Source organism: Musca autumnalis, unplaced genomic scaffold, assembly GCF_047663935.1.
Source record: "Musca autumnalis isolate F117 unplaced genomic scaffold, ASM4766393v1 scaffold_2, whole genome shotgun sequence".
Taxonomy (NCBI): domain Eukaryota; kingdom Metazoa; phylum Arthropoda; class Insecta; order Diptera; family Muscidae; genus Musca; species Musca autumnalis.
In genome coordinates this window covers 178,774,136-178,835,083 of record NW_027411755.1, presented here as the reverse complement: position 1 = coordinate 178,835,083, position 60,948 = coordinate 178,774,136, and the positions used below count along the sequence as shown (strand labels likewise).

The window sequence follows — 60,948 nt, the reverse complement described above, 5'->3', positions numbered from 1 at the left end:
TGACCAAAAAACGACAGTCCAAACTGATTGTGTGTACCCCACTTAAAGCGTTATTTCCCCGATTAAAAGTCGTCTTCGGTTTTTAGACTTTTCACACACAGCATAAAGTCGACTAATCGAAAGTCGACTTGTGTATCCCTATTTGGCTGATGGACGACACAGCAGAGACCTGCGCCGAGCAAAGTTTGTCGGCGGCGGCGGCTTATGTTGAAAAATGTCAGCGGCGGCTATCAGCCGGCTGTGAGCCGATGTTTTTAACATTTTTTCATATTGCATTACATTGTTTTTATACCCTCCACCATAGGATGGGGGTATATTAAGTTTGTCACTACGTTTGTAACTACTCGAAATAATCATTGTAGACCCCAAAAACTATATATATTCTTGATCAGCGTGCAATTCTACATCGATATAGCCATGTCCGTCCGTCTGTCCGTCTGTGGAAATCACTCTAGCGTCCGAACGGATTGACGTAGGTGGATGAAATTTTGGGAAAATCTATTGTATGTACGTAGGACTTTTGGTATTGAAAGCGGGCTATGTAGGTCCACGCTTTCGTATAGCCCCCATACAAAATGACGCGTGACGCGTCGTCGTTTTAAGGAATTTTTAAGATATTTGTCCCATTTAACCACCGAATTGGTTGTAATTCGATATTTTGTGCCCCCAGAGACCAAAAAACATTCCTACCAAAGTTGTTTTATATATTTCCACGTTTTGGTATAGCCCCCATATAACGCCCCATATAAAGTACGCGTCATTTTAATATATTTTGAATGTATTAGTCCCATTTGACAACAGAATCGGTTGTAACTTTGCATTTTGTGTTTCCAGAGGCTAAGAAACATTTCTACCATAAAACGTTTATATAGGTCCACATTTTGATATAGCCCCATAGGACGATATCTCCCGATTTTCGGTATTTTGAAGGTTTTGGCCTCATTATCACACCGAGATGGCTAAAATTTGGCCAGAAATTTGGAGGTATAGGTCCACGCCATCATATATCACCCATAGAACGGTACCTTCCGAATTTCGGTATTTTGAAGGTTGTGGCCACATTAATCCACCGAAATGACTGAAAATTGCGGTGGAGGGTATAAAAAGTTCGGCCCGACCGAACTTAACACTTTTTTACTTGTTAATAATAAAAAAATATATACTTATGTACACACATAGGCATTTTAAACAACAATTAAAAATATTGCATACATTTTTATTAAAAAAATTTTATTTGTAATTTAAGGATTAGGAATTAAGTCTTATGCCAGACTATGAAAAATTTCATTAACATGAAAATTAGTTCATAGGTAAGAGGTGTGAAGGGTACACAAGGTCTTATGTTTCTGTAATCTGAAATTATTCTTTGTTTTTAAATTCGTAACTCTCAAACCAATGCAAAATAATGAACATATCAAAATTTTCATATGATTTCATAAATGTGTGTGGACGTCAATGAAAATTTAAAAGATAATAACAAAGAATTTTCCAATGAAAATTAGTCCCGGTCCACACTAGAGTAAATTTCATTAAAAAATTTAATGAAATTAGGTGTTCTTAGGCCAAATTCCCCATTACAGCAATTTCATGATTGTACTCTACTATGGAACTCAATCTAGAGACTCATAATTTCATGTTAAAATTTCAGTGAAATTATTCTAGTGTGGCCCGGGACTTACATATAACGTGCACCTAAAAGTGTTACCCCATTCGCCAAAAACAGAAAAGGTTTTTCAGCAAAAATAAAAAAGATGTTTTAAATCAACAGCAAGTAAATATACAAAAATATATTTTTGAAGTTCATTTTTAATACCAAGTTTTTAATATTTAAGCATTAAAACATTACTATTTTCATATTTTTATTATTAATATGAATTTAACGGCTCAGTCGACAAAATTGTCGGCGGCGGCGGCTTTAAAATTTAATCGGCGGCTCGGCTTAGCCGGCTGTGAGCCGATCGGCGCAGGTCTCTGCGACACAGCTCGCAAACTCCTAAATTCATCTTAAAACTACAAACTTAATATACTGTGGAGTTTTGCATTATTTGCCTTAATTCTTAAGCTTCATAACTTATGCAGTCATGAGTGATGTTTTAAAAAGCTCTCAGGAGCGATCACGTAAACGAAAACAATTATTGGCCCAAACAGTAAGTTACCTCCATACTTTGTCTTGTGTGTTACCATTTAACACAACAATTTCTTGGTATCTACTTACAGCTGGGTTTATCCAGTGTTGATGAACTGAAGATAGCCTTGGGTAATAACGATTCTAACAATGGGTCATCAAGCAGTTTAAATTCCACCAACTTCGGTGCCACAGCAAGTTCGGTACATAATAGCCAACGATCTCAGGACGACCATCACGTTAGTACATCCAAAAAGACTCCTGGCGAAATCATCTACCGTGACTCATCAACATTTCTCAAGGGAACACAATCATCAAATCCACATAACGATTACTGCCAACATTTTGTTGATACCGGTCAAAGACCACAAAATTTTATACGCGATGTAGGTTTAGCAGATCGTTTTGAGGAATATCCCAAACTAAGAGAATTGATACGTCTAAAGGACAAGCTGATACAGGATACAGCATCGCCACCGATGTATTTAAAGGCTGATTTAAAGACTTTGGATGTTAAAACTTTGGGTACCAAGTTCGATGTAATACTCATAGAACCACCACTAGAAGAATATGCCAGGGCGGCGCCTTCTGTGGCAACAGTGGGTGGAGCGCCAAGAGTTTTTTGGAATTGGGATGAAATATTAAGTATGGAGGAGTGTTTGAAAATCGAATACTATCAGGCATGTCACAGAAACGAATTCCGATCGAAAGTGGAATTGATTCCGTATTTAGCTTCTTCAGAAAACGAAAAACGAAGAATTTTTCGGAATGAAACCACTTTTGATTTTGCAAACGGAATTGTATTTTTATTTTTTTTAAATCTGCCACTTTAAAACACTCTAAAACACTTAGAAATATTTAAAATGTTGTTTTATTAACAAATTTACATTTAATTTCGCATTTAAAATAAATAATTAAGTTTTTTGACTTCACAAAATCGATCGGAATCTAAAGAAGCTAAGACAAAAACGATCGAAATGAAATTTCGGAATTGCAACCATTCCGATCGGAATCTGTGACATGCCTGTATGTTTATTCTTAACTCTTTTTTTTTTTGTTGATTAATTTTAGATCTTGATGTTGGTGAAATAGCTGCACATCGTTCCTTTGTGTTCCTGTGGTGTGGCTCATCGGAAGGCTTGGATATGGGGCGTAATTGCCTAAAGAAATGGGGCTTTAGACGTTGTGAAGACATATGCTGGATACGCACGAATATCAATAAACCAGGCCACTCTAAACAATTGGAACCAAAAGCTGTATTTCAACGTACTAAAGAACATTGCTTGATGGGCATTAAGGGCACCGTAAGACGTTCAACAGATGGTGATTTTATACATGCCAATGTTGACATTGATTTAATAATTTCCGAAGAAGATGAATTTGGTTCATTTGAGAAGCCCATCGAAATCTTTCATATAATTGAACATTTTTGTTTGGGTAGACGTCGTTTGCATTTGTTTGGTCGAGATTCGAGTATACGTCCTGGTTGGTTAACTGTTGGTCCAGAGTTAACTAATTCAAATTTTAATGCTGAACTTTATCAAACATATTTTGCTGAAGCACCCGCCACAGGTTGTACGACACGAATCGAATCACTAAGACCCAAAAGTCCTCCAGCTAATAGTAAGATTATACGTGGTCGTGGTGGACGAGGTTTCCCACGTGGCCGTGGTAGAGGAAGATAGGACAAATATCCTGAAGAATAAAGTCCTACTCATATTATCATCATAAGGTTATCTCTTTTATGACTACTTTGAACGTATGTTTAACAAAATCTAACATCAACTACTTAAATTTACTTGGATGGTGCCTTTATGGCAGGAAATATAAGATGAAAGTGGAATTTTAATCACAGGAAATATAAGATGAAAGTGGAATTTTAATCACGTTAATTAAAAGATCTATGCATTTTTTATGTAATATCTTCGTAAGAAGCACAAGTGGAAAGATAGCACGACACCGCCTGTAGACAAGTTTTATAATCGGAGATCCACAGGAAGAGTGGGCAACATTATGCTGTGGGTTTAAACCCATTGTGGGGTCATACAAATTTAATTTAAAATTACCTTGATATACATTTCATAGCAATCCAGAAGGTACCCTCAACACAGGTCTTCAATCCACGAAGTTCATTACCATTTAACTTAAACCAATTTAGTTGATAAATTCGACAAGCTCACAATTCGTTTCTTAGAACACATTTATTTACCACAATCTAGGAATTATTTGTTAAAGCTTTAGCCGCAGGCTCCTTGCCATGATGCACCCGTTTCAGTGCAACATAACATTTCTTGGTATCGATATCATGATAGCCAACTGGTCCCATGTCACAATCGGCACAAATAAGAAATTTGCGCTTGTCCACAGTATTTGAAAAGCCAATGTTCTCGAACATAAACATATCATTGATGACCCAATAATCACTTAACGATTCTGTTTCTATGGTATTGATATCTTTGGTATTTTTCTGATGCATTAGCGGTAAGTCAAACTGGAATGGACATTCAAAAACAATTGGAACAACTCTAGTTTAGTAAAAACTCTCCGATTTTTTTGAAATTTTTCCAGAGGTAGATATTGTTGCGCTGATCACGGAAATGTATAATTTTCTTGGGGGACGGACCCGGTTATTGGACCCGAAAGTCCGGGTACAAAACCCGGGTTAGACCCGGCTCTACTGAACCGATTGATACAAAACATTGGAAAGCTTACGGAAATACCTATCCAACAAGAGGTTATATGGTGGGGTTATTTTCAGGTGGTCAGGTGATATAACCCAAAAACTGATTTTTGGACCCGGATTTTTCCATAAAACCCTCAAAAAGTCGAAAATGGGTCCATTATGGGAGCACGCTTAATGTATGTCAGATTATAGCTCGCACTTCAACCTTTCCAAAATGGTGCTATATGTTGTAATACATTCTCTGGATCCATAGATATGGCCCTTAGAATCTTCAGAACTCGGTTCTGTAGGGCTTATTTCTTTACATTATAGGTGTCTATGAGAAATTTTAAATTTCTAAATTGAACAAAATTTTCTTTTAACTTATAATTTTTCTTTAAATAGCCGGCCTTCGGCCGGGAATTTTAGACTTTCTCCTATGGACAGGCGCAAATCTCGGGAACGGGAACAAAATTTTCTTTTAAATTATAAATTTTTCTTTAAGTAGCCGGCCTTCGGCCGGGGATTTAAGACTTTCTCCTATGGACAGGTGCAAATCTCGAGAACGGGAACAAAATGTTTTTTAAAAAAATTACAATTTTTTTCTATAAATAGTCACTTGGAGAAACCGGGTTTTCGAGATTCTAAGAGCCATATCTCTGGATCCAGAGAAGGTATCACAACATATAGCACCATTTTGGAAAGGTTAAAGTGGGAGCTATAATCTGACATACATTAAGCGGGCACACATAATGGGCCCATTTTCGACTTTTTGAGGGTTTTATGGAAAAATCCGGGCCCAAAAATCAGTTTTTGGGTTATATCACCTGAACATCTGAAAATAACCTCGTCATGTGAACACCTTTTGGATAGGTATTTCCATATGCTTTCCAATGATACCCATTTTGTAGCAATCGGTTCAGTAGGGCCGGGTCTAACCCGGGTTTTGTACCCGGACTTTCGGGTCCAATAACCGGGTAACCGGGTACGTCCCCCAAGAAAATTATACATTTCCGTGATCAGTTTCAAAAAAATCGGAGAGTTTTTACTAAACTAGAGTTAAGCCAAAAAATTTCATGATCTGGGATAGATGAAAGAGAACAGCAAATTTCTTACCAGCTTACTTTCATAGGTGCCTTCTTGCTCTTTAAGCATTAGTGAATTACAAAATTGACAACGGACTTCTTGTTTATTTTTGTCATTTAAGATTTCATTTGTAATACTAGAATCTTCCTGAGACATGATGGAGTTTGACAATGTTTTTATTCGTCAATTAGAATGTATTTTTTTTTAATTTCATATTAGGGATCTATTAGGCGAATTTTGGACTGTGAAAAACAATAGTTGTAGAAACATCCCATAGATGGCCCGCTTCTTACTAGGCGTTTACACCAGACAGTTTGTCTTCAAATACAACTCTGATTTACTAACACATACATACAATTGTCGGCTGTCTTCCAGCTGTCCATCATTGTTGCAGAGACAGTGAGGTTAACAAATTTTTGACATTTTTGTAAAAAATAAGTGAGATTATAATTGAAATGTGTTGAAAACAAAATAACCATGGTATAATAAGAAAGGTATGACAGAGCTCACAGCTGATTATAATTTTTTTCTTTTGGTGACCAACTTGTGTCAACGTCATTTTGTTACGTTTTGTTTTGAATATTCCAATTTTGACAAATTCCAAAAAATACATACACACATTACTGAATATTAATTAAAAAAAAAGAATTGTAGTCGTAATAAACACAGAAACAATAACAGTGAGAAGATGCGACGTATCAAAAACTGATTAGGAGCTCAAATGGTCATTTTTTAAATTCCTGGGGACTATAACCGTAGCTCTGAGTGGTCTGCTGGATGTGATATTAAATTTAAATTCAATGGCTCCAAATGTGAAGTCCAGTGTTGACAAGGACACACAATAAAGCGAAATAAAGTAACAATCAGATTGAACATTGCAGATACTATGGAACATGAACAAAGTAAACAAAGTTATGTCACGATATTAACTTCTATTTAACAATGTAACTTCTTATTGAATATAAAATAAAGAAAAAAGGTGAATCTTTCGCTAAATTCCCAATATATTTTTGATCGGATTTATTATTACAATGTGATCTTAACCTCCAATAAGAAGAATTTCACTTTCTCCATTTTCTGGCGCACGTTTGAGAATTTAAGTAGTCCTTGCAGCCGTAAAATGGTAAGCACGCCTGCAGGCTACATTTCTGGGGGTCGCTAGACAGCCATTAAGACTCGTCGTAAAAAACATGCGAGAGAAGTCTCCTTGTCACTTCCGGAGTTTCTGTGGTAAATATACATACATACATGTGCGCATGTGTAGGTTGTGGAAATATGAAAGCTGCTTTTCTTGACATTTTTCTTGCTAATGTTCTGTATTCTTACAAGGACTCGAATTTACAGATTGATAATTAACAGAATCCAATCTTTCACTTCATAAAACGAAGACTTCTCCTGACTTTATTGATACTTTTTCTTTTCTTCGTATTAGCCAACAGTTACGATCTTTAGCAGGGACATTTCTAGTAGATCCACATAAAAGTTATTGTCTTGTCCTGTAAATAAACCTTTATGAAATTTTAAAGGCAATTTCGAAGACTGAATATATCGTATTATTCATTTTTTAACACATTTCATTAATTTTAAAAATTTAATAAAATATGAAACAAAACAAACATTAACAAAAACAAAACTTGACGTTTGTCACCATAGACAATTTTGAAAGGAAGCGGGCATACGTGTAGGGTTGATTTTCCATAGTTTTTTCGAGCCTGTTCTACCTTCCTTATTGTACCATGAAAATAACATGAACAAAAACAAAATATGTGAACTTAAAACTAAAATAAATCGATGATTATTATTCATAATTTTACAACTCTGTTTGCAGTTGTCGGGACGCCTACGTCACACAGGCAAGTTTTGGATTTTTGACAATCAATACATGAAGGCAACTGTCCTGTCATTTGTAAACGCAGGGTTATACGTGGCGTTTACACAAGACAGACTGTCTGCAAATACAACTCTGATTTACCAATACATTGAAACATTTGGGCAGTTGCCCCGGCACTGTCTACTAATTTTAGCAGACAGCTCATGTTTCCAATAAATTGACATATTCGGCAAATGTTTAATATTTTTGACATTTAGCCAAACGGCACCATTTTAAATTTGAATTTATTGGTATGTATACATCAAAAATGTCATTTAATTTTCTTGCATTTACATAAAATACATATTTCTAATTTACAGATTGAAAGAAAAATCATTGAATTGTGAAATATCCCAGCAAAAAGTTTGCATCCGCGGATGCAGTTAAATCACTAGAACAATTGCCGCTGGAGTACATCTTTTCCTATGAATTCACCTATGAATTTTACAAGAGAGCGCGCAGCTAGGATGCACTCCATTTTGCTTCCACGACACACAGCTAGGATGCACTCCATTTTCGATCCAAATGACAGCCTTTGATGTAGTGTTTTGGATTGAATTTAAATGCAGTCTAAAGATGCTATAAAATGCAAGCCATTGCAAATATCCCAAAATAAATAAAATACATTGCTTATTCGTGTAAACAAGAATCATGGTAAAATAATAAAAGGTAGTCCCATCTGTCAAATGTAGGTAAATGCGACTCTGTATGTCTGTACGGGAGCTTGTCAAATACAGAATAACAGTAATAGTTGTGTCTTTTTACTTTTTCAGTAATAATTATTCAGTAACTTCTTTTCAGAGAGTAAGAGAGATTTTACTCTTTGATACGAAAATAGAGAAAAAAGTAAAAAGACAGCATTTAGTAAACTTTAGCAAGATAACAGTTGATAATCAAAACAAAAACATTGGCGCCAATGCATGAACGAAAAAATAACTCCAAAGCAATGACATAGTTCTTCAATTTTAAGCAAAATAAATAGAAAATAATTAATATATTAATAAAATAATCAATAAATAAACCTGAGTCATAATATTAATAGCATTTTTCCACAAAAAATAAGATAAACATTGAGCAGCTGACCATTTGCAGATGATTATAAAACAGCTGATCGAACTTGCTAAAGGTTGCTGGGAAAAATTCTTTCAGCAACTTTTAGCAATTTCTCAGCAAACAACTGTCAAACTTGTTCTCTCACTTCGCTCTCTTTTACTGAACTTTTGTGTAAAAAGACAGCATTTAGTAACATTTCGTAATAATTATTACAAATTATCACGTAAAAAGACACACCTAATACCATGACATTTCATAAAAAAAAATCAAGTTTGTTATTAATGTTCGAGTTTGTGAACAAATAAATATCAAATAATACAACGACGACAAATCAACTACTTTCGCCACAACAAACCGTTTATATAAATGGAGCAGCAATCAGATTACAGCAGCTGCAACTGCCGAACAACATGGACTGTATTTGCATGATAGCACATTGGATTCACTGGAATCGCATTAACAACGTCAGGTTGCCTCACAGATGAATTTGATTTTTGATTTGAAATAAAAATGATGCCACAACAGCAAGAAGCTATAAAGATTGTATGCCAAGCAATTTTTTATGTCTTTCGATTCCGCGACTGTACGGAGTGGGTATATTCAATCCAAAACGTTCCGCGCATCCACCGGCCAACTACTGTTGTTTCAGTTCAATAGTTTGGGCTCCACATTAACATCAACAACAATTTCAACAAAGTAGTTCACACCCAACAAGAACAGTTGCATCCACCAGAAAACCAACAACATCAGAGGGGGGATTCTTTTAGAACTACAAATACCTTGGCACTCATCGTTGTGCAGTGGGAAGGATGTCCGCCCAGAAGGTCTGCGGTTCAATCCCTGACAACGGTGGCAAATCAGTGTAATGCTTGATTAAATTTCCTGGTTATTTCAGCCATGACAAACTTCTCTACAAAGTGGTGTTGTAAAACACGCCGTTCGGACTTGACGATAAAAACTAGATCCAATATCATTGAGCCAATATACATAGGCGTGCACTTATTGATATGTCCCTTCGGGGATCTTGTGTGTAAGTTCCTTAACTGAACGTCATTTTAACGTTAGGTAATCCTAATCCCTAATCAAGCTTTGAATCTGGATAACTGAAAGATCTATTTTTAGTGATTTTGTTACTTTTTATTAATAAAACCGTAAATGTTTATTAAACAAGTTGGACATACAAGTTTCTTTTATTTAATTAGCCATTCATAATCCGTTCTCATAGTTATTTTGTCTGCACATGTAACTGCTTCTGTAACTAAAGAAAGAAAACGCAATTCATTACATACATATGTACATTATTTATTATCTGCATTCTTCATATTACTTACCGACGGCGTATTTTCTAATATCAGTTTAACTAACCGCACTGGCACCTTATGTTTCGGGACATGCACAATTTAGGTGTAGGATACAGAAGCAGGAATACGTGTACCATCATCACCAATAACATTTGCACAACCTTCACCATCCTGTGCGATTGTAGCAACCAACGTTGAATTTGTTTGGTTATTATTAGCATATATTTTGGTTTGGATAGATCTTTCAGAAGCTGCTGCAATTTCTTCTACATGTTGCTGTTACAGACCTGCTGGTTTTGTTCTGTATATTTCACCCAATTTCTTGTGGAAATCGACATATGTACATAGATTCATGCGATTTTAAAGCTTCCTGTAGTTTCTCAAATGACTAACCCAAGATACACAAAACAGTTTGTCGTTTCTCAGAATGTTTGCATTCCATAGCCATGGGAGATGTTTCAAGACTTCAACACCAAGAGCGGGCAGTACATCCATATAACGGCATCCATTTTTGGTATCGACTGCACTTTTTGATGATAGGATATAAAGAATATTTTGAACAAAACATTTTGTCGTTTCAATATTTTTATATTCAAATGACATTTGTACATATACACACAAATACATATGCAGGTATACATTCATTCAGTGTCAAATTCACATTGACAATGAATGTACTTCAAATTCAAAATTTAAAAAAAAATTTTGAACATATGTTGGCATGAAACTACCTTTCTTTTGTACCATGACAAGAATATTAACATTATTACACTAGTACAAATTATAAAAACTCTGCATTAAATTTGATCATAACTGAGTTTACTTCCTCTGCTCTGCTTTTTGTGACACCGCAACTGATATTGCTTCATCATCCAAATAGTTGCTCTGTTCCAGAACCTGCAAGAAGCTACTATTTTCTACTACGATAGCATTTTTTCCTTTATGTTATCGGAAAAAATAGTACAAATTAGTAGATTCTTGCAGTTCTGGAACAGACCAAGTTCAGATTTCCAAAAAAACTTTAACTCCATTTCAAAAATAATTTGCGTCTCGTGAATTACAGCAATGTTCGTTTTTTTAGTTTGTATTTCTTTTTTAGACACTCTTTCTTGTGTTCAGAAAAAAAACTGCGACTGTAGGGATCAAAAAATTGGCTTGCTTGGCTAGGGATCTATAAGCGAGTGCTTCTAAAATTTTTCGAGCGGAGTGCATGTTTCATAACTCCGTGTGGTCTGCATCGAAAGATGTATCGAAATCATAGCTCTGCATTGCACTACTTCTTTGCTTTTTTGCTGGATAGTTGAACGCATAGGTAAGTATAAATATGAAATATGATACTTAACGTGTTTAAAGATGTATTTAAATTATTTAGAATGAATAATCAAAGAAGCAAGAAAATACTCTCAAAATAACAGCGGCGGAAACATAGATTTGTATACTGGTAATATTCGACCACTATGTTCCAACAATGATGTTCTCTTCAAGGATTTCCTCGTCAGCAAATTAATATTCAATGACAGCTACATAACAAAATAATTAATGCATAGAAAGTAATGTGTTCCAAGGGACTCTCAGACTGCACCGAAAATAACAAAGCGGATGTTTCACGATACAAAAACTAGTGGTCAACCAGGAAGACGGGCGGCACTGGCTGCCTTGCAGCAAAAAGTACCGACAACGAACAATCACCCCAAGAATATCTGCGTTATCAGCACCACCAAATGCAGCATCTCCACACCAATAGTCTTCGTATGTAAATCAGGCACATATTCATGGAGCATGAAGTCCAGTGACTCTGGCTGGGTCCCATCAAATGCCGGCAGCATGAATCAGATTCGAACAGTTCAAAGGATCGGAAACGTCATTTACTTGTCCAAAAAGAATAAAATGTAGTAAAAGTCATAAACATATAAAAATTCAATCGGGGTTGTCTCAAATTGGCGAATATGATATATTTAAACGGTCGCAAGCATATTGGATTGATTCTCTAGACAAATAAATAGGAACTGCATCACTAATAAGCAGTGTCGCGGTTAAAAGGCAGGAGTTACTGCTATCTACACGAAAAGACGAAAGGGAAACAATCTCAAAGTAGCCATAACGGAATTACACGATTGGCCCGACACTCAATGAAGGAAGTTCCGGGTTTAGTGTTCTTTTTTGACGCTGGTCGAGCTCAATGACCGATGATTTTTCGTCAAGTGAAAATGGAAAGTCGACGATTCGAACCCACACAACCACCATTATGTGACATTTTTTGCTGTTGGTAGCAGCTCATCAGAAATATCGGATGTGGAGTGGCTTCTCTGTTTTTTCGTTTGTCTTGTTGATGATATCTTCAAAGCATCGACTTATTAGTTCGACCGATTTGGAGAGAAGAATCGTTCGATTCAGTTATACCTCCCAGATATATATATTTCCTCCTTGAAGAAGGTTGCTATCAAGGAGATATTAGCTAAAATGGTACGCGCGATATCTCATAAACGGAGCAACCGATTTGGTCCAAACTTTGGATATCGAAATATTTTGTACCAATTTAGTAGATGTATGTTCAAATGTGGGCCCATTCGATTCACTTCTTAGGGTACCACCCACACAAATGTTCAACATTATGGTTTATCTGAGGTTAGGTGTCTGTTCGAAGAGCCTGTGGAATTTTTTTCGAAGGTATTCCTAGTGACCCTGTTTACAGCGATATTATGTTTTTCGTGGGCAAGTCCATGCTCCTGATATGGTGACCAACTGAAATAACTGCTGGACGCGATATCTATCGAGAGGAATGACTCCCAAAATAAGACACACTTCCAAAATGGGCTATGTCGGACCATTCCTTTATGTACCTCCCCCGCAAACTTTGGAGCTTTTACCTTAATTCGTAATTTGTCGAGAAGTTCATACGCCCAAAATTCAGAAAACCCCCTAAATACATAAGTTTTTTAGGAAAAAGCGATATAATTCGCACAGGCTGATGGTATATCTCTGTTGGTAAGGCCGACAGATACTTGTTTATTTGTTTTTCAGGACTTTTAATTTTATCTGCGGGTGGAGACCGTTGTCGTGGCGCTCTTTTGACTTACATTTTTTTAAGACTTTCTATCATCGATGATTAAATTCCTAATTTCCTGTAGTATTCTTAATTCGTTTGAAAGCAATTAATTATCTGTGATTTTATTTTTGTCAAAGGCCTATTGATTTTGGAAAGGTATGGCAGGCCATCTCTGATAGTGATAGGTTGGATAGCATATTATGGCATACAGTTGTCTGGTATCTTTTTTATTAAACACTCATTAATCTAGCGAAAGTTGCACAAATAAATTATGTTACAAATACACTGCATCCGAAAGTCCCAATTTACATTAGGCGAGTTTACTTGCGGCAATTGTCAGTTTGATGGAGAGAGAGGTGAGGTATATGGTAACCCTTTGCCTCTCAACACCCTCTCTCACCCACAAACTGACAATTGCCGCAAGTAAACTCGCCTAATGTAAATTGGGACAAAGATAACATTTCCTCAATTTGTTTGTATATTATAGAGAGTGAAATTTTGAAAATCGTTATTGTTGTATTTTACCTTTTCCACTAATTGCAATAAAAGGACTTAGTGTTACTTTAATACTAAAACTGGTTATATTTATTTATTAAGAACAAAAGGACTGTTGTAGTTAAATCTCAAGCTTAGAATGAATGTTTATTTATTCTTTCTTATTTGACAGCTGATAAGAATACAAAGCTCATCTCAATATGAGACGGCGTTTAATTGTCTTTGGTATTGCCAACAGTTATGGTCGTCATTCCAAAGGATATCCTTCAGGATATGGGCTTCCTGTTCGTGCTCGGATCTCCGTAGAACAACATTTCTGTTTGACGATTTTTCTTTTACGTTGGCATCATTTTGAAGGAAATATAATTCGATACGTATTAGAATTGCAGTATTTGAACTGAGAGGCAGTAATATTTTATTAGTTTTATACATATATTTTTCAAATTAGTTCAATTAAATTAAAAATCTTTTACTTTCTTCTTTCAAATGAATGTTCATTTAAATGTAAATAAACAAGAAACAGCCGATTTAAATGACACTGTCTGCTAAAATTGCCTGGACACCTACGTCACAAAAACATTTCTACATATTTTGACAATTAATACATGAACTCAACTGTCCTGTCATGTGTAAACGCAGGGTTAATGTATATCTGGACTTACAACAAAACAATTCAAGGTATTGCCATGTCACTTATTACTTTTCCAAAATTATCATTGCTGAAATAATCTGTGTCATTTTCGATTTATAGATGCCTAACAGTTGACAAGGAAAAAGAAAAGCAGGAAAATTTTTGCAGCGATAAAATAGCAACGAAAAATAGAAAATACAGTGAAAAACAACACCCATTTTTGTAATTGCAAACAGTTACAACGAAATAAATAATGTTTCGTACAAATTTTGATAAAAATTTAGGTAAGTTTTGGAAAATCAAGTGCATTTTGAGCGGTGCAAAAAATTTTTGCAAAACAAGACATGATAGAAAAACAAAAGCAACCAAAGTGACTCATCAATTAAAGTAAAGTGATATGAAGAAAAATTATCACTAAGATGATCATGATCGGGAAGAGGGAGATGTAAACAGTGTAACTTTTGTATAATTTCCTAAAACAACAATGACAACAAAAAATTATACAAAATGCGTTTTATTAAAGCTTTTGTGCCGATATATTGTGATCCTTTTTAAGTGCCGAAGTGCATTCTGGACGTCCAATTTTTGGCCATTTTTTCGAGCACTGCTGGCCGTATGTCACGAATAACACGAACAATGCATGCCTCCAAGGCATCAATTGTTGCTGGTTTATCAGCAAAAACCAGTGACTTCACGTAGCCCCACAGGAAATAATCGAGAGGTGTCAAATCGCACGACCTTGGAGGCCAATTGACAGGTCCACTTCTCGAAATCAACTTATCGCCAAATTTTGATTTCAATAAGTCGATGGTTGCGTTCGCCGTATGGCACGTAGCGCCATCCTGTTGAAACCACATCTCCTCCGGATCAATGTCATCCATATTTTCAAACAAAAAATCATTGATCATGGTGCGTTAACGATCTCCATTGACCCGGCCTCATTTTTGAAGAAATAAGGTCCTATGATGCCACCAGCGTGAAAACCGCACCATACGGTGCATTTTTCTGGATGTAATGGAGTCTGTAGGGTCTCTTGTGGATTGGTCTCACTCCATATGCGGCAATTTTGCTTATTAACAAACCCGTTAAGCCAAAAATGCGACTCATCGCTGAACGCCATACAAATGACGAAGTCGTCTATAAGATGCGCGAATCGACGACTGATTTTCAAAGTAAATTTGGATAATTTCGTAGCGTTGTTCAAGCGTGAGTCTATTCATGATGATTTGTCAGAGTATACTGAAACAAATAAAAAAAAGTTTCATCAAAATTTAATTTTTTGTGTTACTTTTTACAATTTAAAGTTCTATCTAGCTTAAAAAAATACCCTGTACTAACTAATGAATTAATTTGTTTTTCCACCCCCCTGTTTTAAGATGGTGCCACAAGTCATTTATTGTTGGAGCCTGAATGGCCATCGATTATGATGTGTTGTGATGCCGTCAATCAAAAAGACACAACGTAAGTTTAATTTGAATTCTAGTAATAACTCGTAATAAAAATATTTTTCTTTTTGTTAATTTCTAGACCGAAAAATGCCTTTGCAGCCATCAAAAAGAAAATGAATTCCACAAATCCCCATACTGCCTACTATGCTTGTTTGGTCTTGGAATCAGTGGTTAAAAATTGTGGCACACCAATGCACGATGAAGTCTTTACCAAAGAAAATTGTACAATGTTAAGTCAATTTTTGGAACAGACCAATCATGATAATGTTCGTGCGAAAATGTTGGAGTTAATACAATGTTGGGCATATGCCTTTCGTAATTCTGAAAGATATCAGGCCATTAAGGTGAGTTAAAAAATTAGGTGGATAGAAATATGTATATAGAATAAAAAACTCTTTTCGCAAACCTTTTTGTTGTGATTACAAAAATATAAAGTTCTTTGGGGGAACTCCATACTTCCCGAAATAAGTGCCTCAGAAGTTCCGTATATACAGACCGGCTAATTGGAAAAAAATAACAATTTAAAAGAAAATTCTGTTCCCGTATACGAGATTTGCACATGTCCAGAAAGTATCAAATTTCTGGCCAAAGGCCAAAAATGACGAAATTATAGCCAAGGGAATGTTCGGAACTTCAAAGGCCCATATCTCGGGAGGTATGTGTTTCCCCCAAGGCAAATTGAAATATCTACCTATTCAATATGCCTTGACTTTCCCCAAAAGAACTAAATATTTTTTTAATCAGTCATAAACATTTCAGATTTTTCCGTATTCAATTTTCAATTTGTTCTTTTTTCATCGGGAAAAATAAAAGGTAGAAAAGAGTTTCAGTTTCGTTGGACGACTTTACTCTGACTAATCTGAAGAGTTAGGCAAGATATTCTAACCCACAACTTGTTGATCGGAGGATGATAATCGTGGCATTTCCTGTAGAAAAGGTAATTACACAGTTACCAATGAATGGAATTGCAAATATTAGCCGAAACGCTGAATCATGGAAAGCCTTTAAATATATATGGAAAATCCAAAAACACACGCAAATAAACCCAAAGCTTCATAGTCGAACTATAATAGTGGGATCCGGGTTCGGAGTCTGCGTCTCAAGGTTGATGATGGTAGGCACACCCTGTTAATTTGTGTGTGGCTTTTTAGCCAAATGCACCTTCCGCATCCGACATCGACTTGCGATAATCGGCTTAGTCTCCGTAGCCTTGGTTGGGTATGTACGAAGTTCAGTATATCATCAAAACCCTCAAACTGTTTATAAGGAGTCTCAGGCTGAGTCTGATTTTTGGTACAGACTCTGACATCGACTTCTGCCCCAATGAAATAATTTGGCTTATACTTCGCAGCGTTGTTATTATCGTCCTCGGACACAATCCAATGCGGCAGAAGGAAAACAGACAAATTCAACAGAGTAGGTTGCTTCAACTACATCCTAAAGGGTGAAATCCATTCTGAGGTCGACGTTCGGCGTGCCTTTCCGGCCCGCGCTCTTTCTATTCACTTTTTTGTGTCAATGACATTTTTGGACAAAAAAGCTCATGTTTTTGCCTCGATTTTCTTTTGTGGTTTTTGAAAGTCTTCAAAAACGTACCCCACCCCCTACAAAAGAATACACAAAAGTATGGCTGGTAAACGTTATCATAGCGTTTGAACTTTTCAATGGCAGTGTGCATCAAATAATGAATAATTAAATTAAAAATACATTACACACAGTGTATACCTACATTTTGCAGAACACACAAAGGCGGTTGAAGCGAGACAATAACATAAGGGAATCTTTATAGGAAAAGTGATATTTTTAACATTTTAAAGGACTTGTGAAAGCTTTTCTTAGTGGACTCAATAATCTTACAGAATCAATTTAAGGCTAAACAAACTCCTTTTACGGAATGAGTTCCGATGATGAATTAATTGTGGAAGATGTTCAGAATGAGGTGGCTTCCGTTACAAAATTATTATATTAAATGTCTGTTGTAGTTTCATGTTAAATGTTGTAGTTTCATGCTGTGTTGCGATGCCAATTGGCCAATAGGCTTCTATCGCAATGTATAAATAAATAAATAAATAAAAAAAATGTCTAATATACAATTTTGTATTTAATTTCTTTACAGGACACAATGACCATATTAAAGGCCAAAGGTCATCAATTTCCAGAACTGAAGGAAGCCGATGCCATGTTTGCCATGGACACGGCACCCAATTGGACAGATGGTAAAAAATGTCATCGTTGTCGTGATGATTTTACCTTTACCAATCGTAAACATCATTGTCGCAATTGTGGTCAAGTGTTTTGTGGTCAGTGTACAAGTAAATCATGTCCTTTGCCCAAATTTGGCATCGAAAAGGATGTAAGTTCAAATATTTGAATTAATTATAAAATCATGTAATTGTTATCTCATACCATGTTTTCTTTTTTACAGGTACGTGTTTGCGACGGCTGTTATGCCCAATTACAAAGACCCACATCGGCTAAGGCAACTGGACGCGCTGGAGAAACCGATTTACCAGTTGAATATTTAAATAGTTCATTAGCCCAACAAGTTCAGGTGAGTAATCATTATTTTCCTCCAGAACATTTTTCTCTTATCTTTTTTGCTTTTGTTTATTTATTTTTTTGTTATGCTTCATACAGACACCACCACGTAAAACAGAACAAGAATTAAAAGAAGAAGAAGAATTGCAATTAGCATTGGCACTGAGTCAATCGGAGGCCGAAAGTAAAAAACAACAACAGCAGCAGCAACAGCAGGTAATTGTTAATATTTGATTTATTAACACTTTTTTTTGCATTGTTGGTCTTATCTTATCAAAACGAGACAGAGAATGGGAGTAGTAGGATTTAAGAAAAACAACAACAACAACAGTAAACAAATCCAAAAATATAAACAAAGATAAATTATTACATTTATTCTTGTGACTTTATTGGACAAACGTTAACCGTCGGAAGAATTCATAAAAATCGATTAATTGTTGTTCGATAGACGTCACACTTTATAGTCTGGGAGCGGAATATCTACAAAATAGTGGCTCAAGGTAAAAGGCTATTCTGTAAAACAGGGAGACAAATCCTAGGAGTAAAAGTTTCAGTTTGTAAGAAAAAAGATTGCGATCGTCTTATGTATTAAAAACGTTTTGATCAGTAGATAAATATTAATTTAAAAAAAATTAAGTTACAGTGATTTATTTATAAAAGCACGTAAAACTAGAAAATAATTTTTCATGATAGAATCTCTCAAATAAAACGCTTGCCGTTTAATATTGTCACAATTTTTAATTCAAATGCAAGCGTTTTATTTGAGAGATTCCATCATGAAAAATTATTTTCTAGTTTTACGTGCATTTATAAATAAAACTCTGCAACTTATTTTTTAATTATTTTTTATTTTTACATTTTCGGTAATTACATTTTTTGATCATATATGTCATTCATGAAAGGCCGAACTCCTATTTGAGTGATATTACCACATTTTCCACGCGAAGAATGTGCAAATATCCGCCACTAAATTTACGGCCACTCTGGATTTAAGGATAGAGCGAGAGATCCAACGATATAAAGGAGAACCCCTAGATCAGCAAGATTATCAAGCAAGTTTTGGATAGCATTCAAACACATGCGGACGCAAAATGCCATAAAAAACTATGATGTGAATGCGGTCCTTGGAGTACATCCCTCATTTATTGCAGCTGACAAACTAGATAGATTTGGCTCAACTATGTTTATGATGGTGCAGCCGTTTAAATTCCTATAGAACAAGGATTTATGGCACCGTGCAAACATTTGCCCAGCATGCAATACAGGCCCTACTCAACTAACTCCAGAAACTATCCGATTACAATCATTTGCCATGTTTCGAAACCTTTGTGTCTTGGGTCATCCTATACCTTTAAAAAGATTCACGTTTTTCTCCTCTTTAGGACCTTCTGAAACTCTTAAACAATACGTTTTACATTTATTTTAGTTTTTTTTTTGGGTCCATTTGAGAACCTTTAAAAAGAAATCAACGTCTATGCCGTCTGAAAACCTTTAATGAAAATCATGTGTTTTTCTTGACTTTCTGGCTATCTGAAAGCCCTTTGTGTCTAACGGAAATCTTAAAAATACCCAAAAATCTTTCGGTCCACCTAATAGATTTAAAAACCCACGTTTAATTTCCAGTCTTTGGTTCTATTCAATAAAGCCTTTAGAAAATCAACGCTTTTGTGGTTTATTGGTCTACCAAAATGCCTTTAAAACCCCAACGCCATTGTTGCCTATGAAAATCGGTGTCCATAGACAAATTTGGGCCCATTTCCATCCTTTTATAATGTGAATTTTCCTACTCCTACTCCCCCTCTCTCTTTCGCACGCACACACACTTTATTGAGGAGGAAAGAAACCAAAGTGTTGCTGATGTTAAAAAAAATAATTACTAATACCATTACTCTTCTTTTATTTTCAGACAATTGCAGCTTATCGTTTGCAACAACGCTCACCTAGTCCCGAAGCACCACCAGCACCCAAAGAACCTCAACCAGAAGAAACCAATCCAGATTTGGCCAAATATTTAAATCGCAGCTACTGGGAACAGCGTAAAGTTAACGAATCCCCAATGGCAAGTCCATCGGCACCAAGTCCTATGCCAGCTACACCCCAACCCCAAATGATGGTGGGCCAACAACAACAGCAACCATTGACTGCCAACGATTTTCGTCCAAAATCAACAGATGAACAAAAAATTGATGATTTTGCCGCCAATATGCGTGCCCAAGTGGAGATATTTGTTAATCGCATGAAATCGAATTCAAGTCGGGGGAGGAGCATTGCCAACGATAGTTCGGTACAGACCTTGTTCATGACTTTAACCAATTTACATTCGCAACAGTTGTCGTTTATCAAAGAGCTGGACGATAAACGAATGTGGTATGAACAATTGCAGGATAAATTGGCACAAATTAAAGATTCAAGGGCAGCTTTGGATGATTTGAGAAATGAACATGCAGAAAATTTGCGACGCATGGCTGAGGAACAGGAACGTCAACGGCAAATACAAATGGCCCAAAAATTGGAAATAATGCGCAAAAAGAAACAGGAATATTTACAATATCAACGGCAATTGGCCTTGCATCGCATACAGGAGCAAGAGAGGGAAATGCAATTGCGCCAAGAACAACAAATGGCTCAATATCGTATGAATCAGACAGCATTCCCTTTTATGCCAGCCATGGCTGGCATGCCACCACAGGGATCTCCATCTCAGCAACCGCAAATGGCTGGAATTCCTCCAACAGGTGTCTATAATCCATATTCACCCAGTGCTACGACGACAGCTGGTGGAGCTCTTGGCGGTATGCCTCCATATCATAATCATACTACACAGGCTACAGCTTTATCCGGCATGCAATATCCTGGTATGCCCCCTCAGGGTTTGCCTCAGGCAGGAAATATGATGATGCCACCGCATATGCAAAATCACATGGCTGCTGGAGGCATGATGCCGCAACAACAGCAAACTCAACCACAACCTGGACCACCAATGGGAGTAGAACCGCAATCACAGCAGCAACAACCACAACAACAGCCTCCCATAACAACACATAACCATCATCCTCAGGTCAATAATCAAATACCAGTGACAAATAACCAACCCATGCCACAAGGACCTCAGATACCCATGGGAGCAGCTGCACCACCACCGCAACAGCAGCCACAATTAGCCCATGTTATGTTGCAACAACAACAGCATCTTATGCATGCCCAATCACCCATACCAAATATAGGCAATTTACCATCAACCCAGACAAACGCAATGACGACCATTTCTTCACCACAAATCCAACAGCAGCAGGCTCCAGGTTTACCAGCGCCCCAGACACAAGTCCCACCACCACAACAACAACCACAGCCACAAATGCCGCCGCCAATGCAACATAACCCACAACAGATGGCCTCACAGATTCAAGCTATACAATCAGCCCCAGCACCACCACAACATGAACCCGAACCACCAGCAGCACCTCCAGTTCATGAAGAACCGGCCACTGCCGAATTGATTAGTTTCGATTAAGTAGCATAAGAGGGAATGATGAGAGGAAATAAGGAAAACAGTGAAATCACATTAAAAAATAGAGACAACTTTGTTTCGGTCATAGACTTTGCATTCCCTTTTATGTCTATTGTATTATTACAACTACAACTACACTATTATAATTATTATTATTATTCTAATTACTACATTATTACACATTATTATTTTAAATTATAACAATGAATATCAAAGGAACTATGTAGGTTCAAAAACTATTTGTTTTATTAAATAAAAAAAAATACATTTCTAAAATAAAAATATTTTATTTTATTACTTTTGAGGTTTGTTCGGCTATAGGTCTCTTTTTAATAAAACAAAGTTATGTTTGTTTTATTTGTTTTTTATTTCCAATATTTCGGCCGTCTTTGACGGTCATCATCAGGAATATTTTATTTTATTTTTGCCTAATTAAGACGATTTTGATTTAATTAATTTTCTTTCTAGTTGTACCTAAGAGGTACATTGAAAAATTAGGAGTCTACCGAAGTCCCACACATGATCCAACCATTATGCTACGTTTCACGGGTGATTAAGTCCGATCATCAGCCATATTAAGATTTTGTTTTTGTGGCAGAAGAAAGCTATGCTTGGTAACTAGTATATATCGTCACCATAAATGCCGGAAGACGTAACCCACAAAAATAAAACTTTACAGGAGAAGCAAAAAACGTTATAAAATGAAAACGGCGTTATAAAATATCGAACATTTTTAGTGTCGTGTTTTAAGACAGAAAAGAAATATATTTTTGGAAAAAAATTAAATTTTTTTCCAGAATGTTAGAAGCTGTGTGGGTTACGTCTTTTGGTATTGTATTTTTCTGAAATGCTAAAAGACGTAACCCACAATTTATTGAGTATATATTTGAAGAAACTAGTATAAATGAAAAATTATAAACAAATTAGAACTGGTTTATTGGCCTACGCGGTTAAGCGAACTTTAAACTAGCAATCTGACGGTGTTGGGTTCAATTCCCAGTCTTGACGTTTATATTTCATTGGACCACAATTATGTGAACTGTCTATTCCAACCATCACTATAATTACTTATAATTTCAATTGTATTAGACGATATTAAATCTGGAATATTATATTTATTGTTGTATTTAAGTCAATTTATGGACAAAATATAGTTCATATAAATTAAGTGATCTGTAATAGTTTAAACGTAACTTTTAATTGTCATAAGGAATGTTGTCATAAAAGTAATGACAATCACTTGGAATTAAGCGCTTTAGGTCTCGCAGGTGTTGAAATTTCTTTTTTGAAACTTTTAGCCTTTGTGTATACATCTGAGGAGGATCCACTGCCTCAACATTTCCGGAACTTCTCTATGGTAGTCGTCTTTGATATCAGTTTTAAAAAAGATTATACTGCTGGGATCAAAAGCCAATGCTCGCAGTTACTGTAGGATCTCCTGTCTTTTTGTATAAGTAAACCAATACAGAAAATTTGCGTTTTTCTCTGGACCATATTAAACCATAGGTTGGTTGACAAGACCATCTTTTGCAAACTTACAGCCTAATCGTATCCGTCTTTAAAGAATACATCTTTGTACTAGAACGACGTGAATTTTTTCAAATTTTGAATATTTCCGTTCGTTCTTTCTCTTGGAAAAATGAACAATATCCAGACGAGCATTGCCTTCCGAATAACCACTTCCTTTTGTCCGGTTAACATATTGTTTTCCATATGTGCGTTTTAGATGTTTATTTAAATCAGGGCATAGGTCTTCTGTCATCATCTTCAATTATTTCAATTACGTATTTTTTCTGTAAGACCATTAAAAACCGTCTAAAGTCAAAAGTATTGCTTTAAAAATTAACTAAAAGAATGGTCTTTGTGATTTTTGAAAAAAAGCTACCATTCTTGAGATATCGTCACCTAAGAGTCAAATTACACATATGGAGAAATAGGCCTAGTAAGAGACAAAACTGTTAAAGTAACTACACCATGTGATAGGTATTTCCATAAGCGTCCATACGTTACCCATTTTGTAGTAATCGGTTCAGTAGAACCGGGTCTAACCCGGTTTTGAACCCGGACTTTCGGGTCAAATAACCGGTTAACCGAATCCGCCCCGTGGAAATTATACATTAACTCAATAAGCCCTCCCTCTGCCATTATAATTGCTGCAAAAATCAAAGAATACATTGTTTGTACTGCAGTTTAGTTTTGAAATAATGTGGGTTACGCCTTTTGTGTTCTATGAAAATTACAGTATGCTGTTACGTCTATTGGCATTTCTTGAATAGAACCGTTATTTTTAAACGTAGAAGCTTGGAATTTTGCCAGAGCATGTATTTTAGCTTAATATATCAGATTCCATCAAAAAACGAATTTCGATTTTCATGTCGGTTACGTCTTCCGGCATTTATGGTGACGATATATTCAATTCATGTTGATAAATGCAAATGGGAAATTATGTTAGTTAATTGAAAATCCAAACTTTTCCTATAGACCAACATGGTAATCCCATTCAATTCAATGTTCACAAATTTGTATTTGCTCTTCTATACCAGAAGATTTTTGATCATCAATTATTGTCTACTGAAGTTTTTTAATGGTGGCTCAGAACGCTAATACGCCGACAACCTTGACACTCGGTTGTCGGGTACCCGGGTTCGAATCCCAGCCTGGCTCATGCTGAAATTATTTTATTTTTGCCTTATTAAGTCGAAGGTCATTTTTAGTGATTTTATTTAATTCTCTTTCGAGATGAGGCTCCTAATTTTTCAATGTACTTCCCAGGTCATAACAGATCAACTAGAAAGAGAATAAATTAAATAAAAATATTTTAATTTTTTTGTAAGGAGGTCCAAAGAGAGCTTAAAGAATACAAGTGCAATGCAGTGGAACAATATTCAGATCAGTAAGAATGCTGCTGTGATAATTGCAATCGAATGTGTTTCCATGTCTTCAGTGAACCATTGAAATTACGAGACGAAGATTTTTCCCATTTCCATCAAGCCAATGAGGACTTGAATAGGATTCACACAGATTCAGTTGTTCTCGGAGCACATCCCCCATCTATTGCACTTAACAACTGCATTAAATTCTGGAAATGGGTCTCTCTCACATCCCCAACCAGTAGTACTAAGGCCTGATAGATAAATTATTGCTCTAAATTTCGGATAAATACACCGCCCCACTCCCCCAGGGGAAATCTTACAGGCAGGAGCGTCGCTTCATGAGGCGATTTAAAAGGAAGTACTCTCATGTCTGGAAGCGTTCGCCAACTAACGAACGAATTCAACAACCTATCACGGCGGAATTCACCAATCCAAAAACTGCGTTGACTACACGGGTCCAGTAAAGTTCGGAAAACCGGTGGTCTCAAGCTATCAGTATCCCTTCCAGATTCCAATGGTGTCTGCGGCAGGGCAAGGCATCTTGACTGCATCGGCTTTAACGACAAAGTCGGACGAAGTTGGGAGAAGCCGAAGGGGCAGACACACAATCCCATGGCGGCTGGGTCTTCGATACCGGTTTGACCCGGAACACCACTACATCAGCGTTCAGGCCGGCCGCTGCCACCTCGTGTACACACGTTTGTATCGTTTTTTCTGTGTTGGGAGCAGCATATCAAGGAATGCCTCCTCCGGATTCTTTTGTTCCTTGCCAGGAAATAGGAAACCCCAGGACCAATATAAAAGCGCTCAGTTTGTCACATCCGCATCCAACACACTCAAACTTCGGTGAGGGGTTGCTCTGAACTCGTCCATGTGAGGGAATGTTGCTGCATTCAGTTTTCAAAAATGTGCAGAAGAGTATAGTTCTGGCTGACTCCCCTACCAGAATTAGCGTAGAGTGTCACAGTTCGCCAGATATAACCATAGTGTCACCTAGTCTGACAGATGACGTTACCCATAATTACCCAGCAGACCGCCCGATTTCGTCACCTCTGAACGCCGCACATTGGTCAATTATGGGGAAGCTAATTGACCGAGTTTTATAGCTCATTTAGACTAGCCATAAATCCTCGACTGGATTTAATAAATCCAGTACAAATCTCATTGCATTTAGATATACATTTTTTTTTTTTTTTTTTTTTTTGACTTTTAAAACTGCAATGGAGGTGGCTACATCAGAAACAACCCCCGAACAGTGTTGGCTCGTGTCATTCGACACCGCCAGGGCATGGATGTTGACGACTAGTTAGTCGTCTATAGTTCTACGTTTGATTTATCCAGAAATTCAGCAATAATTGAGATTTTCTCGAAACCATATTTGTTCAGAAATTCTTCCAATGAGTTAATGTTGTTGAATGAGTGAAATGAGTTACGAATGTAGTTATATCGTGAGCATTTAAATAATACATGATCTGCAGTTTCTTCTGTGTTACAGATTTCGCATAAAGCGCTGGGTTTCACACCTATTTTAGCTAACGTGCTGTTAGTGAAGCCGTTGTCTGCCAGTATTCTATTTAGTTGCTTGCACCTAATGGGTTTGATATCTAATTTTCCAAACCAAGGCCGTTTCTTTGCTCTGGGAAAAATGCGGAGAAAGTGCGAGTTACTATTTTGTGAGCGATTGATGTAAATATTGTTCCATTCCTTCCAAAGTTCGTCGTAGACCATAGCTATTGCGTCATTAATTGTTAAAGGGGTATCCAACTCTGAACCAATCTCCTTTGCTTTCTTTGCTGCTTGGTCAGCTGCCTCGTTAAAAAGGATATTCGAATGTCCGGGAATAAAATGTATCTCAATTCTGCCGTTTATTTGGCTTGCCAAATTGGCGAATGATTGTACTAAAGAGTTACATTTTCCTCCATTTTTGATTGCTAGCGCGCCACTTAGACTGTCCGTAAGGATTGCCACATTATTCATCTCGTTATTGATTGCGAATTCCAGTGCCTTTCCCATAGCTATCAATTCTGCAGACATTGAAGATAATACCTTGTTGTTAAAAAATGAGAAAACAGTACCCGTGGCCTTGTGTACGAAAGCGGAGCCGGTATGATCTGGCAAAACCGAGCCATCACTGAAAAATATCTCAAAATTATCAGCTTCCAGTCTTGAGATCTTCTCCTTGTAGATACTATTTATTATCTCCGGGTTTGCATGCTTCTTTCCAGCTGTTATTCCATTAAAAAAGTCATCAAAGACCGTGACGTTGATTGGCTTCAAAGAAAAGGGAGATGACTTCCCCACATCCGAGATTATATGCTTGAATCTGTTTAACGTTTTACTCAGTCCTGTGTTAATACTCCGGGGCAATTCTTCTAAAGTTCTCACGATGGGTCTGTCGTATGCGTAAGATTTGATGATTTCCTTTGCAGCTGAGAGTTGAAATCTGGCTTCTGGTGGTAGTTCCGCTGCAAGGTGGTACACATATTGTGTAGGAGTTGCCTTGATCAGACCGAGTGACTTTCGAAGAAAAGAGTTGGTCGCAATTTTGATTCTGGTGAGAGATCTTTTATCTGCATTGGCCAGGGCTGCCGCACCATACTCCACCTTGGATCTAACACATGTTTTGTATAATAATAGGGATTTACGAGGATCTATGCCAAACCTGCATCCACCCAGGATATTTAAAAATTGACTTGTTTTATCTACCTTGTCCAGAGTGTAGTCAATGTGATCGGTAGCCGAATTATTTGACGCGATATAGAACCCAAGGTATTTGATTTTGGAAACTTCTGGGATCGGAGTGCCATTACATGAGATTTCTAGTGGGCGGGACTTTCTATTGAAGTGTATGGCGTTTGTCTTAGTTGGGTTAAATTTCATTTCAAGCGCTCGCAGCGAGCCGCAAATTGACTTATTTTGGTTTCGAGGATCTCTTTAGCCGCTGCAAACTCTCGGTGATGTACAAGTATAAAAAAATCATCAGCGAACTGGTACAGTTGGCAGTTTTCGTCTGCTATCAAATGGAGTTCAGCAGTATATAAATTAAATAATAAGGGGCTTAGGCAACTGCCTTGAGCCAATCCGCTTTTGATGGTTATCTTTGCCTTTGCCCAAGCAGATGTTTCTGCTGCTTAAGAAGTCCACGATCCATTTAGTTATGTGGTGATTCACCCCTGCACTTTCTAGTCTCTGGTGTAAGATTTCATTGTCCACCCTCTCATAAGCCTTTTCCACATCTAAACAGACGCCCAGGACATGACGGCCTTTTGCCTTTAATGCATATGTGCTGTTAATGAGATCGTTAATGCACATGGACGTGGAATGGCCAGGTCTAAACGCATACGATCTTGCCGGTAATGATCTACCGTTTTCGATATGGTCTTGTAGCATGTTCTTTATCATAGCTTCTAGACATTTGAGCGGGACACTAAGCAGAGAGATAGGGCGATAATTCGCTATATCCGCAGGATCCTTGTTTCGCTTCGGTACCGGACAAATCCGTACATTTCTCCAGGATTCAGGAATTTTGCCACTGTTCCACACATCACATAACAGATTAAAGAATGTTCTCAAAGCATCGTTGGATAGATTTTGCAAAAATTCATATGAAACACGATCCAGGCCAGGTGCAGAATTAACGCTTCTGGATTTGATAAAACTTATAAAGACATCAAAGCTAAGTGATGGAGGAGCCGATGATATAGTGGAATGAAATATATTAGGAACGAGTGTGGGGTTTATTTGTAGATTGTTGGTGCCCCCCGTGTTGGTAGCTAACAGCTGGAGGTATTCGGCATTTTGTTGATCGTCCCATGAATTATTAGGTGGTTTGTTTTGTCGGTATTTTCGGACGTTTGAAGCCATTTTCCAAAACTCTTTGCTTGACTTGGCAGATGATAGCTTGTTTAGGAGATCTTGGAAATTATTTCGTTTTCGCTGCTTGATATCTGCACCCAATGCATCGTCCGCTTCTTGATAAGCTATTAGATCTTCTAGTTTTTTCGTCTTCCGGTATTTCTTCCTAGCCGCATTTCTACATCTGAAGAGACGTGAAGTTTCTTCGGACCACCACGCTTTGGGTACATATTTATTATTAGGGGGGATTAATATCGTGTTGTTCTTAATTATTGTTTGTATCCTTGTGTTAAATTCCTCGATAGAATCCCCTATGTACATAGAAGATACATCTCTGATGACAGCTCGGTGACAGATTTTGGAGGTCCGGTTAATTTGGTTTGGAGAGTTTAGGTCCATTATAATTGGTCTATGATTGCTGTTGGTGAGCTTGTATCCGGATACTTTCCATTCCGGCACTGTGTCCAGGTTCTTGGCAAAAGCTAGGTCCAAAACGGAACGATAGTTATCTCCTACTATAAATGTTGGGCTGCCGTCGTTAATACACCAAAAACCATTTCGCGTAATTGTTTCCCAGAGGATGCGACCATATTGGTCCGTGCTTGTATCTCCCCATGATGTTGCGTGCGCGTTGAAATCTCCAGCTATTATTGTAGGGATTGAACAATCTTCAAACAAATTAAATGTGCTTTCAATCATGGTTTTGAATTGAAGTCTGTGCGTATTGGGGGGTATGTAAATCATAATGAAGTTGTAGTTTTTCTTAAGGTTTAATGTGCGAATCCCAACTATTTCCATATTGCAGTTGAATTTTAAGATTGTAAATGAAATGTCTCTACGGACGTATATGCCTACGCCGCCATATCCATCTGATCTGTTTTTTGAAATAAAATTGAAGTTGGTTAGGTTGGAGGAGGTGTTGTCCTTCAACCAAGTTTCACAAATAAGAGCTATATCTATTGAGTGATTCTCCATGTATAATTCCAGTAAAGCTTTGTTATTGTCTTTGCACAAACTTTGTATATTAAATTGAAGTACTTTCATCTTTATTGTTTATTACTGAGAGTTGGGTTATCTGCTGCTTGCCTAATCACTTGTATATCTTTATCCAATCTAATACATTCTATTTCTTGACGGATTTTATTTATTGCTACCATTTGGTTTTGATCAAGTTGAGGGCTTGACAGTAAAATGCCATTAAGCATGATCATCATTTTGTTTAATACTGTTTCGACGTCAGAAGGTCGTGCTTCTTCCGCCGCTTTTAATGCCGAACCATTGGGGGATATATGTATATATTTCACCTTCAGCCAGGGCTTTGGCATGCATCTCCTGAGTTTTTTTAGCATTCTGCTGTTCCCGGATTCTATTGTGGTTAACCTTGGCTACTTTGGAAAATGGATTCGCTGCATGGATGAACTTGGCCGATTCTTGTATATTTTGTGCATAGTGTCTGGTACCATTGACAAATTGTTTTCTTGGTGTTGGAAGGACTGGGAAATTTGCTTCTGCGTCGTCTTCTAGCAATGTAAATCTATTTTGAAAGAGTGCAGGGTATTTTGCCTTCGTTTCTCTAATTGTCAGGTTTTCTAGAACCATAGTGCGTTTTACATTAAATGCTTTTGCCCTGGCTGGGCATTTCCTGTCTGTAGGCTCGTGGTATTCCTTACAATTAGAGCACACATAGGGTGGATTTCCACACGGCAATGCTTGGTTGTGAGCGACGAAGCACACTGCACATGTTGGTGTTTTCTGTTTGCAATGTCTGGCAAAATGGTTGAAGCGATAGCAATTATAACATTGCGACAATGGTACAAAAGGATGAACTTTTATGTGCGACATTCCATAAGCTGATATTTCTTGCGGCAAGGTGAGTCCCTTAAATAAAATTTTAACTCTAAGTGTGGGGATGGAGTTGTCCCCATCCTTCCTCCTTACTCTACAAACTTTTAGCATCGGTACATCGCTAGTGAAATCTTCCATAATCTCTTCCTCGGTAATGCCAGTTGGAACCGGGAAAATTAAGCCCCATTTCGAAACAAAATGGCCCAGGATTTTCGGTTGGTAGCCTTTAGATTCGAGATCAGTGTTGTCCGCGAAAGCATTCGCTGCCTCTGCTGTCTTGAAAATAACCTTGCCTCTGCCGTAGCCTATTTTTGATATCTCCACTACACTTTCCTTAATTCCCATATCTTTGACCAATCGTGTTAAAGCCAATAAGTTAAGGGGCTGTCTGGTATTGTTTGAGGAAGCTACGTCTACGTATACCATAAATGGTCCAGTGTGACTTTGGTCGTATCTGTATGTATTTATTGGCGTGACCCCAGAACCAGCTGAGGTGTTGTCTTGGGACGCTTCAGGTACTGCTGTTTCCATTGGCACTACGTTATCCGAGTCACTTGAAGTATTGGTAATAGGAAGATTGTTGTTAGAAGTGCTCTTAATAACCATTGAACTAGATGAGTTAAAATTAAGTGAGGTAGCCTCATCAGTCTTGCTAATCTTGATTTCTCTATTGTTTGGCATTCTTCCTACACTAGAGGATCTCTTACTGGCGATTCTGGACACCACTTGAGGGGCGTCTCCTGGATCACCCCTTTTCTTAATAATTTTTGTTAGATTCGGGGGAGGATCGCCTGGAACTCCCGGGTCACCAGGCATTTTGAAAAAGATTTATAGTCTACTCACAGTTTCTGCTTCCGAAAGGCCTTTCTTTTTCTAGAAAAACCGAGAAATTCTTCTAGAGTAACGGTAAAGTACGTTGAGAAAAAACGTTGGTGTTTCGCTGCAAGCTTGCACGGATTTGTTAATATGTACGTCTGTGTGTGTGTGTGTGACGCTAAGCAGACAAGCCGCTGTAGCTACTTTCTGCAACACAAATTCACTATTTTGATTAAATTTGCAAATGGATGAATGATGAAATGGATGATACTCAAAGGAAATTAAATTTATTAAATTAAAATCCAAGAACACTGTTCACTAGCAATTGGACAAAGAGAAATTCACTTGAGCACACAGGGGGTTGATCACGATGTTTCCACTTCGGTTGTTAACACAAGAATCATTTATATCCCATTTAGATATGATTTCATTAGCCGGATTTAGCACATTATCAGGTTTTATTTGCTAAATCCAGCCAAAATCTACCAGATTTCCCACACAAAAATAAATCCTCGTATTGAGTGGATTTGGTTTAAATCTGGCATAAATCCTCGTATACAACTCTGTTTTTTGCAACATGTTGCTGGAAAATACAAAAAGTTGCGGGCTGGCACAAGAAACAAGGTAGATGCATCGGTGAATTGCTACACTAAAAATAATTTAAAATGTAAAAATTTGTAAACAAGGCTGAAAAATTAAATTTGTTTTGATGTACAAAGTTGATTTTAATCAACCAAGACTAATATTTACGATGTCTAATAATTCGTTTATTTATTTTAGATGGGCACACTACGATAGAATAATTCTTTAGTTAGCATTAGTAGCATAATGTTCTAACATTTTCAGTATTGTACAATACATTTGTAATTTGACGTATGTTTTTTGGGACGAATTCAATTTACAAAAAATTCTTTTGACGTTTCAAATTCGATCAGATGGGCTGATGCATCTACCTTGGTAATTGTGATATGAACAAAAATCAGCTGACTGCCATTTAAATCCTCCAAAATGTATATCTAAATGCAATGAGATTTGTACTGGATTTATTAAATCCAGTCGAGGATTTATGGCTAGTCTAAATGAGCTATTAGATATACATTTTGGAGGATTTAAATGGCAGTCAGCTGATTTTTGTTCATAGCACAATTACCAAGGTAGATGCATCAGCCCATCTGAACGAATTCGATTTTTTTTAAATTGAATTCGTCTCAAAAAACGTACGTCAAATTACAAATTTATTGTTTAATACTGAAAATGTTAGCACATTATGCACATTATGCTACTAATGCTAACTAAAGAGCAAATAAAGAATTATTTTATCGCAGTTTGCCCATCTAAAATAAATAAACGAATTATTTTATCGTTTAGACATCATAAATATTAGTCTTGGTTGATTAAAATCAACTTTGTACATCAAAACAAATTTAATTTTTCCGCCTTGTTTACAAATTTTTACATTTTAAATTATTTTTAGTGTAGCAATTCACCGATGCATCTACCTTGTTTCTTGTGCCAGCTTGCAACTTTTTGTATTTTCTAGCAACATGTTGCAAAAAACAGAGTTGTATACGAGGATTTATGCTAGATTTAAAACAAATCCACTCAATAGGAGGATTTATTTTTGTATGGGAAATCTGGTAGATTTTGGCTGGATTTAGCAAATAAAACCTGATAATGGGCTAAATCCGGATAATGGTGTCATATCTAAATGGCATATTAGAGAGTTCATTAATCACCACTTCAGAGATCTGTCCAACCTATTTGGTGTTCATCACAGCTACAGCCGATCGCCACGTACCTGCTGGCCAAATATCCAAACTTTTGATTACGTCAACCACTCCACGCTGCTTGAGGAAATTGAGCAGACAACCCTCCGGTCAAGCTTGAAACGTTGGAAAATCAATTATATGTGTGGACGCCAGTCGTACGTGGAATTCAGGAACAAGAAATCCAAGCCCCGTTGAGTGAAACAGGGAGTTCCCCAAGGTAGGGAGATATCTCCGGAACTGTTTAACCTCTACCTCTCTGTATTCCGCCCCCTCCACACGGCATCGTTACGCATGCGGATGACTGTACGATAGATATTGGCGTCAGGTACCTTTCCTGATGTCATTTGTGAACTCCTATTTGACCAATCTTATCACCGTTTTCCCGGATATGCAAATATCCGCCACTAAATCTACGGTCACTCTGTTCACCACATGGACGATGGTAGCAGAATTCCGACCACAAACTACGCAAAATTCTGGGGATCACATTCGACAGTTCACTTCGTCCACGCATGTCACAGCTACCTGCGACAAGCTGAAATGTAGGAACAAGGTCCTTCAGTGGACCATCTATATGAGGAGGCAATGTTTCTTCCAGCAACACAATGACATGCTTTCCTTGCAGTACATTCTCGGGTGTTACTGTGAGAGCCATCCCAATCACCATCAAGAAGGATCTTCACGTTCTAGAGAGGGAGGTTCAACGATATAGGAGAGAACCACTAGATCGACAAGGATGCAGTCGCAAATGCCATGAGGAACTATCGTTTGAATGCGGTCCTCGAAGTACATCTCCCATCTATCGCAGCTGGGAAGCCTCAGCTGCCACTACAAACAAGAGTAGTTTTGGCTGAACTACGCTCGGGATAGTGCAGTCGTGTAAATTCTTATAGGGCAAAGATCGATGATAACATGGAAAACATCTGCCCAGCATACGTCACAGGCCCGCACGACACACTGCACCTTTTCAACTGCCCTGCAAAATCTATTTAACTAACTCCAGTGGATCTGTGGTTGTACCCCATTCCTGCAACTGGAGATTGACCCAGAACCAGATTGAGCAGAAAACAGAACATACAAACAAAATACTGTTACGGAATTAGATTTAACTAATCTCCGTGTAGACGTTGTTTTATTCCCCGATACAATTTGTGCCAAATAAAACAGGGTTCGTTTTAGATTACGTTTCTACAATGCTTTATTTACTTTATTACACTTATTCAGAACCGACTTTAATTACAAAGCACACAGCAAGTCTCTAGTTAGCACGCAGCAATTCTTTAACCGATCTGTTCAGTTCAACGCTTAAAACACAACTACGACGTCATTGCCATTTCCCGGTGTTTATACCCCAAGGTCTCCCTGTTCGAGAAATATCTAGAGCATATGGCAACACCTCGAATCTTTGCAGCGAACACACAGACGCACATTCGCACTAAGCGAACAACCATACTCACATACATACATGGGGAGGCACAGTAATGACGTAACAACAACAAACAAGTGCAAAGAAATAGAGAGGTGACAAACTAAACAATAATTACATGACTATGGCAAAGCAAAACAAAAACACATTAATGAAAGGTAAAGAACATCTAGAATAATGAAGATAATTCTACATGATAATTGTTGTTGCTTAAATAAAGTAACTGCGTAATAAAACTTTACGTTACAATTCAAATTTTTAAATTAACGGAAATTAAACTAAACTAACTTAAACCTATCAGTTACATTCGTAACATTGCCTCCCGCTTAAGCCTGTTCGTCCCGAATAGGCACAGTTCCCTCTCGGTGGTATGGGCATTGGTAACACTGCCTCCCGCTTAAGCCTGTTCCTCTTGACTAGACGCAATTCTCGTTCCGTAGTGGTGGCAACCAATTTAGATGTACCCTCTACTGCGTCAGCTTTGGACTCTTGCTCTTCTGGACGACGTTGCTTTCTCTCCAGGAATCGCGACGCTATACCTTCTTTCTTCGTGGTCACCTTCTTAAGTGTCACCTGGTCTTCATCGGACGTTCCTTCCTTGCTGTACGTCTGCTTTTCGATGGACCTTTCCTCGACGTACATATTCGCTTTATCTGGAATTTTCTTCCATTTTAGCATCTAATTTCTCCATCATTTTACTGGAATTTTCTTCAACCATTCGACAATTTTCTGCTTTCATTTCCATCACAAGTCTGGAAGTTTCTTCGCTCTTTTCAATCACCATCGTGATGTTCAACGCTTAAAACACAACTACGACGTCATTGCCATTTCCCCGGTGTTTTATACCCCAAGGTCTCCCTGTTCGAGAAATATCTAGAGCATATGGCAACACCTCGAATCTTTGCAGCGAACACACAGACGCACATTCGCACTAAGCGAACAACCATACTCACATACATACATGGGGAGGCACAGTAATGACGTAACAACAACAAACAAGTGCAAAGAAATAGAGAGGTGACAAACTAAACAATAATTACATGACTATGGCAAAGCAAAACAAAAACACATTAATGAAAGGTAAAGAACATCTAGAATAATGAAGATAATTCTACATGATAATTGTTGTTGCTTAAATAAAATGTGTGTTCGTTTACTCAAAATTTGTTCGAATTGTTACTGGATGTTGTTCGTTTACTCTACAGTACAATGCAAAATACCTTAGTCGATTGCAGGAAGTTACTGGACTTGTACAAATTTGTACAAATTGTCGAGTAAACGAACACACCTAAAGTAACTGCGTAATAAAACTTTACGTTACAATTCAAATTTTTAAATTAACGGAAATTAAACTAAACTAACTTAAACCTATCAGTTACATTCGTAACAATACATATAGTTACAACAACCATATTTGTGCCCTGTGTCATTAGTTCGCTTTTGGAGAGCGATAAACGTCGGGTGCTATGAAACTTCAATTCTCGTCACGAACGGTGGCATTTTTTGTCCTAGGTAATAATCAGAAGGGTACAGCGATGGCCGGGTAAATCTCCAAATTTTGCACGGCGAACGCTGCTACGAGGATTGTGGCACCCGGTCTTATAAATGACGAGTACTGGCAACCCGTTATTTTGCTTGGGTCAGACCATCTTTCGATCATCTTCTTCGTTAAGAGACCACCCGACCTTATATCCTCTGACCGACGTATTTTTTTAACCATGGAAAAACTGAAAAGCTATTTAGAAAGCTGACTATTCCCTCAGATCTTCGGATAGATGAGAGCATTTTTCGGAACATCATCACTGCAGCCGCTCGCTACATACCTGCTGGTCGAATACACGAAATCAGAACAAATTTCCCAGCAGAGGCGACGGGACTAGCAAATGAGCGTGATGAGCTTCGTCGTAGAAACTCTGAAGACCCAAGAGTTAGAGAACTTATAGTCAATAGGATAGTAGGCCAGCATTGGTACAGGATTAAGTCAATTGTGGACAATTAAATCCGAATCCGGAAAAGAAGGTTAATATAACGGATCTTATTTTCAACGGCGTGACAGTGACAGATTCGAATAGGTGCTCGTGTTATTTTAACCGGTAAATTAAAGAGTATCCCGAGATTGATTGAGCAAAGAGGAGTGTGCTATGTCGTATAAGAGCCCTTTGAGCGGAGAAGGTACCACCACAATTTACGATGAGCGATGTTGCAGACGCCATTCCAAACGCGAATCATTCAAAGCGCTGGACCCAAAATGGAATCACAATGGTAATACCTAAGTATTTAACAAGCGTCCTCAATCTATTGTTAGCCATCCATATTGTACCAGAAGCTTAGAATGTTAGAAGTGTGGTCCCGTTACTTAATCCAAGGAAGAATGTCAACAGAGGCAAATCGTATAGGCCGACTTCGCTCTTGTCGCCAGTAGCAAAAATGCTAGAGGCACTACTCCTCCCCAGGATAAGAAACAGTTTTTTAGTTGCCCAACATCAGCATTGATTCCGGAAACAGTAAAGGTCGTGCGGCCGAACAGTTATGATATATGTGTGGGCAACAGTCGTTTGTGGAATACAAAATAAGAAGTCTTAGAGTGAAACAAGGGGTTCCCCAAGGCGGGGTAATATGTCCGGAACTTTTTAACTTCTACCTTTCTAAAATTCCACGCCCTCCATACGGTCTCTATGTAATGTGTGCGGATCATTGTACGATCTTGGCGTCGGTTCTTATCGTTGATGACATACATATGTATGTGATGGGTTAAATATTTACATAGCTGACTTAGTGCAGTTCTTCCACCTGAGGAATATTAATTTATCCACTACCACACTGTTCGCCACCTGGACGGCTGAAATGAGGCTTCCCCTAAACATTTTGCTGTTGATTCCGATCACGAACTGCCACAAAATGTTACGTGTAACGTTCGGTAGCATATTTAAGCCGTCCGAGCGACCCACAGGTATTTGCGACAAGATCAGAAGTAGGAACAAAGTTCTCAAGTCGGTGGCCGGGTGTTGACAAAGAATCTTGGTGACCTCTTGCAAAGCAGTAGACCGGTATGTGGCAAACTAAGCGGCGCCAGTGAGGTATGCAAATGTTAAGCTGAAAACACATCCAACGTTTGAGTAAAGTTTTGTGCTGGGAGTTGAGAAAAAACAACAACAACAGGGCGACGCCGACACCAAAGTCCAGCGTTGACATGTTTGTCGGCATATATTTCAAATGAATTTGAATTTTTCGGGATCATGCCGAACAGTGTAAAAACGGCCAAACGGCACAAAATTTTAACCAAACGTTGGATGTGTTTTCAGCTTTAGAGTTTTGCAGTGGAAAATATTAAAATCTGCCAGTATGCCGACAAGAACATCAACACAACAAGATGTTGTCGTTGTTGGTTGTTACCGCCGTGATCAACGAGTGGTTTTTCTATAGGGAGGTCAAGTTCGAAGATAGGCTATATCGGCCGACGTTTTGATATATCCCTCATATAACGGTATTTGAGGGTTTTAGCCACATTTTTTACCGAACTACCAGTAATTTAACATTTGAGGTTCACAGAGGTCACAAACCATTTCCACCAAAAATTGTCCACAAAGGTCCATGCTTAGGCATAGCCCCCATATAAAGATACCTCCCGTTTTTCGGTATTTCTAGGATTTTCGCTACCTTTTTTTAAGGATGTACCTGTAATTTGACGTTTGAGGTTCCCACTGGTCACAAAACTACAATACCAACAATTTTCAAAACATCGGTATAGCCCCATATAACGGTATCTCCGGATTTTCGGTATTTTGACGAGACCTTGTTTTTTTGTAACATGTATAATTTTTACATACAACATTTTTTTGTACAGTTTTACTGTTTTTAGCCTATTTGTTACTCAGTCTGTCATACGACCTTGTGTTGTGTTGTTTACAGTGACTTGAAAAAATCTCTATGCAAAAAAAAAATGGAATTTACTTGTGAACATTTACGTCCGATCATTCTTCACAACTTTCGACGTGGATAATGTCGGCCAGAGTGCATCGATCAAATTAAATCTTTGTATTTTGATAAAGGGCCATGCGATAGCACTATGAAAAACTGGCTTAATGAATTCAATTGTGACCGACACTAGCCAAAAAACGAAGGTCGCCAAAAATCGGGCGTTGTGCCAGAAAAAAATTAAGCCGTGCGTGTACGGATAATGCAACATCGCCATGTTATATACCGTGAAATAGAGGCATTCTTGGGCATTTCTTCCACCAACTAACATTTGATATTGCATGAACACCCGGCCGCAAAAATAGATTTTTCTCGTTAGATCCAGTAAAATTGGACAATCGGTCAAAAAGCGGCTCTTGTGGGTTGGTTCAAAAAAATCGTGAATAAAAACGATCGTGTGCAGACGACGAATCTTGAATCTATGCTTAGGAACCTAAAACAAAACAGAAATTGAAAAAACGAACAAGAGAAGACGAATCATTTTTCATCATGACAATGCGAGCTCTCACACATAGATTCAAACCATCGCCTGTTTGACCGGACAAAACGTGGAATTGGTGGGCATCCGCCCTACAGCCCTGACTGGGTATCCAATAACTTCATCTGATTCCAGCAAAGGTATCAAGAAAAAAGGCGATGTCAACGTATTCGTAGCTAGAAGTTGCTATAAAAACGTTCAAAAAGCATGTTTTGGAGGTATCTAAATCGGAGTGGAAAAAGGAATTCAACAATTGGTTTAAACACATTAAACGCATAAATCATGATGGAGGCTACTTAAGAAAACAAAAAAAAAAACTATTTTTGATTGTAAAAATTCGCGTTTTCATGGTTAGGCCAGATAGTTATCGTTCAGCCCTCGTACACGCAGTTTTGTCACAAATCGAACTCGACTTGGCATTTTTTTATACCCGCTGTTGCGTGGAGCTGGAGAGATGTTTTTTTTTTATATCGAGGCGTCCTGCCTCTGGCAGCCGGCAAACGAAAAAGAAACCGGATACACATGAGATGGTCGGTTCATAGCATGGTACAAGTACTTAGGTAGAAACATCGGCGAATTGCTACAACAAAGCAACTTTTTTTGTAATGTAAACTGTCAAAATTTTCGCCGAATGGTTTCTTGTTGTCTCTTTTTATCACTTGTGTTTGTACAGTGAAGTGAACACATGCTATCTCTTACTTACCGAATCATATGGTTGTTTGTTTTGATTTTTCATAGCGAATTCCTAGTTTTTTGACGTTTTAGATTCGATCAGCTGGGCTGAAGCATCTACCTAAGTAATTGTACCATGGTTCATAGGCAAAATTCGCAGTGTTGCCAACCAATATGAAATAATAAAATATATTAGATTAGTTCGAGGCGAAAACGACAACGAAAATGAAAGCGATAAATGTTGGGAAATCCGCGAAAAAGCTGGAAAATAGGAAAATGTCCTATGATGGCGGCCGTATATAAGGCGTAACGGGGAGAAAATTCGCCATTGAAGTTTTTGGTGCCTGACAAGAAGTTTATAATTGCCAAAATAAAAAAAATATATAGCCCAGGAAAATACTTAAATTGAATAAAACAAAAAACTGAATGTTTAAGAAAAAAACACTTCCTAATATTTATTTAAATTGATGGTGTTGTGTGTATGTTTTTGTGCGTACAAAAAAGTTGTAAGTGTTTGTTTTATTAAGTGATTGGTTGTCGGTTATAAAATAATGCTCTTTTATTAAAGATAACGCCAAGAAGAAAACCGACCACACCAGTTAGAACTCTGGCCCCTCCAAAGCTTTGTGTGGAGGTGGTCAGTAAAATTTTAAGGAGAAATTGATCCAAAACAAAATCCATATTGAGTCTGTTGGAAGTCAGACACCTGTGGGCTTAAGTCCAGAGTGAGGCATTGTGTCCCGGGGAATGTTTCGGACGCTTGGAAGTCCTAGATTGGCTAAACCATCATCATCTTCATCTGCAAATATTAAAGAAAAGAGCGAATAAGTATCTGGCTACCAGGTAAATCATAAATTTGTACCTACCGAGATATAAAACGGCGCTTAGCACGCACAGGGGTGACGTCTGTTTCCTAATGTATATGCGCATGCGCTCCAGATGGTGTTTGGTGCCTGAAATTACATAAAAGAACAGAACAATTTCAATCATTGTTTTTTTTTACAAATTGACCTTAATAATATAATCAAAACATCAACAAAAAATACTAAGATTTAAAATTGATATCGTCGTTAGGTTAAGTGTGATCGTCTGTAGTGAGTAGATTAATATTTAAGTTTCACATTTGTTAAGAATTTCTAACGCCCAAAAAAAAATTACGTGAGCGTAGGGTTACACCGATATGCGAAAGGAGTAATTTTGGTTTTTTTTATGTGTATGTATGGATATATGGTAACGTCCATCTTCCCCTTAACAGAGCTCTATTAGGGTGGGAAAATTAGTAAAAGTGGCCATATTGGCAAAACAATTCCTACTCATATTAGTCAGTAACCTGAGCGATTGGCTCGCAATAATAAAGTCAGGTGTTAGGAGTTTAAATAAAAATCTATTGTGTTTAAATGTTTCATTGTTAATGATAATTAATGAATGAAAATTAATGATAATAAACCCATTTAATGTTTGAATGTTTGTGATTTAATATGAATTGCTGACTTGTTTCTTTGTAAGAGAGATAATTAGGATGTAGGTTATTAAGCGGTAAGTGTGTGTGGCTTCTGGGGCCCTTTAAAATTTTTGTCTTTTTTCGTATGGACCAAAGGGTCAAGGATGGGCGGGCTATGTGTGGGAACGAGACACCAAGTTCCCTTGTCATGGTTGTATAACGTGTTTGTGTCGTTTTATTTTGTGTTTATGTTGTTCTGTTTTCATTCCTTTGATTGTTTGACCCCTAGGGCTGACGGTGGAAGGGTTGAGAACCCCCTGAATGTGTACGCCCCGACTGAGCTTGTCGGAACCCCACCGTAGCGCCGCATTAGGCGGCACATAACACCGCAGTATTTATGCTAACGAGGGTACCCCAAGTATGTTTGGACGAAATGTGTTTCAGACAATTTGGAGTTGTAAAAATACTACTGAGTTGAAATCACTGCAAATACTCCAGAATAAAGCTTTAAAAACAGTAGCAAATTTACCGATCTCTTTCTTCACTGTTTCATTGTATACCAATATTTATCCAACGATACTACCAATTTTTGGAATCTACAAGTACCAGCTTCTTTTGTATGTGTATAAGTGCATACACCACATTGGATACCATACCATCGAATTTAATGTAAACCAAGTTTCATTCAATACTCGAAACAACCAGCAGCTAAGAGTTGCTTTGTGCCGCTCGGAGACGACTAAGCAGAAGATAGAATATTCTGGCAGCCATGAATACAACAACTTACCAAATGATATTAAACATAACCGAATTTCTATCTTTAAAAGATTTTTAAAAGACCACATTAAATCTCAAATTGAAACCATTTCTGATATGTTATAATTATTTTCTTTGTCTGAAAACTTTATTATTTGAACATTGTATGTAACTTGCCAGCAAGCCTCTCTAATGCCTAATGGCGCTGAGGCGTTAATGTAAATGAGTTATTAATTTCATAAATAATAAAAATATATTAAATAAAAAAAAAAAAAATTTAGCCATGTCCGTCCGTCTGTCTTGCTGGAGGGCACGATAACTCTCGAACGTATCAACCGATTTGGTCCAAAATTTGGCTTTCGTAATATTTTGTCCAAACTTAGTTTAAGTTCGAAGATGGGTTATATCGGTCCGCCCCTTCCGGTACCTCCCCCACAAAAGTTCGGAAAATTAGTGAGCACGATAACTCTTGAAAGAAGTAACCGATTTGGTCCATAGCCATGTCCGTCCGTCTGTCTGATTGGCTGGAGCGCACGATAACTCTCGAACGGATCAACCGATTCGGTCCAAAATTTGGCTTTCCTAATATTTTGTCCAAACTCAGTTTAGGTTCCAAGATGGGTTATATCGGTCCGCCCCTTCCGGTACCTCCCCCACAAAAGTTCGGAAATGTTCGGAAAAATTGTGCGCACGATAACTCTTGAAGGAATTAACCGATTTGGTCCATACTTTGCACATCGTGAAATTTCTACCAGACTTAGATGATGTTTCAATATGGACTCAATCGGTTTACTTCTTCGGGTACCTCCCACACAAAATTTCGGAAAGTTCACTTTAGGACCTGCTCTCGAATCGCTATGATTTTTGTTGTAGCAACTTGCATTTATTGCCCCCCATACGACGGTATAAGTTTCATCAGGGGCAAGTCCATACTTCCTGAGAAAATAGCCTGAAAGGTACAAAAAAAAACCCTATGACACCGTGTGTAGTGGTTAGAGCGCAAGACAACTCTCGAACGGATCTGCCGGATCTTCGGTCCAAAATGTGGCCTTCGTAATATTTTCTGCAAACTTAGTTTAAGTTCGAAGATAAGCCATATCGATCCACTCCTTCAGGTAACTCCCCGACAAAAGTTCGAAAATATTTGCTAAAATGGTACGCGCGATTTCTCATAGACGTAGCAACCGATTTGGTCCAAATTTTTGGATCTCCAAATATTGTAGAAACCTAGTTTATGTTTAAATTTGGGCCATATCTGTCCAATCCTTGTGGTACCACCTACACAAATGTTCAAAATTTTTGTGTGGTTCGAGGATCCTTTGGACATTTTTACCGAAGGTTTTCCTAGTGGCCCTGTTTACAGCGATATTTTGTTTTTCGTAGGCCACCGTGGTGCAATGGTATGCACACCCGCCTTGCACACATAAGGTCGTGGGTTCGATTCCCCGGCCTGGCAACAACAAAACACTTTTCAACGGTGGCAAAATACCCCTCAGTAATGTTGGCGACATTTCCTGAGTACATATTTCAGCCATGTAAAACTTCTCTACAAAAATGGTGTCTTAGACACGCCGTTCGGACTCGGCGATAAACTGTAGGTCCCATATCATTGAGCTAATATGAATCGGGGTGCACTCATTGATATGAGAGAAGTCTCCCTTGTCCCTTATGGGATGTTTGTGGAACAATTATTATTATAGTGTGATAAAAAAGTCCTATCTATCGATATCCCCGCAAATGTTTGAGCTTTAATCATAACCATATATTTTGAAAACTGCCCTAAATACATGTTTTTTTTTTTTTTTTTTTTTTTTTTTTGGAAAAAAGTATTTCAATCCACACAGGCTGAGGGTATATCTCTGTCGGCGAAGCCGACTGATACTTTTTTACTTATTTTATTTACTTACAACTAAAAAAAGTATGTATACATCCAACGTTTAGATTAGTTAGAAAAGATATGAATGTGTTATTTTAACAAGTAAAAACTATAACTTTGCAGAAAGAGATATACCTCAGCCTGTGTGAGTTGAAACTTTCATCTATGAACAATAGAAGCGAATACCGCCAACGCAATCTAAATTCTTTTCCGCAATAATTTTAGGAGGAGGTTTTCACATTTTGTAGCCCTTTTTGGACGTACATATGAACTTGCAGACAAAAATATATTTGCATTAAAGTTTAAAAGTGTTGCTGCGGAGGTACCTGGAGGAATGCATTGGTATATCCCAGTTTAGAAACTGAGACTTAAACAAAAAACAACTGAACTTAAACAAAAAATGTTGAACTTTTGTGGGGAGGTGACCTTAGAAGAGGACGGATATGGACCATTTTCGAAGTTAAACTAAATTTTGACAAAATATTAGGAGAACCAAAGTTGCGACCAAATCGGTTGCTCCATTCAAGAATATCGCGCGTGCCATTTTAGTGAAAAAGTGGACCGATATGATCCATATTTGAACTTAAACGAACTTTGATCAACATATTTGCGACATATTGTCATTGTTTTGGACCGAATCGGTGATGCGGTCGAGAGTTATTGTACGCTCCAGCCCCACAGACGGACGGAAATTGCTAAATCGACTCCAAATTGTCTGATACGAATTTCGTCCAAAGGTCTAAAACCATTATTTCAATAATGCACATTTTGCCGGTATGATATAGGAAATGTTGCCCATTTCTTCATATTCAAGCTGTGCAGACTACATTCACCATATTAGAGATGGGCGCGTGCATAAAAAATTAGGCACGAACACGGACCAAAATTTTTATGCACATTCACGCACAAACACGGCGTTTTTCGAGAAGGCACGAACACGCACACTCACGCACGAAATTGCAAAAAAGGAGAACTCGATATACACTCCACGCCAGTAGAATAGAACCAATTTTTGTTAATGTTAGCTTATTTATCTATCCCAAAACGAATAAATATACATATGTATGTTTTTAATCTTGATGTTCCGTATTAAACACAGAAAAAATTATGTTTCTGATTTACTGATCCATTTTCCGATAGTTCTATGAAAAATATTTTTGGTCATCAGGATAGAACAGTCATTTTGTTTTCGCGAATTTTTGAGATATTAACGCCGAATTTTCTTTCAGTCGATAAAGCAAAGCTTTCTAATCATTTTTCACCAAAGAAAACCTATAAATAATTCCTCGAACACCGACATAACAATATAAAAGGATATCAAATGACAGATAATTTAAACATCTCGGAATATCAATAGGACTAGCGCAGTAATGTCATATTTCTTCATAGTAAGATAGAATATGACACAGACAACCTCAACGGATACAATCGAGTGGTTCGGATGCTGATAACATGGAATATTATCAAAATAATGATGAAAAATGTCAAAATTTCTTATAAAAACCTAAATGTTTTGTTCAATAAAATGATTTTTCCGCGAACAAGTTTGCAGTTTAAAGGTTTAGAAATGTACTCCACATTTAGAGAAAGAAAATCTGACATGAAAAAACTGCTGTTTAAATGCACTGAGGGCAATTTTAGCACATTTTTCAAATTGAACACAACCTTTTGACTTTGTATTTTATATGTGTTCTTATTTCGGTGTCCGCGACTGTTCTCAACACTGTTATGTTATAATGTAAATGGACTAGGTTATGCTCTCCATACCGGATTTTACGATTTAGTAGTTTTTTTTAACTGAACTCGCATATGTAAAAGCCCTGTTTTCGCTGGAAAACACAGTCATGGAAATTGAGGTTTTAGGTTTCGTATGTTTATTTTAAAAAGTAATAAAATTTTCCTCAGTTTATTAAAATAGCGGTTGTTTTTCATATCAGATTATCTTCCTCTAAATGTGGAATATATTTCCAAACCTTTAAACGGCAGACTTCATATTCATATGTACTTCTAATTTTTCTATTCTTATTTAAACACATTATTTTATACAAGTTAGAACTCAAAAGTCTAGTACCTCTTTCTTTAAGAGTATATTCAGATGTGGAAAAAAATCTTTCGCTCGTTACTGAGCAGGCTGGTATAGCCAAACATTCCCTGGCTAACACTAAGTTTACATTTACGAAATCCACTCGATTTCAACTGTCAATACCATTGTTCAAACATCAAATGAAATCCAATCGATTTCAGATAAGTTTTCATTTGACGTATACACAAAGGAATTGATTGAATCTGAGTAGTTTTTGTATTTGCTTCTCTCATGAACAAAACAAATGGCAAACAAACATCATTTTTTCACTCATACTCTGGCATCTCCATAACATAACGACAATAAGTACCAGACTACAAAAACGAAGCAAATAATTTTAGGAATACTTTGGTCGGTTTTATATTCTTGTTCGATTTTCGTGTTTAGTATGGTCTCTTGCACGACTTCTAAAGGGAGACCAAAAATTTAGCACGATCGTGTCACATAGTGCAGATTGTGTTTAGTCGTGTCGAACAAAAAAACACGATCAAGCACGGCCAAAAATGTATTCCGGCACGGACACGCACTACTCACGGCACGACACGAGCCCACCTCTACACCATATACATATCGAATAACTCAGAATCGTGACTACTAATGATTTTTTGAAAAACAGGAATATCGTGAAAATGTGGTTTAATCACAAATTGAGAGAAAACGAGAAAGGATACTTTGGCTTCAACACATAGCCAAAGCTTCCACGCAAATCAACTTTTAAAGCCAATATTTTTGCAAAGTCCAAAAGTATTTCATTTCATCCAAAAGTATTTAATTTGTATAAGATCCAATCACAGATTATAAAAGAGTAGAGCTTGGCTTCAGCTTTATTAAATTTTCCAAAATATTTCCCACATACCCTTGTTAGCATAAAAATCCTGTCGCTAAGTAGGTTAAATTGAGGGTGAAAAGTGCAACGAAGACTAAAATTTCAGACATATCAGTGTGATAATGAGACTAAAGGGCTAAATACATACGGTGAGTGAAGCATTGCGCGTTGAAAACAACAACCACATGAAAAATGCGTAAGTGAGGCCAAGTTTTTCTTGAAGTTTTCATGTGGTTGTTGTAACGCGGCGCTCAACGGATAGTATGTATTTGGCCCATAAGACCTTGAAATATCGAAAATCGGACGGTGTTGTTATATAAAGCCTATATCGAAACATTTTTGACCACTAGTAACCCTGAATGCGAAATTATTCCTAATTCGATCTGAAAATGTGGCTAAACCCGTCAAAATACCTCAAATTGGACGGTACCCTTATATAGGGACTATACAAAAACATGGACCGACACAGCTCAAACTCGCAGTGTGCGAAAGTTTCAGCATTCCATTTCAATTTTTGTGGATGCTAATGTAATTATCGCAGACGAACGTACGGACATGCATGGAGGATTGACTCAATATTTTATTTCAATGAGGATTCTATTTTATATTTTCGAACTGAATAGACGTATATTTCTGTGTCTTGAAAAATAGAAAAAATATAAAATTTTAATTATTGAATATAAAAAACATTAATTAATACCTATATGGCTGACCCATTGCCCGCGGATGAATGGATTTCGTCTGAAAACGTGCCTCCTGACAAATCCGTAGATATCAGAAAATCAAAAAGAATCAACCCGAAGATAAATTAAGATTTTTGTCAAGATGAATTAATGAATAATTGTGAGGTTTCCGTCAATAATTTGAAGACTAAAAATGCTGTTTCTAGATCAAAGACTAAACACAAAGATATTGGTGAAAGAAGAATCCATGAAGACTATTCTCAAATTGAAATTTCGGCGACTTGTCCGATTGAAAAGGTTAGTAACAATGATCCTATTTCGAACGATTCTGGCCAATCCCACAATAAACGTCCAAGAATTTATGAAGCATCAGAAATTCCTCTTAATTTAAATCAAAATTCTCAAAATCGATTCTCCCTGCTGGGAGACATTGATATCCTTTTCGAACCCTTAGTTCCGAGGGCTCAACCATCTCAAACATCCACTGAAAATGTCGCAAATAAACAAAACAAGACACCATTTAGAAGCGAAACCACGTCGAAATCAATCAGTAACCTCAAGGGATTCTGTCAACCAATTTTTCTTTTTGATATTAACGTTACAGATCTCATACATACATTGAAACAAAAAAATGTAGTTTTCAAAATTATCAACAAAAGTCAAAGGAAAAGTAAATTATACATAAAAGATCCTTCTGTTCATGCAGAAATGTTTGAACTTCTTAAAAAGAAAGAAATCCCTGCATACACGTATACACCCAAGCAACTAAAACGTTCCAGGTTAGTTCTAAGAGGACTTCATTATAAAACCGATTTAATTTACATTAAAGAATATATTGATTCTATAGTCCCCAATACAGTGGACACCGTTACAAAATTCACCACCGAATTTTCAAGGAAAAATAATATTGACACCGGATTGTTTTTAGAAACATTATTACCCGGAAAATCCACCGATGAACTTAAGGGTCTTAGATATGTGTGTGAACAAAAAAGTACTTGGGAAACCCCAAAGTCAAATTTGAAGGTTGTCCAGTGTTATCGTTGTCAGCAATGGGGTCACACTTCCAAAAATTGTAGCAGAGTGCATGTGTGCGTAAAATGTGATCAAAAACATGGTCAAGGTGAATGCACATTTGTTTCAAATGAGGAAAATAAGCCTTTTTGTGCCAATTGCAAAACGACTGGATATCCTTCTAATTACAGGGGTTGTCCTGCATATAAAGAGTATATCAAAAAAAGGGAAGAAATTAAAAATCTTGCAAGGGAGAAAATGCTTCTAGCTAAAAATAAGGTGGCTAATGCTATGAATAGTTTTAGTCTTTCAGACCATAGACGAACATTTGCTGATTGTTTTGTAGATTCAAACAAAATCAGACAAAAGCCGGCGATAATTGATGAATTTTTGAAAATTGCAAGAACGATTTGTCAACCCGATACTCCGACATTAGAGGATAAAATTGAAAATTTCCTTAGAAAATTTAGAACATTAACAAAAGATGAAGCAAAAAGTCAATGTTTAGAAATTTTAGAAGAAATTAAAAATAAATACGGTTCGTAATTTTTTAAATTTTCTTACATTTAATGTTAGGTCGCTTAAGGAAGTGAGCCGGAGAATTGAATTGTCAAATATATTAAATGCACACAAAATTGATTTTGGTTTCATACAAGAAACACATTTAAGAGATGCTCATCGAGTTACACTCGAAAATTACACGTTCATAAGAGACAACAGCTCACAAGGGGTTGCTATAACTTTGAAAAAGTCTTACACATTTGAAAGGGTTCAAATATCAGGTTTTAATTTCCCAAGTTTGTTTTTAAATATTAATATAGTTTTAGATGGCGTGGCACGAAATATATTAATAGGTTCAATTTATATATCTTGCAATGCTGATCGTTTACAATATTTAGAAAGTTTAACAGCTTTATATCGTGCTTCCCAAAATTACTACGGAGTAATCTTAGGTGGTGATTTTAACTCTAGACATTCATCGTGGGGTGACACATTCAACAATGTGAATGGAAATGTCTTGTATACATGGCTTCAACAATCGGTAGATTTCATAAGAATCTCAGACAGAGTTCCGTCTTTTTCAAATGGAGCTTCATTTTTGGACCACTTCATAGTAAGTACAAATTTGGTTGATCCAGTGTCAAGAAATTTTCATATAAATACATTACCTACATTTTCGGACCATTTCCCCCTCAAATTACATTTAAAGTTATCTTCGCTTTCAATAATTCTTAATGTGCCAAGGTGTTATCTATACTTATAAAAGAGTTGAGTAATGATGACTCACTGACTGACTGATTCATAATCAACGCCCAGGCTAAACGGCTGGAGCTAGAATCTTGAAATTTTGGGTGAGTGTCACTCTTGGTCCGAAGGTGTCAGATAAGGCTGGGTTTTTGGAAATTCGAACTAGAACGGTACGAAAAGTACTAAAAGGTACTAAATATGGTACCCTTTGTATTAGGCAAACGCGAAGAGCTAGAATTCTGAAATTTGGAATGAAGTTCACTGATGGAGAGTTAAAAAGATGTACCAAAGGGTTTTTGGAAATTCGAGCTATAAGTGTACGAAAAGTACTAAAAATTACTAAATTTAGTACCATTTGGTATTACTTGAACGGATAGAGCTATAATCTTGAAATTTGGAATGAAAATCAAGAATTATAAGATGAGTTGATATAAGGAGGTGATTTTGAAAATGTGTACTCATGTGTACGAATAGTACTAAATGGTACTAAATTTATTACCATTTGGTATTACGTAAACGGATAGAGCTTAAATCTTGAAATTTGGAATGAAAATCAAGGTTTAGAAGATGAGTTGATATAAGGAGGAGGTTTTGAAAATATGTACTCATGTGTACGAATAGTACTAAATGGTACTAAATTTTGTACAATTTGAATTTGGGCGAACTGATAAAGTTGGAATTCTGAAATTTGGAATTACTATTACTGTTGGAGTGTAGCTTTGAGATATGGAGGTAGTTTTAGAAATTTGTATATATGGGTACGAAAGGTACTAAATAGTACCAAATAAGGTACAATTTGGATTTGGGAGAATGGATGGAGCTGGAATCCTGAAATTTTGAATTAGGATTATTGTCGGAGTGTACGAAATTCGTACTTTTGGGTACAAAAAGTACTAAATGGTACCAAATTTCGTACAATATGAATTTAAGTGATCGGATAGAGCTTGAATAGTGAAATTTGGAATTAAGATTGCTATTGGAGTGTGGGATTGGCATTCTTTTGGAAAATCTTACTTATGGCAACGAAAAGTACGATTACGATAAGTACTGAGTGGTACTAAATTTTTTACAATTTGGATTTGAGTGATCGGATATAGCAGGAATTATGAAATTTGGACTTAAAATTACTGTTGGAGTGTAGGATTGAGGTAGTTTTGGAAATTTTTGGATATGGATGCGAAAAAGTACTAATTGATACCAAATAGTATACAATTTGGATTTGGGGTGATCGGATACATTTGGAATCCTGAAATTCGAAATTAAGATTACTGTTGGAATGTTGGATAGAGGTAGGTTTGGAAATTTGGACCTATGGCCACAAAAAGTACTAAATGGTACTAAATTTGGTACAATTATGATTTGTGCGAACAGATAGAGTTGGAATCCTGAAAATTTGCAGTAAGGCTACTGTTGGAGAGTAGAATGGACGTAGTTTTGAAAATTAGTACTCATGGGTGCGAAAAGTACTAAATGGTACTAAATTCGGTACACTTAAAATTTGGGCGAACGGATAGAGTTGGAATCCTGAAATTTTGAACCAAGCCTACTGTTGGAGAGTAAAATGGAAGTAGTTTTGAAAATTTGTACTTATGGGTACGAAAAGTACTAAATGGTACTAAATTTGGTACAATTTGGATATAGGTTGAACGCATAGAGCTGCAATCCTGAAATGTTTGAATTAAGGCTACAGTTGGAGGGTAGCATGGAAGTAGTTTTGAAAATTCGTACTTATGGGTACGAAAAGTACTAAATGGTACTAAATTTGGTGCAATTATGAGTCAGACGAACGGATAGAGCTGGAATCCTGAAATTTGAATTTAGGCTGATGATAGAGACTAGAAAGGAAGTAGTTTTGAAAATTCGTGCATATGAGTACGAAAAGTACTAAATGGTATTAAATTTGGTACACTTATGATTTGGGCGAACGGATAGAGTTGGAATCCTGAAATTTTGAACTAAGCCTACTGTTAGAGAGTAGAATGGAAGCAGTTTCGAAAATTCGTACGTATGGATACGACAAGTACTAAATGGTACTAAATTTTGTACAATTTGGATTTAGGCTGAGCGGATAGAGCTGGAATCTTGAAATTTTGAATTAAGGCAGCCGTGGAAGAGTAAAATGGAAGTAGTTTTGAAAATTCGTACTAATGGGTACGAAAAGTACTAAATGGTACTAAATTTGGTACAATTACGATTTGGGCGAAAGGATAGAGCTGGAATCCTAAAATTTTGAACTAAGGCTACTGTTGGAGAGTAGCATGGAAGTAGTTTTGAAAATTCGTACTTATGGGTACGAAAAGTACTAAATGGTACTAAATTTGGTACAATTATGATAGAGCTGGAATCCTAAAATTTTGAATTAAGGATACAATTGGAGTGTAGAATGGAAGTAGTTTTGAAAATTCGTACTTATGACTACGAAGAGTACTAAGTGGTACTAAATTTGGTATAATTACGATTTAGGCGAACGGATAGAGCTGGAATCCTGAAATTTTGATTAAGGCTGATGTAGAGATTAGTGAGTTTTGAAAATTCCTACTTATGTGTACGAAAAGTACTAAATGGTACTAAATTTGGTACAATTACGATTTGGGCGAACGGATACAGCTAGAATCCTGAAATTTTGCATTAAGGCTACAGTTGGAGGGTAGCATGAAAGTAGTTTTGAAAATTCGTACCTATGGATACGAAAAGTACTAAAATTGTATTAAATTTGGTACAATTACGATTTGGGCGAACGGATGGAGCTGGAATCCTGAAATTTTGAACTTAGGCTACTGTTGGAGAGTAGAACGAAAGTAGTTTTGAAAATTCGTACTTATGGGTACGAAAAGTAATAAATGGTACTAAATTTGGTACAATTTGGGTGAACGGATAGAGCTGGAATCCTGAAATTGGGAATTGACATTACTGTTGGAGTGTAGAACTAAGGAGTTTTGGAAATTCGTACTTAGAGTACAAAAAGTACTAAATTTGGTACAACTGGGATTTGGAATCTGGAATCCTGAAATTTGGAATTGAGATTATTGTTGTAGAATTGAGGTAGTTTTGGAAATTCGTACTTATGTTTACGAAAAGTACTAAATGGTATTAAATTTTTTACAATTTGGATTTGAGTGAACGAATAGACATGGAATCCTTAAATTTGGAATTGAGATTACTGTTGGAGTATAGGATTAAGGTAGTTTTTGAAATTCGTCCTTATTGGTACGAAAAGTACTAAATTTGGTACAGTGGGTTTTTGAGGGAGCGGATAGAGCTTGAATACTGGAATTTGGTATTACTACGGTTGGAGTGTAGTATTGATACGTGGAGGTAGTTTTTGAAATTCTTACTTATGGACACGAAATATACCAAATGGTAGAATTTGGATTTAAGTGCACCGATTGCGCTGGAATCCTGTTTTTTGGAATTTAGGTTACTGTTGAAGTGAAGGATTAAGGTAGTTTTGGAAAATCGTACTTATGGGTACGAAGAGTACTTAATGGCACTCAATTTGTTGTTGGGTGTAGAGGCAGTGCTGGAATCAGTATTCTTTGGATTTAGGGTGAATATTGGTGTGCAAAGTTGGTCTCGCTGTTAATATGTAAGGGTGAGATACTGCTTATCTTTTTGAAAATCGAACTAAAGAGGTACGAACAGTACTAAAATAACAATAAATATTGATTAAAATTGGTATTAGTGCAATAAAATTTTCAGTGTTCGCCATTTTTAATTTTATATTGTTTATTTGTTTTTTATATCCTTTCCGCATACGAAGTAGCGAGCACTTTGCTAGTACATCATATAAAAATACGAATTGGAATACATTCCGAGATGATATAAGAGACGAGTTACTTATACATTTTCCCAATCCGCAAAGAAATCTTTCTAACTCTGAAATTGATCATTTTATCGACAATTTGTCGGATGTGATACATAACAACCAGTCCAGGCACACCGAAACCATAAATGTGAACAAAAGAGTTATAGTTTCAGATTCAATAAAAGCCCTTTTCAAATTAAAATATTCTTGGCAAAAAGAATTGAAGAGAATATTTAACAGGAATTCCAATAGATTAGATGCAACTTATCGTTTGTTATCAAAACAAATCCAATTATTAAATATTATTATTAAAAGGCAAGTGGAAATGGAACAGTCTAGACTATTTTCCGAAAAACTTAAGAAAATAAAACCAGGACCAAGGGCGCACAAGATAGTTTATAATTTAATCGGTTATAAAAAGAAAGGAAATATAAATAGACTTTCTGAGAATGGAATTATTATACAAGACGATTCCGTAGCATGTGAATGTTTAAAACAATATTTTGGCAATGTGTATAATCATTTGCCTACGAATGCATCCATTAGAGAAATGGAAAATGTTGTCAATAGTTATGTTGTCCCTGAGTCTAATTTATTTACTTTTAATATGACTGAAACATCGCTTAATAATATGGAAAGCACAAGATTAACAACAATGGACGAAATTGTCAGCATTAGCAAGGACATTAATAATAAGAAATCCTGCGGGCTAGACAATATATCAAATTTTATAATTAAGAAGCTCCCTTCTAAGGCTGTAGAATATGTAACGATTATATTTAATAACTGTCTTAATAACTCGTACTTTCCAGATAAATGGAAAATTGCTAAAATAGTTCCTGTAGTAAAAAAGCCAAACAATTTTGAAATAAATAATTTAAGACCTATATCTCTGCTCTCTAATTTAGGAAAGTTACTCGAGAGAATTATTCGTATAAAGATGAATCATGGTATTAGTACGTCATATATCCCAGAACTTCAGATCGGGTTTAAAGCAGGACATTCTACGACAGACGCGCTTCTTAAATTTCAAAACGATATTGTTTGTAAACTGCGAGAACGGAAACGCACAGTAGCTCTCTCTCTGGATGTTGAAAAGGCATTCGATCACGCATCACACATAGGAATTTTGTATAAAATGGTCCAAATTCGCTTTGACCCATTTATTATTAAATTATTTAACAGTTTTTTCTCAAATAGAAAGTTTTGCGTGCAATTTCATCAACTGACATCTGAATTAGAGGACGTTAACTGTGGTGTTCCCCAAGGATCTATCTTGGCACCACATTTATACAGTATATTTATGTATGATTTCCCTCATACAGATACGGATTCTTGTGGGATCCTATATGCCGATGATTCCCTGCTATATGCTCACGATGAGTCACCCAATATGGCATTGTGTAAAGTTAAACATCACTTAGATAAAGTATCAAAATATTACCATGACTGGGGCATCAAAATTAATCCTGCCAAAACCGAGGCCATATGCATTAGGAATGCTTCCGGGAAATGCAAAAGATTTGTGGTTCCCGAAAGTAAAACTTTAAAACTATCCCTCAATAGTGTTGACATTTCTTTAGGAAATACTATGAAGTATTTAGGGATTACATTTAATAATTTATTAAAATTTAATAAACATGCCAGACAGGTATTAGGAAGGGCATATAATATACTTGGGTCTTTTTCTAGAATACTGTCAAATAAAGATCTTCCAACTAAGACAAAATTAATGTTATATAAAACAAGTATAAGACCGGTATTTATGTATGCTTTTCCCATATGGTTTAACATATCTCCTGTAGTTATCGGTGAAATGGAAATTTTGGAACGAAAAGTTCTTAGACATTGTATTGGTAAATATTTTGAATCAAGCAATAAACGTTATTCTAATAGGGTTATTTATGGTGAATCCAAAATAACACCTATTGGTTTATACGTTTGTGACATTATTTCTAAATTTATTCAGAGAACTCGCTATCATGAAAACAGCTACATATCTTTCATATATGACACACAGAAACACTATAGCTGGTCTAATGTAAATTATTTGTCTCCAATTGGATATATAAATGAAATGCCTCCGAACTTTGACATTAATGCCAATATTCGGTACACATTTTACACAAAATCTCTTTCTGGTACACACAGGGGGTAATATGCAGGTTCTTTATCTTCATATATATTCCCTTTTCCTTTGATTTTTTTTAGTTTTTTTATTTTAGTTTGTAAGTTTAATTTAGTTTCAACACTTAAAACAACTGTATTCCCGGGAGCAAGGAATTTTAAACTTCATCATGATATACTAATGTTTTTTTTTAACATATTCAGTTAAAGCACGGTGCTGTATACACAACATATTGTAAATTTTGATAATACATTATAATCTTAAGTCTTACATAATATCATAATAACTCTATTTAATTATAATGTTTTTGAAAGAAAGGCTCAATAAATTAAAATCTTAAATCTTAAATGTTTATTTCAATGCGTTATAAAAGGAAAAACAAACTTAATACATCCTCCATATTATGGTTGAGAACCATTGAACATGTTTTTTCAACTTTTGTATCACTCTTTAATTTCCAGATTTTTTTAGGATCTGCCCATACCTGGCTACGCCCTTGGATGTCTACGCCTTGGATGGCTACGCCTTTGGATGTCTTCTAATGGCAACTAAAGACCTCTGGAGGTCTTCTAAACCTAGTAGAAGACCTTTGGATGTCTTCTAAAGATAACCGAAGACTTTTGGAGGTCTGTTATGGACAACAGAAGATCTCTTGTGGTCTTCTAAAGACAACAGAAGACCTTTTGAGGTCTTCTATAGACAACAAAATACCTTTTGAGGTCTTCTAAAACCAACAGAAGACCTCTGGTGGTCTTCTACAGACAACATAAGACCTTTGGAGGTCTTCTAAAAACATCAGAAAAACTGCAGAGGTCTCCTAAAGACAACAGAAGACCTTTGGAGGTCTTTTATAGACAACAGAAGACCTTTGGAGGCTTTCTAAAGACAACAGAAGACTTTGGAGATTTTCTGAAGACAACGGAAGATCTGTGGAGGTCTTCTAAAGACAACAGAAAACCTTTGGAGATTTTCTAAATCCAACAGAAGACTTTTGTGGTCTTCATAAAACAACAGATGACCTCTTGCCCTAAGTCCTTTGTAAGTCTTCTAAAAACAACAGAAAAACTCTGGAGGTCTTCTAAAGACATCAGAAAGTTTCTGGAGAAAAACCTCTAGATGTCTTATATGGACAACAGAAGACCTATGAAGGTCTTCTTATGACACACATGTTTCATTGCATTGGATTACCTAGGTATTCACATGCCCACATTTTATCAAATCAAAAATATAGGACAAATAGAGTAATTAAAAAAAGTAGCACGTATATCTAAAATAGAGTACTGTACTCTATGATAGATTACGGTTGATCACCGTAGGTATAGCCCCCATATAATTGTATCTCCCGGTATTGTATTTTCGGTATTTTGACGGTTTCAGCTACATTTTTGACCGAACAACCTGTAATTTGACATTTGAGGTTCTCAGTAATCACAAAACATCTCCACCAAAAATTGTCAACATAGGTCTGGTACCTCCCGGTTGTCGGTATTTTGAGGGTTTTAGCTACATTTTTTACCGAACTATCTGTAATTAAACATTTGAGTTTCACAGTGGTCACAAAATATCGCCATCAAAACTTTTCAATATAGATCCATGTTTTGGTACAGCCCCCCATATAACGGTACCTCCCGATTTTTGACGATTTTAGCTACCGTTTTTGAGGGAAGTACCTGCAATTTGACGTTTGAGGCTATTAGTGTTCACAAAACTATTCTACTAAAAATGTTGAAGAGGTCCATGTTTTGGTATAGCCCCCATATAACGGTACCTGCCGCTTTTCGGTATTTTGAGAGTCTTCGCTACATTGTTTGACGGAACTATCCGTAATTTGACATTTGAGGTTCCTTGCAGTTACAAAACCTTTTCACCAAGATTGTCAAGATAGGTCCACACTTTGATGTAGCCCTGATATAAAGGTACCACCTGGTTCACACAGTTTTTAGATTAGATAATTTAGGTATATAGGATATCCGTGGTCGAAAAATGTTTGCACCCAAAATTTAGTTAAGAATGGGCTATGGTGGAGGGTATAACAAGTTCGGTCCTGTCGAACATCAAAACTTTTTACTAGTTAAACTTTGTCTGTGTTCAAAATCAGGAAAACCTAATCACTCATACCCTAAAGACTATTGTCCCACTTGTTTTAAATCTTTAGGCAAGCTGCTGGACCTAGACATTTGAACCTGCCTATGTCAATTCAGAGATTTTAAACTTTTCTGAGGGAGGGTAGGTAACTGAGGGAGTCGGTCGATCAATCTCCGCACTTAAGCTAAGATTGGATGTACAAATTTGGACTAAATCGGTCACTTGCTTCGAGATCGTGCAAATCACCCACACAGACAAACATAACTGTGCCGACACAGATGTGCATTCTAAAACCATTATTTCAACACCTTCTGTAGCCGCCAAAAACATATTCTGACATTTACAAAATTAGCTGAGCTAAATTTATCGAGATTATCTTGAATCCCATCTTTCATATTTTCTATTTGGCAGCATTTGTGTATTTGTAGTGGTTTATTATCATCTCAGCTAAGCCTTTGGAGGATTGGGCAAGATTGATGATTAGTTTATGTTTAGCAGCAGCAGCATTCATTTGATATTTAGACTCTGCAATGTGAAATGTTTTTAGCTCCGAGACAGATACAAATACACCCACCCATCCAGCAATCCTTTTTTACATTTTGATGGAATGCATGGAACATAACGATGTTGTTGTTGCTTTGGTCACCAAAGAAAGTAGGAATCCTTGGGGTATCCGAGTAAACACAATTTTGGTTTATGGTTTATCATCATCATCAGCAACAACAGCAGCAGTAGCAGTGGCAACATAAGGTCCTAGTTTTACTTTCATTTTTTCTTTCGTTGTTGTTCTTTATTTGTAGCTGATGCTAGTGGTTGGTTGCAGCTCCTAGTCCTGGCTAGCTGCTGGTGTAAACTGCAATGCATGTGTGCCGATTGAGTGTGTCTGTGCGTTTTTGCGAGAGTATGTTTTGTGTTAACCCATCTGGAAGACATAATCTTTTTTTCTTTCTTTTTATGGAGTGCATATCGTATTCCCTACCCTCGCACCCACATCTTGAATTGAATGCATTTCCCAAAAGGGATGTCCGCATATCTACATATAAATACATATATGTACACTAGGCCGGGGCAATTTGAAAACCTTAATGGGCCCTTCGCGTTTCTGATTCCTGGGATTGAACTGAGCAAAAAAGTCCACTGGACCATATATCTACCGCGAAAATCGAGCCTCCCGATTTTGACTTTAAGTTTTTTATTGACGTTTTTTGGATATTTTGGCATATAACAGCCAAACCATTGGGATTTTCGATCCAACACAAAGACAAACATAGTGGTTTATGTCTGAAAACCCCCACAAAAATCCTATAAAGGAATTTCTCATAATTTTCAAAAATATAATGTTTTTTTGTTTTGTTCAATATTTATTTTGAAAATTACGAGAAATTCCTTTATAGGTTTTTTGTGGGGGTTTTCAGACATAAACCACTATAACTTAGCCATTTGTTAACCGATTTAAAACAATAATAGCTTATTCAAAAGACATTATTCACCCCTTTAAAAGGAAGAAGGATCAAAAGAAATCCGTTGTGGAAAAAATAAGATATGCCCGTTTAAATTTGAAAATGTAACAAACCCAGATTTTCACTACTTTTACCGTTATAAAAAAATAAAACGAAGTGACCCAAGCGAAATAAAGGCATTGTCGTTGTCCATGGATCCCAACACGATATAATTTTGCATCAGAACACTTGAATATTTTTCGGGTCAAATTTTGTAGCACAATGTCATTTATCGACATTTTCCGAAAAGTTTGCACATTCTTAGGGCCAAAACAGCCTGAAGGAGCGTTCCAATGCTTTTGCGATGTATTAGAGAGTTTTCAATTACTGTCTTGGCTACAATGTTTGTCTTTGTGTTGGATCGAAAATCCCAATGGTTTGGCTGTTATATCCCAAAATATCCAAACAACGTCAATAAAAAACTTAAAGTCAAAATCGGGAGGCTCGATTTTCGCGGTAGATATATGGTCCAGTGGACTTTTTTGCTCAGTTCAATCCCAGGAATCAGAAACGCGAAGGGCTCATTAAGGTTTTTTTGCTTCCCCACAAATCGCCCCACCCTAATGTACACATATTGAAGTCTCTCTGTGTGTGTGCGTGTGTTCATTGTGAATTGTTGTTGTGATGGATGGAGACACAACTGTGTTAATTCCGAACATGGTAAGAAACATGTGTTGCAAATTCAAGAATTTAATATTCCCACACAGCCACAAATGTATAACAAACACACACACGTACTCATTGCCATACAGACGCATTCAAATATGTTTGCATAACCAAGACAAAACATCCTCGAAGATCCAGAAGACCATGATGACGATGATGATTATGGGTGGTGATGATGAACAGCAACAAAAAGTAGAAAACAAATTCAGTTAACTGTGGAATCACAAAGACTACCGAAATGAGAATGTGTCAACATAAATTTATGAACAAAAATGTGCATCTCTAACGAAACACACACACATACATACGCACATATACACTTAAGACACAGGTTTATACAGGGTGGCGGATTGTTTGAGGCCAAAGGACAGAAGACCTCAAGAGGTCTTCTCTCAATAGAAGACCTCAAGAGGTCTTCTCTCAATAGAAGACCTCAAAAGGTCTTCTGTCAATAGAAGACCTCCAAAGGTCTTCTGTCTATAGAAGACCACAAGCGGTCTTCTGTCAATAGAAGACCTAAAGAGGTCTTCTGTCTATAGAAGACATCAAGACGTCTTCTGTCAATAGAAGACCTCAAGAGGTCTTCTCTCAATAGAAGAACTCGAAAGATTTTCTATCTATAGAAGACTTCAAGAGGTCTTTTGTCTATAGAAGACCACAAAAGGTCTTCTGTGAATAAAAGACCTCAAAAGGTCTTCTGTCAATAGAAGACCTCAAGAGGTCTTTTGTCTAGAGAAGACTTAAGAGGTCTTTTGTCTAGAGAAGACTCAAGAGGTCTTCTGTCTATAGAAGACCTCATGAGCTCTTCTGTCAATAGAAGACTTCAAGAGGTGTTCTGTCTAGAGAAGACTCAAGAGGATTTCTGCCTTTAGAAGACCTCATGAGCTCTTCTGTCTATGGAAGACCTCAAGAGATCTTCTGTCAATAGAAGACCTCAAGAGGTCTTCTGTCTAGAGAAGACTCAAGAGGTCTTCTGTCCTTAGAAGACCTCATGAGCTCTTCTGTCAATTGAAGACTTCAAGAGGTCTTCTGTCAATAGAAGACCTCAAGAGGTCTTCTGTCAATAGAAGACCACAAAAGGTCTTCTGTGAATAGAGAAGTCTCAAGAGGTCTTCTGCCTTTAGAAGACCTCATGAGCTCTTCTGTCTATGGAAGACCTCAAGAGATCTTCTGTCAATAGAAGACCTCAAGAGGTCTTCTGTCTAGAGAAGACTCTGTCCTTAGAAGACCTCATGAGCTCTTCTGTCAATTGAAGACTTCAAGAGGTCTTCTGTCTATAAAAGAACTCAAGAAGTCTTCTGTCTATAGAAGACCTCAAGGGGTCTTCTGTCTTTAAAAGACCTCAAGAGGTCTTCTGTCAATAGGA

At 36.9% G+C, this 60,948-nt stretch overlaps 4 protein-coding genes and 1 long non-coding RNA gene across 6 annotated transcripts; 2 read left to right on the top strand and 3 right to left on the bottom strand.

Annotated features, from left to right (window-relative positions):
* Positions 1-1,916: 1,916 nt before the first annotated feature.
* LOC141394941 (N(6)-adenosine-methyltransferase non-catalytic subunit METTL14) lies at positions 1,917-4,023 on the top strand. The gene is made up of 3 exons (XM_073970118.1): positions 1,917-2,147; positions 2,218-2,770; positions 3,197-4,023. Exons 1-3 carry the CDS (start codon positions 2,082-2,084, stop codon positions 3,808-3,810), a joined length of 1,233 nt encoding a protein of 410 aa, XP_073826219.1. The 5' UTR covers positions 1,917-2,081; the 3' UTR covers positions 3,811-4,023.
* Positions 4,024-4,307: 284 nt separating this feature from the next.
* Positions 4,308-6,117, bottom strand: LOC141394942 (guanine nucleotide exchange factor MSS4 homolog). The gene is made up of 2 exons (XM_073970120.1): positions 5,904-6,117; positions 4,308-4,616 (listed from the first exon to the last, which is right to left on the bottom strand). The coding sequence occupies exons 1-2, from the start codon at positions 6,027-6,029 to the stop codon at positions 4,341-4,343; spliced, it is 402 nt and encodes a 133-aa protein (XP_073826221.1). The 5' UTR covers positions 6,030-6,117; the 3' UTR covers positions 4,308-4,340.
* A 3,800-nt stretch (positions 6,118-9,917) lies between these two features.
* Positions 9,918-13,788, bottom strand: LOC141393218 (uncharacterized). Of its 2 annotated transcripts, none has more exons than XR_012410032.1 (3): positions 13,669-13,788; positions 10,128-10,623; positions 9,918-10,054 (listed from the first exon to the last, which is right to left on the bottom strand). It is a non-coding gene; the product is annotated as an uncharacterized lncRNA (long non-coding RNA). The 2 variants fall into 2 exon arrangements; XR_012410033.1 differs by having other exon boundaries at positions 10,128-10,618; positions 13,669-13,759.
* Positions 13,789-14,353: 565 nt separating this feature from the next.
* LOC141394940 (hepatocyte growth factor-regulated tyrosine kinase substrate-like) lies at positions 14,354-22,045 on the top strand. Its single transcript, XM_073970117.1, has 7 exons — positions 14,354-14,553; positions 15,646-15,730; positions 15,797-16,061; positions 17,834-18,070; positions 18,143-18,268; positions 18,355-18,471; positions 20,162-22,045. Exons 1-7 carry the CDS (start codon positions 14,523-14,525, stop codon positions 21,764-21,766), a joined length of 2,466 nt encoding a protein of 821 aa, XP_073826218.1. The 5' UTR covers positions 14,354-14,522; the 3' UTR covers positions 21,767-22,045.
* A 3,826-nt stretch (positions 22,046-25,871) lies between these two features.
* Positions 25,872-29,465, bottom strand: LOC141393217 (uncharacterized). Its single transcript, XM_073966180.1, has one exon. It carries the CDS (start codon positions 27,514-27,516, stop codon positions 25,951-25,953), a length of 1,566 nt encoding a protein of 521 aa, XP_073822281.1. The 5' UTR covers positions 27,517-29,465; the 3' UTR covers positions 25,872-25,950.
* Between the last annotated feature and the right edge of the window lie 31,483 nt (positions 29,466-60,948).

Coding starts and splice junctions, on each gene's coding strand:
- LOC141394941 (XM_073970118.1), top strand. CDS start 2,082: ATGAGTGATGTTTTAAAAAGCTCTCAGGAGCGATCACGTAAACGAAAA. Junction 2,148..2,217: donor AACAATTATTGGCCCAAACA/GTAAGTTACCTC, acceptor ATCTACTTACAG/CTGGGTTTATCCAGTGTTGA. Junction 2,771..3,196: donor GAATTGGGATGAAATATTAA/GTATGGAGGAGT, acceptor GATTAATTTTAG/ATCTTGATGTTGGTGAAATA.
- LOC141394942 (XM_073970120.1), bottom strand. CDS start 6,029: ATGTCTCAGGAAGATTCTAGTATTACAAATGAAATCTTAAATGACAAA. Junction 4,617..5,903: donor GCACCTATGAAAGTAAGCTG/GTAAGAAATTTG, acceptor TGTCCATTCCAG/TTTGACTTACCGCTAATGCA.
- LOC141393217 (XM_073966180.1), bottom strand. CDS start 27,516: ATGAAATTTAACCCAACTAAGACAAACGCCATACACTTCAATAGAAAG.
- LOC141394940 (XM_073970117.1), top strand. CDS start 14,523: ATGTTTCGTACAAATTTTGATAAAAATTTAG. Junction 18,071..18,142: donor AATTTGGCATCGAAAAGGAT/GTAAGTTCAAAT, acceptor TCTTTTTTACAG/GTACGTGTTTGCGACGGCTG. Junction 18,269..18,354: donor CATTAGCCCAACAAGTTCAG/GTGAGTAATCAT, acceptor TGCTTCATACAG/ACACCACCACGTAAAACAGA.